Raw genomic sequence first — 72,089 nt, forward strand, 5'->3', positions numbered from 1 at the left:
AATGCACAGCCTGCACCAGCACACACACACACACATATACCTGTGACTCAATGCACAATATATACCAGCACACACACACACTCCCCTCACTGTGACTCAATACACACCCTAACCCAGCGTGCAGATACACACACACACGGCACTGTGACTCAATGCACTATCTATACCAGCACACCTGCAAACACCCACACATCAGTGTGACTCAATGCATGGCATGTACACACACACACGGGTGACTGTGACTCAGTGCAGAGCTTATACCAGCACACACACACACACACACACAAGAACAGCTCACTGCAACTCAATGCACAGCCTATGCCAGCACACACACATGGCTCACTGTCACTCACTACAGATTCTATACCAGGACACACAAACACACACACACACACACACACACGGCTAACTGTGACTCCATGAACATTCTATACAAGCACACACTCACACACACACACACCTCACTGTGACTCAATTTGCAGCCTATCCCAGCACATACACACACACACCCCATCACTCAATGCACAGCCAATAGCAGCACAAACACACACAAATACATGACTCACTGTGACTCTTTTCACATCCGATACCTGAACACACACTCACACACAAACCTCACTGTGACTCAATGCACTGCCTATACCAGCACACACACATAGCTCACTTTGACTCAATGCTCAGTCTATACCAGCACACACACACACACACACATGCACGCATATGTTACTGTGAATAAATGCACAAACTATACCAGCACACACACACACGTATGCACACACACCTGACTCTGACACAATGCAGAGTCTATACCAGCACATACAGACACACACAGGTCCAGCTCAGTGTGACTCAATGCATTATCCATACCAGCACATACACACATACACACACTCGGCTCATTGTGGCTCAACACAAAGTTTATATGTGCACACACACACAAAAACCTGTGACTCACTGCTCAGCCTACACCAACACACACACACACACACACACACACACACACATGCATGGCTCAGTGTGACTCAATGCACAGCATATACCAGCCCACACAAACAAACACAGCTCACTGTGACTCAGTGCACAGCCTATACCAGCACACACGCACACAAACACACCTGACTGTGATTCCATGCACAGTCTATAAGTCGCACACACACACACACACACATGCAACTCACTGTGACTCAATGCTCAGGCTATACCTGAGCACTCCCAAACGGCTCACTATGAGTCAATGAGCAGCTTATGCCAGCACACACACATGGCTCACTGTAACTCAATGCAGAGTCTCTACCAGCACACACAGATGCAGACACACACACACACCCCACTGTGACTCAATGCACAGTCTATACCTGCATACACACACACACACACACACGGCTGATTGTGACTCAGTGCAGTCTATACCAGCACACAGAAACACAAAACACAGCTGACTGTGACTCAATGCACAGTCTATAAGCAGCACATACACACACGCACCTCACTGTGACTCAATGCTCAGACTATAGCAGCACACACACACACGGCTCACTGTGACTCAATGCAGGGTGTATACCAGCACACCCACACACACACACACAGACACGGCCCAGTGTGATTCAATGCTCTTTCCATACCAGCAGATACACACACACAAACACAAACACACGCACACGTCTCACTGTGGCTCAATGCCCAGTCAATACCTGCACACACACACACACACATACACACATCTGTGACTCAATGCATAGCCTATACCGGCACACACTCAGGCCTCACTGTGACTCAATGCTCAGCCTATACCAGCACACACACACACAGAAATACACACTCACAGCTCACGGTGACTCATTGCAGAGCCTATACCACAACACATACACACACACCAATACGCAGACACACACCTCACTGTGACTCAATGCTCAGCCTATACGAGCAGAGACACACACACCTACTGTGACTCACTGCACAGTCTATACCAGCACAAACACACACACACATGGCTCACTGTGACTCAAGGCACAGCCTAAATTAACACCTGTGCACAAACACACACACACACACACACTGCTCACTCTGATTCAATGCACCGTCCATACCTGCACACACATACAAACACACACAGACGGCTTACTGTGATTCAGTGCAAAGCCTATAACAGCACACAGACACACACACTCACACACACATGGTTGTGACTCAATGCAGTCTATACCAGCACACACACTCACACAACTGACTGTGACTCAATACACAGTCTATACCAGCACATACACATACACACATACACGGCTCAGTGCAACTCAATGCACCATTCTTACTGGCACATACAAACACACATACACCTCACTGTGACTCAATGCACAGCCTGCACCAGCACACACACACACATCTGTGACTCAACACGCAGCCTGTACCACACACACACACCCACACATACCTGTGACTCAATGCGCAGCATATACCAGCACACACACACACACACACCTCACTGTGACTCTATGGTCTGCCTATAGCAGCACACACAGACACACAACCCTCACTATGACTCATTACACAACCTATACCAGCGTGCTGACACACACACCCACACGGCATTGTGACTCAATGCACTATGTATACCAGCACACATGCACACACACACACCTCACTGTGACACAATGCACAGCCTGTACCAGCACACACATATACACACACGGCTCACTGTGACTCAATGCACCATCCATACATGACACACACACACATAAAAACAGACACAGACGGCTCACTGTGATTAAGGGCAAAACCTTTAACAGCACAGAGACACAGACACTCACACACACAGCTGTGTTGCAATGCACAGTCTATACCAGCACACACACACACACACACACACAAGAACAGTTACTGCGACTGAATGTGCAGCCTATGCAAGCACACACATATGGCTCACTGTCACTCAATGCAGATTCTACACCAGGACAAAGAAACACACACACACACACACAAACATGGCTAAACACTGACTCCATGAACATTCTATACAAGCACACACACACACCCCAATGTGACTTAATGCACAGTCTATACCTGTGTACACACACACACACGGCTGAGTGTGATTCAATGCAGTCTATACCAGCACACAGAACCACAAAACACACCTGACTGTGACTCAATGCACAGTTTATAAGCAACACATACACATATGCACCTGACTGTGACACAATGCTCAGAATATACCAGCACACACACACACGGTTCACTGTGACTCAATGCAGGGTCTATACCAGCACACACACACACACACACACACATCGCTGACTGTGACTCAATGCACCACCCGTACCTGCACACACACACACACACACAGGTCAATGTGACTCAGTCCACAGCCTATACCAGCACTCACACACACACACCTCACTGTGACTCAATACACAGTCTATGCCATCATGCACACACACACACACGGCACACTGTGACTCCATGCACAGTCTATACCAGCACACAGACACAGACAAACACACCTGACTGTGACTCAATTCAGGGTCTATACCAGCACACACACAGTCACACACATGGCTTTGAGTCAATGCACAGTCTATACCAGCACAAACACACACGGGTTACTGTGACTCAATGCACAGCCTATATCAGTACACACACATGCACACACACACACATGAATCACTGTGACTCAATGCACAGATTCTTATGGCACACACACACACAAACACACGCACCTCACTGTGGCTCAATGCTCAGCCTATACCAGCACACACATACACAAACACTCCTAACTGTGACCGAATGCACAGCCTATACCAGCGTGCACAAACACACACACGGGTGACTGTGACTCAATGCATCCTCCATACCTGCACACACACACACACACACGAGGGACTGTGAGTAAGTGCACAGCCTATACCAGCACACACACACACACACCCACAGACACTCAAGAAAAGCTCACTGAGACTTAATGCACAGTCTATACCAGCACACACACGGCTCCCTGTGACTCAGGGTAAAATCTATACCAGCACACACACACACACACACACACACACACACATAGCTCATTGTGACTCAATGCAAAGCATATACCAGCAGATGCACACACACATTCACCTCATTCTGACTCAAAGTCAGCCTATACCAGTGCACACACACACACATACACACACATGACTGACTGAGACTCAATGTACAGTCTATTCCAGCACACACACACACACACAAACACCTGTGACTCAATGCACAGTCTATACCAGCACACACTCACACACACACACACATGCACACATCTCAATGTGGCTCAATGCCCAGTCAATACCTGCACACACACACACACACACATCTGTAACTCAATGCACAGCCTATACCGGCACACAGACATGCCTCACTGTGACTCAATGCTCAGCCTATACCAGCACACACACACACTCAAACACACACTCACAGCTCATGGAGACTCACTGCAGAGCCTATACCACAACACATACACACACACACATACACAGACACACACCTCACTGTGACTCAATGCTCAGCCTATACCAGCGCACACAAACACACACAGCTCACTGTGACTCAATGCATAGCCTATACCAGCACAGACACACAAACAGCTACTGTGACTCAATGCACAGCCTACACCAAGACAAACACACGCACACATACATGGCTCAATGTGACTCCGTGCACAGTCTATACCAGCAGAAACACACAGACATGGCTCACTGTGACTCAAAGCATAGCCTAAATTAGCACCCGTGCACACACACACACACACACTGTTCACTGTGATTCAATGCACCATCCTTACTTGCACACACATACAAACACACACAGACGGCTCACTCTGATTCAGTGCAAAGCCTATACGAGCACACACACACACACAACTGACTGTGACTCAATACAGAGTCTATACCAGCACATACACACACACACACACCTCACTGTGACTCAATGCACAGCCTGCACCAGCACACACACACACACATATACCTGTGACTCAATGCACAACATATACCAGCACACACACACACTCCCCTCACTGTGACTCAATACACACCCTAAACCAGCGTGCAGATACACACACACACGGCACTGTGACTCAATGCACTATCTATACCAGCACACCTGCACACACCCACACATCAGTGTGACTCAATGCATGGCATGTACACACACACACGGGTGACTGTGACTCAGTGCAGAGCTTATACCAGCACACACACACACACACACACAAGAACAGCTCACTGCAACTCAATGCACAGCCTATGCCAGCACACACACGGCTCACTGTCACTCACTACAGATTCTATACCAGGACACACAAACACACACACACACACACACACACACATGGCTAACTATGACTCCATGAACATTCTATACAAGCACACACTCACACACACACACACCTCACTGTGACTCAATGTGCAGCCTATCCCAGCACATACACACACACACCCCATCACTCAATGCACAGCCAATAGCAGCACAAACACACACAAATACATGACTCACTGTGACTCTTTTCACATCCGATACCTGAACACGCACTCACACACAAACCTCACTGTGACTCAATGCACTGCCTATACCAGCACACACACATAGCTCACTTTGACTCAATGCTCAGTCTATACCAGCACACACACACACACACACATGCACGCATATGTTACTGTGAATAAATGCACAAACTATACCAGCACACACACACACGCATGCACACACACCTGACTCTGACACAATGCAGAGTCTATACCAGCACATACACACACACACAGGTCCAGCTCAGTGTGACTCAATGCATTATCCATACCAGCACATACACACATACACACACTCGGCTCATTGTGGCTCAACACAAAGTTTATATGTGCACACACACACACAAACCTGTGACTCAATGCTCAGCCTATACCAACACACACACACACACATGCATGGCTCAGTGTGACTCAATGCACAGCATATACCAGACCACACAAACAAACACAGCTCACTGTGACTCAGTGCACAGCCTATACCAGCACACACGCACACAAACACACCTGACTGTGATTCCATGCACAGTCTATAAGTCGCACACACACACACACACACACACATGCAACTCACTGTGACTCAATGCTCAGGCTATACCTGAGCACTCCCAAACGGCTCACTATGAGTCAATGAGCAGCTTATGCCAGCACACACACATGGCTCACTGTGACACAATGCAGAGTCTCTACCAGCACACACACATGCACAAACACACACACACACCCCCCACTGTGACTCAATGCACAGTCTATACCTGCATGCACACACACACACACACACACACGGCTGATTGTGACTCAGTGCAGTCTATACCAGCACACAGAAACACAAAACACAGCTGACTGTGACTCAGTGCACAGTCTGTAAGCAGCACATACACACACGCACCTCACTGTGACTCAATGCTCAGACTATACCAGCACACACACACACAGCTCACTGTGACTCAGTGCAGGGTCTATACCAGCACACACACACACACACACAGAGACACGGCTCAGTGTGATTCAATGCTCTTTCCATACCAGCAGATACACACACACAAACACAAACACACACGTCTCACTGTGGCTCAATGCCCGGTCAATACCTGCACACACACACACCCACACACATATTCACACCTCTGTGACTCAATGCATAGCCTATACCGGCACACACTCAGGCCTCACTGTGACTCAATGCTCAGCCTATACCAGCACACACACACACAGAAACACACACTCACAGCTCACGGTGACTCATTGCAGAGCCTATACCACAACACATACACACACACAAATACGCAGACACACACCTCACTGTGACTCAATGCTCAGCCTATACGAGCACAGACACACACACCTACTGTGACTCACTGCACAGTCTATACCAGCACAAACACACACACACATGGCTCACTGTGACTCAAGGCACAGCCTAAATTAACACCCGTGCACACACACACACACACACACACACTGCTCACTCTGATTCAATGCACCGTCCATACCTGCACACACATACAAACACACACAGACGGCTTACTGTGATTCAGTGCAAAGCCTATAACAGCACACAGACACACACACTCACACACACATGGTTGTGACTCAATGCAGTCTATACCAGCACACACACTCACACAACTGACTGTGACTCAATACACAGTCTATACCAGCACATACACATACACACATACACGGCTCAGTGCAACTCAATGCACCATTCTTACTGGCACATACAAACACACATACACCTCACTGTGACTCAATGCACAGCCTGCACCAGCACACACACACACACCTGTGACTCAACACGCAACCTGTACCACACACACACACCCACACATACCTGTGACTCAATGCGCAGCATATACCAGCACACACACACACACACACACACTTCACTGTGACTCTATGGTCTGCCTATAGCAGCACACACAGACACACAACCCTCACTGTGACTCATTACACAACCTATACCAGCGTGCTGACACACACACCCACACGGCATTGTGACTCAATGCACTATGTATACCAGCACACATGCACACACACACACCTCACTGTGACACAATGCACAGCCTGTACCAGCACACACATATACACACACGGCTCACTGTGACTCAATGCACCATCCATACATGACACAAACACACATAAAAACAGACACAGACGGCTCACTGTGATTTAGGGCAAAACCTTTAACAGCACAGAGACACAGACACTCACACACACAGCTGTGTTGCAATGCACAGTCTATACCAACACACACACACAGACTATAACTCAATACACAGTCTACGCCAGCACATATACACACTCACACGGTTCAGTGGAACTCAATGCACCATCCATACCAGTACATACACACACACACACATACCTCAGTGTGACTCAATGCTCAGACTATACCAGCACACAGACACACGGCTCACTGTGACTCAATGCACAACCTATGCCTTCTAACACATATGGCTCACTGTGACTCAATGAAGAGTCTATACCAACACACACACTCACCTCACTGTGTTTTAATGTGCAGACTGCAACTGCACACACACACACACACCTATGAGTCAATGCGCAGCCTATACCAGCACACACGCACACACACCTCACTGTGACTCAATGGTCAGCATATAGCAGCACACACAGACACACACACCTCTCACTGTGACTCAATGCACAGCCTATACCAGCGTGCAGACACACACACATGGCACTCTGACTCAATGCACTATCTATACAAGCACACTCGCACACACACCTCAGTGTGACTCAATGCAAAGCCTGTAACAGTACACACACATACATACACACACACAGACACACACAAAGCTGTGACTCAATGCACACCCTAAACCAGCACATACACACACCCTAATATAACTCAATGCACAGCCTATACCAGCACACACACACACACGCACAGATACAGGGCTCACTGTGACTTGATACACAGCCTATACCAAAACACACACAAACACAAACACGCACTCACACATGGCTCACTGTGACACAATGAATCACCTATACCAGCACACAGACACACACACTGCTCACTGTGATTCAATGAACCATCCATATCGGCACACACATACAAACACACACAGAAGGCTCACTGTGACTCAGTGCAAAGCCTATAACAGCACACAGACACACACACTCACACACACACAACTGTGACTCATTGCACAGTCTATACCAGCACACACACACACACACACACACACACCTGACTGTGACTCAACACACAGTCTATACACGGCTCAGTGCAACTCAATGTACCGTCCATACCAGCACATACAAACACACACACACCTCACTGTGACTGAATGAGCAGCCTATACCAGCACACACACACACACACACACACATCACTGTGACACAATGGTCAGCCTATAGTAGCACACACAGACACACACACCCCTCACTGTGACTCAATACACAGCCTATACCAGCTTACAGACACACACACACACACGGCACGGTGACTCAATGCACTATCTATACCAGCACACATGCACATACACACGCCTCAGTGTGACTCAATGCATAGCCTGTACCAGCACACACACACACACACACGGCAAACTGTGACTCAATGCACCGTCCATAACTGCACACACACACATAAAAACACACAAAGACGTCTCACTGTGATTCAGGGCAAAGCTTATAACAGCACACAGACACACACACTCACACACACACAGCTGTGACTCAATGCACATTCTATAGCAGCATATACACACACACACACGGCTCAGAGTAACTTAATGCACCATCCATACCAGCACATACACATACACACACACAACTCAGTGTGACTCAATGCTCAGACTATACCAGCACACAGACACACGGCTCACTGTGACTCAATGCACAGCCTATGCCATCACACACACGGCTCACTCTGACTCAATGAAGAGTCTATACTGACACACACACACACACCTTACTGTGCATCACTGAACAGCCTGCACCAGCACACACACACACACACCTGTGACTCAATGCCAAGCCTGTACCAGCACACACACACACCCCCATCACTGTGACTTAACGGTCAGCCTATAGCAGCACACACAGACACACACACCCCTCACTCTGACTCAATACACAGCCTATACCAGCGTGCAGACACACACACACACATGGCACTGTGACTCAATGCACTATCTATACCAGCACACCCGCACACACACCTCAGTGTGACTCAAAGCACAGCCTGTACAAACACACACGGGTGACTGTGACTCAGTGCACAGTCTATACCAGCACACACACACACACACACACAAGAACAGCTCACTGCGACTGAATGTGCAGCCTATGCAAGCACACACATATGGCTCACTGTCACTCAATGCAGATTCTACACCAGGACACACAAACACACACACACACACACACAAACATGGCTAAACACTGACTCCATGAACATTCTATACAAGCACACACACACACCCCAATGTGACTTAATGCACAGTCTATACCTGTGTACACACACACACACGGCTGAGTGTGATTCAATGCAGTCTATAGCAGCACACAGAACCACAAAACACACCTGACTGTGACTCAATGCACAGTCTATAAGCAACACATACACACATGCACCTGACTGTGACTCAATGCTCAGAATATACCAGCACACACACACACGGTTCACTGTGACTCAATGCAGGGTCTATACCAGCACACACACACACACACACACACACACACACACACACATCGCTGACTGTGACTCAATGCACCACCCGTACCTGCACATACACACACACACACAGGTCAATGTGACTCAGTCCACAGCCTATACCAGCACTCACACACACACACCTCACTGTGACTCAATACACAGTCTATACCATCATGCACACACACACACATGGTACACTGTGACTCCATGCACAGTCTATACCAGCACACAGACACACACAAACACACCTGACTGTGACACAATTCAGGGTCTATACCAGCACACACACAGTCACACACATGGCTGTGAGTCAATGCACAGTCTATACCAGCACATACACACACGGGTTACTGTGACTCAATGCACAGCCTATATCAGCACACACACGTGCACACACACACACATGAATCACTGTGACTCAATGCACAGATTCTTATGGCACACACACACACAAACACACGCACCTCACTGTGGCTCAATGCTCAGCCTATACCAGCACACACATACACAAACACTCCTAACTGTGACCGAATGCACAGCCTATACCAGCGTGCACAAACACACACACGGGTGACTGTGACTCAATGCATCCTCCATACCTGCACACACACACACACACACGAGGGACTGTGAGTAAGTGCACAGCCTATACCAGCACACACACACACACACCCACAGACACTCAAGAAAAGCTCACTGAGACTTAATGCACAGTCTATACCAGCACACACACGGCTCCCTGTGACTCAGGGTAAAATCTATACCAGCACACACACACACACACACACACACACACCCATAGCTCATTGTGACTCAATGCAAAGCATATACCAACAGATGCACACACACATTCACCTCATTCTGACTCAAAGTCAGCCTATACCAGTGCACACACACACACATACACACACATGACTGACTGAGACTCAATGTACAGTCTATTCCAGCACACACACACACACACAAACACCTGTGACTCAATGCACAGTCTATACCAGCACACACTCACACACACACACACGCACACATCTCAATGTGGCTCAATGCCCAGTCAATACCTGCACACACACACACACACACATCTGTAACTCAATGCACAGCCTATACCGGCACACAGACATGCCTCACTGTGACTCAATGCTCAGCCTATACCAGCGCACACACACACTCAAACACACACTCACAGCTCATGGAGACTCACTGCAGAGCCTATACCACAACACATACACACACACACATACACAGACACACACCTCACTGTGACTCAATGCTCAGCCTATACCAGCGCACACAAACACACACAGCTCACTGTGACTCAATGCATAGCCTATACCAGCACAGACACACAAACAGCTACTGTGACTCAATGCACAGCCTACACCAAGACAAACACACGCACACATACATGGCTCAATGTGACTCCGTGCACAGTCTATACCAGCAGAAACACACAGACATGGCTCACTGTGACTCAAAGCATAGCCTAAATTAGCACCCGTGCACACACACACACACACACACACACTGTTCACTGTGATTCAATGCACCATCCTTACTTGCACACACATACAAACACACACAGACGGCTCACTCTGATTCAGTGCAAAGACTATACCAGCACACACACACACACAACTTACTGTGACTCAATACAGAGTCTATACCAGCACATACACACACACACACACCTCACTGTGACTCAATGCACAGCCTGCACCAGCACACACACACACACATATACCTGTGACTCAATGCACAATATATACCAGCACACACACACACTCCCCTCACTGTGACTCAATACACACCCTAACCCAGCGTGCAGATACACACACACACGGCACTGTGACTCAATGCACTATCTATACCAGCACACCTGCAAACACCCACACATCAGTGTGACTCAATGCATGGCATGTACACACACACACGGGTGACTGTGACTCAGTGCAGAGCTTATACCAGCACACACACACACACACACACAAGAACAGCTCACTGCAACTCAATGCACAGCCTATGCCAGCACACACACATGGCTCACTGTCACTCACTACAGATTCTATACCAGGACACACAAACACACACACACACACACACACACGGCTAACTGTGACTCCATGAACATTCTATACAAGCACACACTCACACACACACACACCTCACTGTGACTCAATTTGCAGCCTATCCCAGCACATACACACACACACCCCATCACTCAATGCACAGCCAATAGCAGCACAAACACACACAAATACATGACTCACTGTGACTCTTTTCACATCCGATACCTGAACACACACTCACACACAAACCTCACTGTGACTCAATGCACTGCCTATACCAGCACACACACATAGCTCACTTTGACTCAATGCTCAGTCTATACCAGCACACACACACACACACACATGCACGCATATGTTACTGTGAATAAATGCACAAACTATACCAGCACACACACACACGTATGCACACACACCTGACTCTGACACAATGCAGAGTCTATACCAGCACATACAGACACACACAGGTCCAGCTCAGTGTGACTCAATGCATTATCCATACCAGCACATACACACATACACACACTCGGCTCATTGTGGCTCAACACAAAGTTTATATGTGCACACACACACAAAAACCTGTGACTCACTGCTCAGCCTACACCAACACACACACACACACACACACACACACACACACATGCATGGCTCAGTGTGACTCAATGCACAGCATATACCAGCCCACACAAACAAACACAGCTCACTGTGACTCAGTGCACAGCCTATACCAGCACACACGCACACAAACACACCTGACTGTGATTCCATGCACAGTCTATAAGTCGCACACACACACACACACACATGCAACTCACTGTGACTCAATGCTCAGGCTATACCTGAGCACTCCCAAACGGCTCACTATGAGTCAATGAGCAGCTTATGCCAGCACACACACATGGCTCACTGTAACTCAATGCAGAGTCTCTACCAGCACACACAGATGCAGACACACACACACACCCCACTGTGACTCAATGCACAGTCTATACCTGCATACACACACACACACACACACGGCTGATTGTGACTCAGTGCAGTCTATACCAGCACACAGAAACACAAAACACAGCTGACTGTGACTCAATGCACAGTCTATAAGCAGCACATACACACACGCACCTCACTGTGACTCAATGCTCAGACTATAGCAGCACACACACACACGGCTCACTGTGACTCAATGCAGGGTGTATACCAGCACACCCACACACACACACACAGACACGGCCCAGTGTGATTCAATGCTCTTTCCATACCAGCAGATACACACACACAAACACAAACACACGCACACGTCTCACTGTGGCTCAATGCCCAGTCAATACCTGCACACACACACACACACATACACACATCTGTGACTCAATGCATAGCCTATACCGGCACACACTCAGGCCTCACTGTGACTCAATGCTCAGCCTATACCAGCACACACACACACAGAAATACACACTCACAGCTCACGGTGACTCATTGCAGAGCCTATACCACAACACATACACACACACCAATACGCAGACACACACCTCACTGTGACTCAATGCTCAGCCTATACGAGCAGAGACACACACACCTACTGTGACTCACTGCACAGTCTATACCAGCACAAACACACACACACATGGCTCACTGTGACTCAAGGCACAGCCTAAATTAACACCTGTGCACAAACACACACACACACACACACTGCTCACTCTGATTCAATGCACCGTCCATACCTGCACACACATACAAACACACACAGACGGCTTACTGTGATTCAGTGCAAAGCCTATAACAGCACACAGACACACACACTCACACACACATGGTTGTGACTCAATGCAGTCTATACCAGCACACACACTCACACAACTGACTGTGACTCAATACACAGTCTATACCAGCACATACACATACACACATACACGGCTCAGTGCAACTCAATGCACCATTCTTACTGGCACATACAAACACACATACACCTCACTGTGACTCAATGCACAGCCTGCACCAGCACACACACACACATCTGTGACTCAACACGCAGCCTGTACCACACACACACACCCACACATACCTGTGACTCAATGCGCAGCATATACCAGCACACACACACACACACACCTCACTGTGACTCTATGGTCTGCCTATAGCAGCACACACAGACACACAACCCTCACTATGACTCATTACACAACCTATACCAGCGTGCTGACACACACACCCACACGGCATTGTGACTCAATGCACTATGTATACCAGCACACATGCACACACACACACCTCACTGTGACACAATGCACAGCCTGTACCAGCACACACATATACACACACGGCTCACTGTGACTCAATGCACCATCCATACATGACACACACACACATAAAAACAGACACAGACGGCTCACTGTGATTAAGGGCAAAACCTTTAACAGCACAGAGACACAGACACTCACACACACAGCTGTGTTGCAATGCACAGTCTATACCAGCACACACACACGGACTATAACTCAATTCACAGTCTACGCCAGCACATATGCACACTCACACGGTTCAGTGTAACTCAATGCACCACCCATACCAGTACATACACACACACACACACACACACCTCAGGGTGACTCAATGCTCAGACTATACCAACACACAGACACACGGCTCACTGTGACTCAATGCACAGCCTATGCCTTCTAACATATATGGCTCACTGTGACTCAATGAAGAGTCTATACCAACACACATACTCACCTCACTGTGTTTCAATGTGCAGACTGCAACCGCACACACACACACACACACCTATGACTCAATGCGCAGCCTATACCAGCACACACACACTCCCCCATCACTGTGACTTAACGGTCAGCCTATAGCAGCACACACAGACACACACACCCCTCACTGTGACTCAATGCACAGCCTATACCAGCGTGCAGACACACACACACACGGCACTGTGACTCAATGCACTATCTATACCAGCACACCCGCACACACACCTCAGTGTGACTCAATGCACAGCCTGTACACACACACACGGGTGACTGTGACTCAGTGCACAGTCTATACCAGCACACACACAAACACACACACACACACAAGAACAGCTTACTGCGACTCAATGTGCAGCCTATGCAAGCACACACACATGGCTCACTGTCACTCAATGCAGATTCTACACCAGGACACACAAACACACACACACACACACAAACATGGCTAAACACTGACTCCATGAACATTCTATACAAGCACACACACACACACACCCCAGTGTGACTTAATGCACAGTCTATACCTGTGTACACACACACACACGGCTGACTGTGATTCAATGCAGTCTATACCAGCACACAGAACCACAAAACACACCTGACTGTGACTCAATGCACAGTCTATAAGCAACACATACACACATGCACCTGACTGTGACTCAATGCTCAGAATATACCAGCACACACACACACGGTTCACTGTGACTCAATGCAGGGTCTATACCAGCACACACACACACACACACACACATAGCTGACTGTGACTCAATGCACCATCCATACCTGCACACACACACAAACACACACAGGTCAATGTGACTCTGTCCACAGCCTATACCAGCACTCACACACACACACCTCACTGTGACTCCATGCACAGTCTATACCAGCACACAGACACACACAAACACACCTGACTGTGACTCAATTCAGTGTCTATACCAGCACACACACAGTCACACACATGGCTGTGACTCAATGCACAGTCTATACCAGCACAAACACACACGGGTTACTGTGACTCAATGCACAGCCAATACCAGCAGACACGCATGCACACACACACACATGAATCACTGTGACTCAATGCACAGATTCTAACGGCACACACACACACAAACACACGCACCTCACTGTGGCTCAATGCTCAGCCTATACCAGCACACACATACACAAACACTCCTAACTGTGACCGAATGCACAGCCTATACCAGCATGCACAAACACACACACGGGTGACTGTGACTCAATGCATCCTCCATACCTGCACACACACACACACACACACGAGTGACTGTGAGTCAGTGCACAGCCTATACCAGCACACACACACACACACACACACACAGACACTCAAGAAAAGCTCACTGAGACTTAATGCACAGTCTATACCAGCACACACACGGCTCCCTGTGACTCAGGGTAAAATCTATATCAGCACACACACACACACACACACACACACCCATAGCTCATTGTGACTCAATGCAAAGCATATACCAGCAGATGCACACACACATTCACCTCATTCTGATTCAAAGTCAGCCTATACCAGTGCACACACACACACATACACACACATGACTGACTGAGACTCAATGTACAGTCTATTCCAGCACACACACACACACACACAAACACCTGTGACTCAATGCACAGTCTATACCAGCACACACTCACACACACACACACATTCACACATCTCAATGTGGCTCAATGCCCAGTCAATACCTGCACACACACACACACACATCTGTAACTCAATGCACAGCCTATACCGGCACACAGACATGCCTCACTGTGACTCAATGCTCAGCCTATACCAGCACACACACACACTCAAACACACACTCACAGCTCATGGAGACTCATTGCAGAGCCTATACCACAACACATACACACACACACACGCAGACACACACCTCACTGTGACTCAATGCTCAGCCTATACCAGGACCCATACAAACATACACACACCTCACTGTGACTCAATGCACAAGAAATACCACCACACAGAGACATATACATGGCTCACTGTGACTCAAAGCACAACCTATACCAGCAGACACACACGCACACTCACCTCACTGGGAGGCAATGCTCATCCCATACCAGCACACACACACATGCACACACATGGCTCACTGTGATTCCATGCACAGCGTATAATAGCACACCAAAACACACACACACGGCTCACTGTGACTCTATGCATAGCCTATACCGGCACACACACACACACCTCAGTGTGACTCAATACACAGCCCATACCAGCACGCACCACACACACACACACAGTTAACTGTGACTCAACTCACAGCATATAAAAGCACACACACACACACACACACACCCCTCTCCTTTTGACTGAATGCACAGCCCATCACAGCACACACACATACACACATTCACCTCACCTTGGTTCAATGCACAGCCAATAACAGCACACAGACACATAAAAACACAGAGTCACGGCTCACTGTGACTCAACGCATAGCCTATACCAGCACACCCAAACACACACACCTCACTGTGACTCAGTGTCCAGCCCAAAGCACCATACACACACACAAACACACAGACACATGGCTTACTGTGACTGAAGGCACAGCCTATAACAACACACACACAAACAGCCCGATGTGACTCAATGCACAGCCCATACCAGCACGCACACACACACAAACACACATACGGCTCACTGTGACACAATGCACAGCCTATAACAGCACAAACACACACAAACGTCTCAATGAGACTCAATGCACAGCCTATACCAGCACACACACACACACACACACACACACACACACACGGCTCAGTGTACCACATACACAGCCTATGCCAGCATACACACAAGGCTCATTTGTCACTCAATGCACTGTCTATACAACCACATACACACACACAGACACAAACGGCTCACTATGACTCAGTGCGCAGCCTATAACAGCACACACCCAGAGACATAAAAAAAGCTCACTGTGACTCAAAGTCCAGCCTCTTCCAGCACACACAGACACACACACGGCTCGCTGTGACTCAATGAAAAGCCTATACAGCACACACACACACACACACAAACCCCTCAATGTAACTCAGTGCACAGCCTATACCAGCACACACACACACAAACAGGGCGCACTCTGAGTCAATGCTCAGCCTATACCAGCACACACACACACACGGCTCACTGTGACTCATTGTCCAGCCTATACCTGCACACACACACACACACACACTCACAAACACACTTTCACTGTGACTCAATGCTCAGCCTATATCACCACACACACACAGACACTCACACACACACGGCTCAATGTGACCCAGTGCACAGCCTATACCAATACACACACACACACACGAACACCTCACTGAGACTCAATGCACAGCCTATACCAGAACACACACACACACACAGCTTATTCTGACTCAATGAACAGTCTATACCAGCACACACACAGACACACACACACACACAGCTTTCTGGGACTCAATGCAAAGCTGGTACCAGCATGTGCACACACACACACCTCAGTGTGACTCAATGCTCAGCCTATACCAGCACACACAGACACACACACCCCTCACTGTGACTCAATGCACAGCCTATACCAGCACATACACACAAACACACACATGGCTCACTGTGACTGAAAACACCATCCATACAAGCACATACACACACACATACACCTCATTGTGACTAAGTGTTCAGACTCTACCAGAAAACACACACATGGCGCACTGTGAGTCAATCCACAGCCTATGTCAGCACTGCCCTCACATACACACGGCTCACTGTGACTGAATGCACAACCTATACCAACACACACGCATGCACACACACACATGGCTCACTGTGACTCAATGCACGGTCTCTAACAGCACACACACACACACACACACACACGAACAGCTCACTGTAACTCAATGCACAGTCTATTCCAGCACACACACACACACACACACACACACGGCTCACTGGACTCAGTGCACTCTCTATACCAGTGCACACACACACACTCACAGCTCATTGTGATTCAATGCAAAGCCTATACCTACACACACACACACACACACACAGAGCTCACTGTGACTCAAAGCACCATCCTTACCTACACACACACACACACACAAACACACACACTGCTCAATGTGATTCAATGCACAGTCTATACCAGCACATACACACACACACACGAACCTCATTGTGACTCAATGCTCAGACTATACCAGCACACACATATACGGCTCACTGTGACTCAATGCAGTCTATACCAGCACACACACACACACACACCTCACTGTGACTCAATGCACAGCCTATACCAGAACACACACACACACACCTCTGTGTGACTTAATGCTCAGCCTATACCAGCACACACATACACAAACACCCAAACACATGCATGGCTCACTGTGACTCAATGTACAGCCTATACCAGCATGCACAAACACACACAAACCATTCACGGTGACTCAATGCAGAGCCTATACTAACACACACACACACACACATACACACACACCCGTCACTGTGACTCAATGCTCAGATTATACTGGCACACACACACACACACAGAGCTCACTGTGACTCAACGCACGACCTATGGCAGCACATACACTCACACACACACAGCCCACTGTGACTTAATGCACAGCGTATTCCAATAAACACATACACACACACACACGGCTGTGACTCAATGCTCAGACTATACCAGCACATACACACACACACACACACAGCGCTCACTGTGACTCAGTGCACGGCCTATACCAGCATACACACACACACAGCTCACTGTGACTTAATGCACAGTGTATACCAGTACACACACACACACACACACACACACGGCTGTGACTCAGTTCACAATCCATACCAGCACACACACACACATGGCTCACTGTGACTCAACCTAAATCAGCACACGTGCACACACACACACACTTCTCAATGTGATTCATTGCACAGGCCATACCAGCACTCACCATCCACACAAACACAGCTAACCGTGACTCAATACACAGCCTGTAACATCACACACACACACACACACACACACAGCTCTCTGTGAATACATACACAGACAATACTAGGACACACACACACCTCAGTGTGACTCAAGCCCAGCCTATATGAGCACACACACATACACACATGGCTCTCTGTGATTCAATGCACAGCATGTACTGGCACACACACACAGACACATGGCTCACTGTGACTAAATCCACAGAGTATACCAGCACACACACACACACATAAATGGTTCACTGTGATCGAATGCACAGCCTATAGCAGCACACAGACACACACGCCCACACTGCTCCCTGTGACTCAATGAACAGCCTATACCACCACACACACACAGACACAAACACATCACTCACTGTGACTCAATGCACAGCCTATATTAGCACACACAAAAAACCACACACACACATATACACATGGCTCACTGTAACTCCATACACAACCTATATCAACACACACACACACACATTCACAGTAACTGTGATGAATGCACAGCCTGTTCCAGCACACACACACTCACACACACACACACATATCCATGTGACTCAATGCACAGCCTATATTCACACACACACACAAACAGAGACACACACGCACGGCTAAGTGTGACTCAAGGCACAGCATATAACTGGACATACACACACACGGCTCATTGTGACACAATGCACAGCCTATACCAGCACACACACACACACACAGACACACACACATGGCTCACTGTGACTCAATGCACAGCCAATACCAGCACACACACACACACAAAGACACACACGCACGGCTCACTGTGACTCAAGGCACAGCGTATAACTGGACATACACACACACACGGCTGAATGTGACACAATGCACAGCCTTTACCAGCACAGAGACACAAACACACACAAACTCACGGATCAATTTGACTCAATGCACAGCTGTGGGAAGCATATAGTCTTAGCCGGAGGTAACTCCTGGTGGAGACAGTATGTCTCTCACAAAAAGCAAAGCCCTTACCCTTGACTTGGAATGCACTCTTTTTCCCAGGCCTGAGGGATGTAAAAGAGATTAGCAAAGCTATCTCAAGCCAGGAGACCTCAGGGAACTGAGAGCCCTGGTTGTTCCTTATGGCTGGGGGCTGGGTGTGTGCCTGGTTAAGGGAAGATAACGTTCAAGGATAGTTGTTGTAAACTTGTTGACGTCCATGGTGGTGACTGAACCGAGACGATAAGCAATTCTATGGGTTCATTGTCTAATAATGAGTTCCTCTTCTGTCTATATAAGATTCAGTAAATTCTAAATAAAGTGCCTTGCAACCATCAGTTGTCTAGGTCCTTCTGACCCCATACTCACGGTGCTATTCAGTCCCTTACCCCACTCCGTCGGGACCTGGAAGACCCCCTGCGGTGGCTGGACCGTCGCACACAGCCTATACCAGCACACAGACACACACACACGACTCACAGTGACAAAATGCACAAACCTTACCAGCACACACACACACACACTCCACAGATGCATGGCTCATTGTGACTCAAGGCATGGCCTATACCAGAACACACACACACACATATCCACTGGTCACTGTGAGTCAATGCACAGCCTGTATCAACACACATACAGAAACACACTCAATAACACAGCTCATTGTGACTCAGTGCACATCCTATATGATCACACACACACACACACTGAAGCCCAGTTCACTCTAACTGAAGGCTCAGCCTATACTGCACACACTCACAAACACATACAGAGCAATGTGACTCAATGCACAGCTATACCGTGATACAGACACACACCCACACACACAAACAACACACGGCTTACTGGGACTCAATGAACAGCCTATACAAGTAAACACACACACACACACACACACGACTCAGTGACTCAATGCACAAACCATACTAGCACACACACAGCCACACCAAGAGATGCATGGCTTATTGTGACTCAAGGCCCAGCCTATACCAGAACACACACACACACAAAGCTCACTGTGACACAAAACACAGGCTATAACAGCACACACACACACACACACACACACACGGCTCACTCTGAGTCAACGCACAACCTATTCCACAACAATCACACACAACATGGCTCACTGAGACTCCATGCACAGACTATACCACACATTCACACACACATGGCTCACTGTGATTCAATACCCAGCTTATACCAGCACACACACACGCATAGCTCAGTGTGATTCAATGCACAGCCATTACCAGGAGAAACACAAACACACACACCTCTCACTGTGACTCAATGCCCAGCCCATACCAGCACACACACAGAAACAGACCTCACTGTCACTCAATGCACAGCCCTTACAAACACACACAAAAACACACACATGGCTCACTGTGACTTAATGCACAGCCTCTAACAGCAAACGCACAAACACACACGACTGTCTGTGAATCAATGCACAGCCTATACCAACACACACACACACACACACACGGCTCACTGTTATTGAATGCACAGCCTATAGTAGCACACACACATACACACGGCTCAGTGTGACTGAATACACAGCCTATACAAGCACACACACACATGCACACAAATGGCTCATTGTTACTCAAGGAACAGCCTGTACCAGCACACAAACACAGATACATGTCCCACTGTGACTCAAGGAACATCTTACACCTGCACACTCACACACACATGGCACACTGTGACTCAATGCACAGCCTATACCAGCACACACACAGTCAGACACATGGCTCACTGTGACTCAATGAACAGTCTATACCAACACACAGACACACACAAACACCTCATTGTGACTCAATGCACAGCGTATATCAGTGCACACACACACCTCCCTGTGACTCAATGCCCAGATTATACAGCAAGCACACTCACACACACACACCTCACTGTGAGCCAATGCTCACCCTATAACAGCACACACACCCACACACCCACAGCTCACTGTAACTTAAAGCTCAGCCTATACCAGCACACATACACACACACACAGCTCACTGTTACTCTATGCACAGTCTATACCAGCACACTCACACACACATACCTCACTGTGAGTCAATGCTCGGCCCATACCAGCACGCAAACACACACACATGGCTCACTGTGATTCGATGCACAGCCTATACCAGCACACACACACAGACACAGACACATGGCTAACTGTAATACAATGCACAGCTTATACCAGCACACACACACACAAACATGGCTCAATGTGACTCAATGTACAACCCATACCAGCACATACACACACACACACACACACCTCTCAATGTGACTCAATGCAAAGCCCATACCAGCACACACCACACACACACACACACACACACACACAGTTAACCGTGAATCAATTCACAGCCTAAAACAGCACACACACACGCACACACACAAACACAGCTGTCTCTGAAATCATGTGCAGCTTATAACAGGACACACACACACACCTCACTCTGAGTCATGCCCGGCCTATATCAGCACACACACACATATATACATGGACACACACAAGACTCACTGTGATTCAATGCACAGCATGTACCGGCAAACACACACACACAGACACATGGCTCACTGTGACTCAATGCACAGCCTATACGAGAACATACACACACACACACATTAATACTTCACTGTGATTAAATGCACAGCCTATATAAGCACATAGAGACACACACACATATTGCTCACTGTGACACAATGCACGGCCTGTACCAACACACACACACACACACAGAGAAACGCATTGCTAACTGGGACTCAATGCACTGCCTATAACAGCACACACACAAACACACATGGCACACTGTGACTCAATGAACAGCCTATTACAGCACAGACACGCACATAGCTCAATGATAATCAATGCACAGCCCATATCAGCACATGCAAACACACAGGCATACACATATACACAAGGTTCACTATAATTCCATGCACAAACTATACCAACACACACACACACACACACACACACTCACATACACAGCTCACTGTAATGAATGCACAGCCTGTACCTGCACACAGACACACACACACAAACAGGGATCAATGTGACTCATTGCACAGCCTATACCAAAACACAGACATGCACACACACACACACACGGCTATCCGGGACTCAATTCACAGCCTGTACCAGCACACACACACACACAAACACACTCATGGCTCACTGTGACTCAATGCACAGCCTATAACAGAACACACACACACAAGCATGGCTCACTGTGACTCAACGCACAGTCTATACCAACACACACACACACACACCTCACAGTGACTCAAGGCAGAGCCTATGTCAGCACACACACACATCTCTTTTGACTCAATGCTCAGCCTATACAGCACACACACACTCAACTCACTGTGACTCATTGCACAGACTATATCAGCACCTTCACACACACACAACTCACTGTGAGTCAATACTCAGCCTATACAAGCACACATACACACACACCCATGGCTCACTGTGACTCAATACACAGTTTATAACAGCACAAACACACTCACACGGCTCACTGTGACTCAATGCACAGCCCATACCAGCACACACACAAACATACACACAACTCACTGTGACTCAATGCACAACCAATACCAGCACAAACAGACACATACTCGGCTTACTGTGACTCAATGCACAGCCTATACCAGCAAACACACAGACAAACACAGCTCAGTGTGACTCAATGCAAGCCCATAAAAGCACAGAGACTAACACACTCACACACACCTCACTGTGGCTCAATGCAAAGCCCATACCACCACACACACTAACACAGACACACATACACCTCTCACTGTGGCTCAATGCACAGCCCATACCAACACACACATACACACACACCCAAACACACGCAAGACTCACTATGACTCAATGCAAAACCTATACCAGTGCACACACACACACACATGGCTGACTGTGAATCAATGCACAGTCTATAGTAACACACACACACACACACACACCTGAATGTGACTCAATGCACAGTCTATACCAGCACACACACACACACAGCTCCCTGTGGCTCACTGCACAGTCTATGCTAGCACACACATAAACACACAGAAACACACATGGCTCACTGTGATTCAATACACAGCCTATACCTGCACACACAGAGACATACACACATTCACACACACACAGCTCACTGTGACACAATGCAAATCCTATACCACCACTTGCACCCACACACACACACACACCTCACTATGACTCAATGCACAGTCTATAAGCAGCACATACACACATGCACCACACTGTGACTCAATTCTCAGACTATACCAGCCCACACACACACGGCTTACTGTGACTCAATGCTCAGCCTATATCAGCACACACACACACACTCACATGGCTGTGACTCAACGCACAAACTATACCAGCACATACACACACCTCAATATAACTCAATGCACAGCCTATAGCAGCACACACACACACAAACAAACACACACATGGCTCAGTGTGACTCAATGCACTTTCCATACCAGCACAAACACACACACACACACGTCTCACTGTGGCTCAATGCCCAGCCTATACCTGCACACACACATGCACACATACAAGTGACTCAATGCTCAGCATATACCTGCACACACACACACACACACCTGTGACTCAATGCACAGCCTATGCCAGCATGCACATACACCCACACACCTCACTGTGACTCAATGCTCAGCTTATACCAGCACACACAAACACACACAGCTCACTGTGACTCATACATAACCTATACCAGTACAGACACACACACAGCTACAGTGACTCAATGCGCAGCCTATACCAGGACAAAGACACACACTCACATGGCTCAATGTGACTCAGTGCACAGTCTATACCAGCACAAACACACACACACATGGCTCACTGTGCCTCACTGCAAAGCCTAAAGTAGCATCTGTGCACACACATGCACACACACACACGGCTCACTGTGACCAAATGCACCACCCATACATGCACACACACACATACAAACACACACAGACAGCTCACTGTGATTCAGTGCAAAGCCTATAACAGCACACAGACACACACACTCACACACACACGACTGTGACTCAATGCAGTCTATACCAGCACATACACACACACATACATGGCTCTGTGTAACTCAATGCAACATCCATCATACCAGCACATACACACACCTCACTGTGACTCAATGTGCAGCCTGCACCAGCACACACACACACACACACACACCTGTGACTCAATGCGCAGCATGTACCAGCACACACCCACCCACACATACCTGTGACTCAAAGGGCAGCCTATACCAGGACACACACACACGCACACACACCGCACTGTGACTCAATGGTCAGCCTATAGCAGCACACACAGACACACACTCACACACACACAGTGGACTGTGACTCAATGCAGAGTCTATACCAGCACACACACACACACACCTCACTATGACTCTATGCTCAGCCTATACCAACAAACACACATACCTTGCTGTGACTCAAATCGCTTACTATAGCGTCTCACACACACACACACACACACACACCCCTCACTGTGAGTCAATGCACATCCTAAACCAGCACACAAACACACGGCTCACTGTGACTCAATTCCCAGCCTATACTTGCACATGCACACACTCACACACACACTTCACTGTGACTCAATGCATAGCCTGTTCCAGTACACACACACATCTATACCTCACTGTGACTCAATGCTCAGCCTATATCAGCACACACACTCACACATACAACTCACTGTGACTCAATGTGCAGCCTATAGAAGCACACAAACACACGGCTCATTCTGACTCAGTGTGCAGCCTGTATCATTGCACGCACACACACACACACACAAACACGTCTCAATGTGACTCAGTGTACAGCCTATACCAACACAGATACACACAGACGAACAGCTCACTGAGACTCAATGCACAGCCTATACCAGAACACACACACACACACACACACACACACACACACATGGCTTACTCTGACTCAATGCACAGTCTATACCAGCACACACACACAGACACACACACACACACCTCACTGTGACTCAGTGCTCAGCCTATACCAGCAGACACAAACAAACACAACTAACTATGCCTCAATGCACAGTCCACAAGTAGCACATACACACACATACATGCAACTAACTGTGAATTAATGAACAGGCTATACCTGCGCACCCCCACACGGCTCACTATGACTCAATGCACAGCTTATGCCAGCACACACACATGGCTCACTGTGACTCAATGCAGAGTATACCAGCACACACACATGCACACACACACACACCACTGTGACTCAATGCACAGTATATACCTGCATGCACACACACACACACACACACGGCTGACTGTGACTTAATGCAGTCTATACCAGCACACAGAACGACAAAACACACCTGAATGTGACTCAATGCACAGTCGATAAGCAGCACATACACCCACACACCTCACTGCGACTCAATGCTCAGACTTTACCATTACACACACACACGGCTCACTGTGACTCAATGCACAGCCTATGCCAGCACACACACACAAACACTCGGCTCCCTGTGACTAAATGCACCATCCATCCCTGCACACACACACACACACACACACACACAAAGATGGCTCAATGTGACTCAGTCCACAACCTATACCGGCACAAACAATCACACCTAACTGTGACTCAATACTCAGACTATACCAGCACACACACATGCACACACACACACATTACTCCCCGTGACTCCATGCACAGTCTGTAACAGTATACAGACACCCCCCCACACACACATCATCAGCTCACTCTGACTCAATGCACAGTCTATTCCATCACACAAACACACATGCTCACTGTGAGTTAGTGCACTGTCTATACCAGCACACAAACACACACTCAGATCTCACTATGACTCAATGCAAGCCTATAACAGCACACGCACACACACACACACAAACCTCACTGTGACTCATTGCAAAGCCTATACCAGCACACAGAGACACACACACCCCTAACTGTGACTCAGTGAACAGCCTATACCAGTGCTCGTGCACACACACACACAAGGCTGACTGTGACTCAATGCACAGCCTATATCAGCACTCACACACACACACACTGCTCACTGTAATTCAAAGCACCATCCTTACTTACAAACACACACACACACACACATTCACGGCTTACTGTGACACAGTGGACTGCCTATACCAGCACACATACACACACACACGGCTCACTGTGACTCAATGCACAGCCTATGCCATCACAGGCAGACACACACACCACTCACTAACACTCAATGCACATCATATAACAGCACACACACATGCACACACACACACACGGCTCACTGTGACTCAATCCACAATCTCTAACAACACAAAAACACACACAGGACTCTGTGACTCAATGCCCAGCCTACACCTGCACACACATGCACAATCACACACACACCTCACTGTGACTCAATGCACAGCCTGTACCAGCACACACACACACAGACACACCTCACTGTGACTCAATGTTCAGCCTAGATCAGCACACACACACACACAGCTCACTGTGACTTAATGCACAGCCTATACAAGCACACACAAAGACACACACACACAGTTCACTGTGAATCAATGTCCAGCCTATTCCTGCACACACATGCACACTCACCTCCCAGTGACTCAATGCACAGCCTGTACGAGCACACACACACACACATCACTGTGACTGAATGTGCAGCCTATACCAGCACACACACACACGGCTCATGTGACTTAGTGCACAGCCTATACCAACACACACTTGCACACACACACACACACACACATGAACAGCTCACTGAGACTCAATGCACAGCCTATACCAGAAAACACACACACACATGGCTCACTCTGACTCAATGCACAGTCTATACCAGCACATACACACACACACACACCGCTACCTGTGACTCTATGCAAAGCTTATGCCAGCATGCACACACACACATACACCTCAGTGTGACTCAATGTTCAGCATATATCTGCACACACAGACACACACACACCCCTCACTGTGACTCAATGCACAGTCTCTACCAGCACACAGACACACACACACATGGCTCCCTGTAACACATTGCACCGTCCATACTGCACACACACACACACACAGACGGCTCAATGTGACTGAGTCCACAGCCAATATCAGCACACACACACAGCTAAATGTTACTCAATACTCAGCCTAGAGCAGCACACACGCATACACACACATGCACAGCTGACTGTGACTCAATGCACAGTCTCTAACAGCACACACACACACACAGCTCACTGTGACTCAATGCACCATCTGTACCTACACACACACACACACGGCTTAATGTGACTCAATGAAATGTCTATGCCGGCACACACACACACACACACACACACACACGGCTGTCTGTGTCTCAGTGCACACTCTATACCAGCCCACACACACCCACAAACAGCTCACTGTGCCTCAAGCCTATACCAGCACACACACACACACAGACCTCTCTGTCACTCATTGGTCTGCCTATACCAGCCCACGAACACACACACCCCTTACTATGACTCAGTGCACTGCCTATAACAGTGTGCATTCACACACACAAACACACACACACACACGGTTGACTGTTAATCAATGCATAGTCTATACCAGCACACACACACACTCACAAACACACCTGACTGTGACTCAATGAACAGTCTATACCAACACACACACGGCTCCATGGAACTCAGTGCACAGTCTATGCTAGCAGACTCCGACACACACAGAAACACACATGGCTCACTGTGAGTCAATACACAGCCTATACCTGCACACACACACACATACACCCACTCAAACACAATCAGCTCACTGTGACTCAGTGCAAAGCCTAAACCAGTACGTGCACCCACACACACACACACCTCACTGTGACTCAATGGTCAGCCTATACCAGCGTGCACACACATCACACACACGCTGACTGTGACTCAATGCCCAGCCTATACCTGCACACACACACACACAAACACACCAGGCTATGACTCAATGAACAGTCTATATGAGCACATACACACACACACACACACACACACGTTTTTCTCAGTGTGACTCAATGCACCATCTATAACAGCACATACACACACACACACATGCACCTCACTGTGACTCAATGCTCAGACTATTCCAGCACACACACACACAGCTCACTGTGACTAAATGCAGGGTCTATACCAGCACACACCACACACACCTCACTGTGACTCAATGCACAGCCTATAGCAGCACACACACACACACACATACCTCACTGTGACTCAAATTGCTTCCTGTACCAACACACACACACACACACACACCTCACTGTGACTCAGTGCAGAGCCTATACCAGCACACACACACACAGCTCAGTGTGACTCAATGCTCAGCTGATTTAAGCACACACACTCACACACACAGCTCAAAGTGACTCCATGTGCAGCCTATACCAGCACACACACACACACACACACACCTGTCACTCAATGCACAGCTGATAGCATCACAAACACACACAAATACCTGACTCACTGTGACTCATTTCACAGCGCATACCTGAACACACACTCACACACATACCTCACTGTGACTCATTGCACTTCCTATACCAGCACACACACCTAGCTCACGTTGAATCAATGCTCAGCCTATACCAGCACACAAACACACACACACTTGTCACTGTGACTCAATGCACAACCTATACCAGCACAAACACACAAACACACACACAGCTCACAGTGACTCAATGCAGAGCCTATACCAGCACACACACAAACACACGCACACACACACACCTGACTCTGACTCAATGCAGAGTCTATACCAGCACCTACACACACAAACAACACATGTCCAGCTTATTGTGACTCAATGCATCATCCATACCAGCACATACACACAAACACACACACCTCACTGTGACTCAAAACTCAGCCTTTACCAGAACACACACACACGGCTCATTGTGACTTAATGCACCGCCTATGCCAGCACACACACATAGCTCACTTTGACTCAATGCACAGCCTATACCCGAACACACACACACAGCTCACTGTGAATCAATGTACAGCCTATATCAGCACACACACACACGCACACACACAGCTCACTGTGACTCAATGCACCATCCATACCTGCACACACACACACACACACACACAGAGCTCTGTGTGACTCAGTGCACAGCCTATACCAGCACACACACACACGAACACCTCACTGTTATTCAATGCACATTCTATACAAGCACACACACACACACACACAGTTCCCTGTAGCTCAGTGTAAAGTCAGTACCAGCACACACACACACAGCACACTCTGACTCAATGCATAGCCTATACCAGCATGCACACACACACATACACATCTCACTGTGACTCAAAGGTCATCCTATACCAGTGGGCACATACAGACACACACACATGGCTGACTGTGACTCAATGCACAGTCTATACCAGCACAAACACACACACAAACTCCACTGACTGTGATTCAATGCACAGTCTATACCAGCATATACATACACAAACACACACTGCTCAGTGTGTCTCAATGCACTGTCCATACCGGCACATACACACATACACACACACAGCTCACTGTGACTCAATGCACCATCCATACCTGCACACACACACACACACACACACACACGGCTCAGTGTGACTCAGTGCACAGCCTATACCAGCACACACACACACATGAACACCTCACTGTTATTCAATGAACATTCTATACAAGCACACACACACACACAGTTCCCTGTAGCTCAGTGTAAAGTCAGTACCAGCACACACACACACACAGCACACTCTGCCTCAATGCATAGCCTATACCAGCATGCACACACACACATACACATCTCACTGTGTCTCAAAGGTCATCCTATACCAGTGTGCACATACAGACACACACACATGGCTGACTGTGACTCAATGCACAGTCTATACCAGCACAAACACACACACAAACACCACTGACTGTGATTCAATGCACAGTTTATACCAGCATATACACACACACACACGCATTGCTCAGTGTGTCTCAATGCACTGTCCATACTGGCACATACACACATACACACACATGGCTCACTGTGGCTCAATGTCCAGTCTATATGTGCACACACACAAACACACACCCCTGTGACTCAATGCACAGACTATACCAGCACACACAAACAAGCACCTCACTTTGACTCAATGCTCAACCTATACGAGCACAAACACACACACACACACAGGGCTCACTGTGACTGAATGCACAGCCTATACCAGCACAGACACACAAACACAGCTCACTGTGACTCAATGTACAGCCTAAACCAGCACCCATGAACACACACACACACGGCTCACTATTACTCAATGCACTGTCCATACCAGCACACACACACAAACACATAGATGGCTCTCTGTGACTCAGTGCACAGCCTATACCGGCACACACACACACACACACACACACACCTCACAATGATTCAATGCTCAGACTATATCAGCACACACACACACACGGCTCCCTGTGACTCAATGCACCGTCCATACCTACAAACAAAAACACACACACAAAGAAGGCTCAATGTGACTCAGTCCATAGCCTATATCAACACACACACACACCTGTGACTCAGTACTCAACCTGTAGCAGCACAAGCACACACGCACAGCTGATTGTGACTCAATGCACAGTCTATACCTGCACACACAAACGTGGTTCACTGTGCCTCAGTGCACAGCCTATACCAGCACACTCACATGCACTCAAACACACATGGCTCTCTGTGACTCAATGAACAGGCTCTAACAGCAGACACACACACACAAACACACACACACGAACAGCTCATTGTCAGTCAATGCACAGTCTATTCCATCACATACACACACACACAGATCAGTGATTCAGTGCACACTCTATACAAGCACACACACACACACACACACACAGCTGTCACTCAATGCAAAGCCTATACCAGCACATGCACACACACACACATGGTTGTCTGTGACTCAATGCACAGTCTATACCAGCACACACACACAAACCCATCTGACTGTGACTCAATGCACAGCCTTTGCCAGCACCATACACACACACACACACACACACGGCTGAGTGTGACTCAATGCACAGCCTATACAGCATACACACACACACACACACACGCACCTCACTGTAACTCAATGCAGAGTCTATAGCAGCACACACACACACACATCCACATCACAGTGACTCAATGGGCAGCCTATACCAAGACACACACACCTCACTGTGACTCAATCCACAGCCTATACCAGCACACACACATATCACACACAGACACCTCACTGTGATTAAATGCTCAGCCTCTACCAGCACACACACAACACACACACGACTCACTGTGAATCATTGCACAGCCTATGCCAGTACACACAGACACACTCGGCTAACTGTGACTAAATGCACCATGCATACCTGCACACAAACACACACACACACACACAGTGACGGCTCAGTGTGCCTCGGTGCACAGCCTAAAGCAGAACACACACACACACCTAATTGTGACTCAATGCTCAGCCTACAGCAGCACACACACACAGACAGACATAACCCTAATTGTGACTCAATGCAATGCTCATATCACCACACACACACAAACATAACTGTGACTCAGTGCTCAGCCTATAGCAGCACACACACACACACACATACACACACATGGCTCAGGGTGACCGAATGCACCATCTATACCATCATACACATACACACACACACACAGACACCACGCTGTGACTCAATGCTCAGACTATAAAAGCACACACAAACAAGGCTCACTGCGACTCAAAGCATAGCCTATGCCAGCACACACACATGGCTCACGGTGACTCAATGCAGATTCTATACCAGGACACACAAACACGCACACACACACACGGCTCCCTGTGACTCAATGAATATTCTATACCAGCACACACACACACACACACACACACACACACACATATCACTTTGACTCAATGAGCAGCCTATTCCAGCACACACAAACACACACCCACCTGTCACTCAGTGCACAGCCGATAGCAGTACAAACACACACAAATACATGACTCACTGTGACTCATTTCACAATTCATTCATGAACACACACTCACACACACACTTCACTGTGACTCAATGATATGCCTATACCAGCACACACACATAGCTCACTATAACTCAATGCTCAGCCTATACCAGCACACACACACACACACACACACACACACACACACAGGTCACTGTGACTCAATGAACAGCCTATACCAGCACAAACACACAAACACACACACATCGCACAGTGACTCAATGCAGAGCCTATACCAGCACACACACACACACATGCACACACACACACACTGCTCCGTGTGTCTCAATGCACCATCCATACCAGCACATACACACATACACACACACAGCTCACTCTGACTCAATGCTCAGCCTATATCAGCACACACACACACACATGCATGGCTCACTGTGACTCAATGCACAGCCTATACCTGCACACACACACACACACACACTTCACTGTGACTCCATGCTCAGCCTATACCAGCACACACAAAGAAACACAGCTCACTGTGACTCAGTGCACAGACTATACCAGCACACACAGACACAGACACACCTGACTGTGACTCAATGCACAGTCTATAAGTAGCACATACACATACACACATGCAACTCACTGTGACTCAATGCTCAAGCTATACCTGCACACCCCCATATGGCTCACTATAACTGAATGCACAGCTTATGCCAGCACACACAAATGGCTCACTGTGACTCAATGCAGAGTCTCTACCAGCACACACACATGCACACACACACCACTGTGACTCAATGCGCAGTCTATACCTGTGCACACACACACACACACATGGCTGACTGTGACTCAATGCAGTCTATACCAGCACACAGAACCACAACACACACCTGACTGTGACTCAATGCACAGTCTATAAGCAGCAAACACAACAACACACCTCATTGTGACTCAATGCTCAGACTATACCATCACACACACACACGGCTCACTGTGACTCAATGCACAGCCTATGCCAACACGCACACATACACACACACACACGGCTCACTGTGACTCAATATACAGCCTATACCACCAAACACACACAAACACTCGGCTCCCTTTGACTAAATGCACCATCCATCCCTGCACACACATACACACACACACAGACGGCTCAATGTGACTCAGTCCACAGCCTATACCGGCACATGCAAACACACCTAACTGTGACTCAATACTCAGCCTACACCAGCACACATACATGCACACACACACACACACACATTGCTCCCCGTGGCTCCATGCAAAGCCTATAACAGCACACAGACACACACACTCACACACACACGACTGTGACTCAATGCACTCTATACCAGCACATACACACACACATACATGGCTCTGTGTAACTCAATGCACCATCCATCATACCAGCACATACACACACCTCACTGTGACTCAATGTGCAGTCTGCACCAGCACACACACACACACACACACACACACACACCTGTGACTCAATGCGCAGCATGTACCAGCACACACCCACCCACACATACCTGTGACTCAAAGGGCAGCCTATACCAGGACACACACACACACGCACACACACCTCACTGTGACTCAATGGTCAGCCTTTAGCAGCACACACAGACACACACTCACACACACACAGTGGACTGTGACTCAATGCAGAGTCTATACCAGCACACACACACACACACCTCACTATGACTCTATGCTCAGCCTATACCAACAAACACACATACCTTGCTGTGACTCAAAGCGCTTTCTGTAGCGTCACACACACACACCCCTCACTGTGAGTCAATGCACATCCTAAACCAGCACACAAACACACGGCTCACTGTGACTCAATTCCAAGCCTATACTTGCACATACACACACTCACACACACACTTCACTGTGACTCAATGCATAGCCTGTTCCAGTACACACACACATCGATACCTCACTGTGACTCAATGCTCAGCCTATATCAGCACACACACTCACACATACAGCTCACTGTGACTCAATGTGCAGCCTATAGAAGCACACAAACACACGGCTCATTCTGACTCAGTGTGCAGCCTGTATCATTGCGCGCACACACACACACACAAACACGTCTCAATGTGACTCAGTGTACAGCCATTACCAACACAGATACACACAGACGAACAGCTCACTGAGACTCAATGCACAGCCTATACCAGAACACACACACACACACACACACACACACACACGGCTTACTCTGACTCAATGCACAGTCTATACCAGCACACACACACAGACACACACACACACACACCTCACTGTGACTCAGTGCTCAGCCTATACCAGCAGACACAAACAAACACAACTAACTATGCCTCAATGCACAGTCCACAAGCAGCACATACACACACATACATGCAACTAACTGTGAATCAATGAACAGGCTATACCTGCGCACCCCCACACGGCTCACTATGACTCAATGCACAGCTTATGCCAGCACACACACATGGCTCACTGTGACTCAATGCAGAGTATACCAGCACACACACATGCACACACACACACACCACTGTGACTCAATGCACAGTATATACCTGCATGCACACACACACACACACACACGGCTGACTGTGACTTAATGCAGTCTATACCAGCACACAGAACGACAAAACCCACCTGAATGTGACTCAATGCACAGTCTATAAGCAGCACATACACCCACACACCTCACTGCGACTCAATGCTCAGACTTTATCATTACACACACACACGGCTCACTGTGACTCAATGCACAGCCTATGCCAGCACACACACACAAACACTCGGCTCCCTGTGACTAAATGCACCATCCATCCCTGCACACACACACACACACACACACACACAAAGATGGCTCAATGTGACTCAGTCCACAACCTATACCGGCACAAACAATCACACCTAACTGTGACTCAATACTCAGACTATACCAGCACACACACATGCACACACACACACATTACTCCCCGTGACTCCATGCACAGTCTGTAACAGTACACAGACACCCCCCCACACACACATGATCAGCTCACTCTGACTCAATGCACAGTCTATTCCATCACACAAACACACATGCTCACTGTGAGTTAGTGCACTGTCTATACCAGCACACAAACACACACTCAGATCTCACTATGACTCAATGCAAGCCTATAACAGCACACGCACACACACACACACAAACCTCACTGTGACTCATTGCAAAGCCTATACCAGCACACAGAGACACACACACCCCTAACTGTGACTCAGTGAACAGCCTATACCAGTGCTCGTGCACACACACTCACAAGGCTGACTGTGACTCAATGCACAACCTATATCAGCACTCACACACACACACACTGCTCACTGTAATTCAAAGCACCATCCTTACTTACAAACACACACACACACACACATTCACGGCTTACTGTGACACAGTGGACTGCCTATACCAGCACACATACACACACACACGGCTCACTGTGACTCAATGCAAAGCCTATGCCATCACAGGCAGACACACACACCACTCACTGACACTCAATGCACATCATATAACAGCACACACACATGCACACACACACACACGGCTCACTGTGACTCAATCCACAATCTCTAACAACACAAAAACACACACAGGACTCTGTGACTCAATGCCCAGCCTACACCTGCACACACATGCACAATCACACACACACCTCACTGTGACTCAATGCACAGCCTGTACCAGCACACACACACACAGACACACCTCACTGTGACTCAATGTACAGCCTAGATCAGCACACACACACACACAGCTCACTGTGACTTAATGCACAGCCTATACAAGCACACACAAAGACACACACACAGTTCACTGTGAATCAATGTCCAGCCTATTCCTGCACACACATGCACACGCACACACACACCTCACAGTGACTCAATGCACAGCCTGTACGAGCACACACACACACACACATCACTGTGACTGAATGTGCAGCCTATACCAGCACACACACACACGACTCATGTGACTTAGTGCACAGACTATACCAACACACACATGCACACACACACACACACACACATGAAAAGCTCACTAAGACTCAATGCACAGCCTATACCAGAAAACACACACACACATGGCTCACTCTGACTCAATGCACAGTCTATACCAGCACATACAAACACACACACACCGCTACCTGTGACTCTATGCAAAGCTTATACCAGCATGCACACACACACATACACCTCAGTGTGACTCAATGTTCAGCATCTACCTGCACACACAGACACACACACACCCCTCACTGTGACTCAATGCACATTCTCTACTAGCACACACACACACACACACATGGCTCCCTGTAACACATTGCACCGTCCATACTGCACACACACACACACACAGACGGCTCAATGTGACTGAGTCCACAGCCAATATCAGCACACACACACAGCTAACTGTTACTCAATACTCAGCCTAGAGCAGCACACACGCATACACACACATGCACAGCTGACTGTGACTCACTGCACAGTCTCTAACAGCACACACACACACACAGCTCACTGTCACTCAATGCACCATCTGTACCTACACACACACACACACGGTTTAATGTGACTCAATGAAATGTCTATGCCGGCACACACACACACACACACACACACGGCTGTCTGTGTCTCAGTGCACACTCTATACCAGCCCACACACACCCACAAACAGCTCACTGTGCCTCAAGCCTATACCAGCACACACACACACACAGACCTCTCTGTCACTCATTGGTCTGCCTATACCAGCCCACGAACACACACACCCCTTACTATGACTCAGTGCACTGCCTATAACAGTGTGCATTCACACACACAAACACACACACACACACGGTTGACTGTTAATCAATGCATAGTCTATACCAGCACACACACACACACACAAACACACCTGACTGTGACTCAATGCACAGTCTATACCAACACACACACGGCTCCATGGAACTCAGTGCACAGTCTATGCTAGCAGACTCAGACACACACAGAAACACACATGGCTCACTGTGAGTCAATACACAGCCTATACCTGCACACACACACACATACACCCACTCAAACACAATCAGCTCACTGTGACTCAGTGTAAAGCCTAAACCAGTACGTGCACCCACACACACAGACACCTCACTGTGACTCAATGGTCAGCCTATACCAGCGCACACAGACACACACCCCTCTCTGTGACTAAATGCACAGCCTTTACCAGCATGCACACACATCACACACACGCTGACTGTGACTCAATGCCCAGCCTATACCTGCACACACACACACACACAAACACACCAGACTATGACTCAATGAACAGTGTATATGAGCACATACACACACACACACACACACGTTTTTCTCAGTGTGACTCAATGCACCATCCATAACAGCACATACACACACACACATGCACCTCACTGTGACTCAATGCTCAGACTATACCAGCACACACACACACAGCTCACTGTGACTAAATGCAGGGTCTATACCAGCACACACCACACACACCTCACTGTGACTCAATGCACAGCCTATAGCAGCAAACACACACACACACATACCTCACTGTGACTCAAATTGCTTCCTGTACCAACACACACACACACACACACACACACCTCACTGTGACTCAGTGCAGAGCCTATACCAGCACACACACACACAGCTCAGTGTGACTCAATGCTCAGCGGATATAAGCACAATCACTCACACACACAGCTCAAAGTGACTCCATGTGCAGCTTATACCAGCACACACACACACACACCTGTCACTCAATGCACAGCTGATAGCATCACAAACACACACAAATACATGACTCACTGTGACTCATTTCACAGCTCATACCTGAACACACACTCACACACATACCTCACTGTGACTCATTGCACTTCCTATACCAGCACACACACCTAGCTCATGTTGAATCAATGCTCAGCCTATACCAGCACACAAACACACACGCACTGGTCACTGTGACTCAATGCACAGCCTATACCAGCACAAACACACAAACACACACACAGCTCACAGTGACTCAATGCAGAGCCTATACCAGCACACACACACACACACGCACACACACACACCTGACTCTGACTCAATGCAGAGTCTATACCAGCACCTACACACACAAACAACACATGTCCAGCTTATTGTGACTCAATGCATCATCCATACCAGCACATACACACAAACACACACACCTCACTGTGACTCAAAACTCAGCCTTTACCAGCACACACACACACGGCTCACTGTGACTTAATGCACCGCCTATGCCAGCACACACACATAGCTCACTTTGACTCAATGCACAGCCTATACCCGCACACACACACACAGCTCACTGTGAATCAATGTACAGCCTATATAAGCACACACACACGCACACACACAGCTCACTGTGACTCAATGCACCATCCATACCTGCACACACACACACACACACACACACACAGAGCTCTGTGTGACTCAGTGCACAGCCTATAGCAGCACACACACACACATGAACACCTCACTGTTATTCAATGCACATTCTATACAAGCACACACACACACACACAGTTCCCTGTAGCTCAGTGTAAAGTCAGTACCAGCACACACACACACACAGCACACTCTGACTCAATGCATTGCCTATACCAGCATGCACACACACACATACACATCTCACTGTGACTCAAAGGTCATCCTATACCAGTGTGCACATACAGACACACACACATGGCTGACTGTGACTCAATGCACAGTCTATACCAGCACAAACACACACACAAACACCACTGACTGTGATTCAATGCACAGTCTATACCAGCATATACACACACACACACGCAGTGCTCAGTGTGTCTCAATGCACTGTCCATACTGGCACATACACACATACACACACATGGCTCACTGTGGCTCAATGTCCAGTCTATATGTGCACACACACAAACACACACCCCTGTGACTCAATGCACAGACTATACCAGCACACACAAACAAGCACCTCACTTTGACTCAATGCTCAACCTATACGAGCACAAACACACACACACACACAGGGCTCACTCTGACTGAATGCACAGCCTATACCAGCACAGAAACACAAACACAGCTCACTGTGACTCAATGTACAGCCTAAACCAGCACCCATGAACACACACACACACGGCTCACTATTACTCAATGCACTGTCCATACCAGCACACACACACAAACACATAGATGGCTCTCTGTGACTCAGTGCACAGCCTATACTGGCACACACACACACACACACACACACACTCACAATGATTCAATGCTCAGACTATATCAGCACACACACACACACGGCTCCCTGTGACTCAATGCACCGTCCATACCTGCAAACAAAAACACATACACACAGAAGGCTCAATGTGACTCAGTCCATAGCCTATATCAACACACACACACACCTGTGACTCAGTACTCAACATGTAGCAGCACAAGCCCACCCGCACAGCTGATTGTGACGCAATGCACAGTCTATACCTGCACACACAAACGTGGTTCACTGTGCCTCAGTGCACAGCCTATACCAGCACACTCACATGCACTCAAACACACATGGCTCTCTGTGACTCAATGCACAGGCTCTAACAGCAGACACACACACACAAACACACACACACGAACAGCTCACTGTCAGTCAATGCACAGTCTATTCCATCACATACACACACACACAGATCAGTGATTCAGTGCACACTCTATACCAGCACACACACACACACACTCACAGCTGTCACTCAATGCAAAGCCTATACCAGCACATGCACACACACACACATGGTTGTCTGTGACTCAATGCACAGTCTATACCAGCACACACACACAAACACATCTGACTGTGACTCAATGCACAGCCTTTGCCAGCACCATACACACACACACACACACACACACATGGCTGAGTGTGACTCAATGCACAGCCTATACAGCATACACACACACACACATGCACCTCACTGTAACTCAATGCAGAGTCTATAGCAGCACACACACACACACATCCACATCACAGTGACTCAATGGGCAGCCTATACCAAGACACACACACCTCACTGTGACTCAATCCGCAGCCTATACCAGCACACACACATATCACACACAGACACCTCACTGTGATTAAATGCACAGCCTCTACCAGCACGCACACAACACACACACGACTCACTGTGAATCATTGCACAGCCTATGCCAGTACACACAGACACACTTGGCTAACTGTGACTAAATGCACCATGCATACCTGCACACAAACACACACACACACCTAACTGTGACTCAATGCTCAGCCTACAGCAGCACACACACACAGACAGACATAACCCTAATTGTGACTCAATGCAATGCTCATATCACCACACACACACAAACATAACTGTGACTCAGTGCTCAGCCTATAGCAGCACACACACACGCACACACATACACACGCATGTCTCAGGATGACTGAATGCACCATCTATACCATCATACACATACACACACACACACACACACACACACAGACACCACGCTGTGACTCAATGCTCAGACTATAAAAGCACACACAAACAAGGCTCACTGCGACTCAAAGCATAGCCTATGCCAGCACACACACATGGCTCACGGTGACTCAATGCAGATTCTATACCAGGACACACAAACACGCACACACACACACGGCTCCCTGTGACTCAATGAATATTCTATACCAGCACACACACACACACACACACACACACACACATATCACTTTGACTCAATGAGCAGCCTATTCCAGCACACACAAACACACACCCACCTGTCACTCAGTGCACAGCCGATAGCAGTACAAACACACACAAATACATGACTCACTGTGACTCATTTCACAACTCATTCATGAACACACACTCACACACACACTTCACTGTGACTCAATGATATGCCTATACCAGCACACACACATAGCTCACTATAACTCAATGCTCAGCCTATACCAGCACACACACACACACACACACACACACACACACACAGGTCACTGTGACTCAATGAACAGCCTATACCAGCACAAACACACAAACACACACACATCTCACAGTGACTCAATGCAGAGCCTATACCAGCACACACACACACACATGCACACACACACACACTGCTCCGTGTGTCTCAATGCACCATCCATACCAGCACATACACACATACACACACACAGCTCACTCTGACTCAATGCTCAGCCTATATCAGTACACACACACACACATGCATGGCTCACTGTGACTCAATGCACAGCCTATACCTGCACACACACACACACACACACTTCACTGTGACTCCATGCTCAGCCTATACCAGCACACACAAAGAAACACAGCTCACTGTGACTCAGTGCACAGACTATACCAGCACACACAGACACAGACACACCTGACTGTGACTCAATGCACAGTCTATAAGTAGCACATACACATACACACATGCAACTCACTGTGACTCAATGCTCAAGCTATACCTGCACACCCCCATATGGCTCACTATAACTCAATGCACAGCTTATGCCAGCACACACAAATGGCTCACTGTGACTCAATGCAGAGTCTCTACCAGCACACACACATGCACACACACACCACTGTGACTCAATGCGCAGTCTATACCTGTGCACACACACACACACACATGGCTGACTGTGACTCAATGCAGTCTATACCAGCACACAGAACCACAACACACACCTGACTGTGACTCAATGCACAGTCTATAAGCAGCAAACACAACAACACACCTCATTGTGACTCAATGCTCAGACTATACCATCACACACACACACGGCTCACTGTGACTCAATGCACAGCCTATGCCAACACGCACACATACACACACACACACGGCTCACTGTGACTCAATATACAGCCTATACCACCAAACACACACAAACACTCGGCTCCCTTTGACTAAATGCACCATCCATCCCTGCACACACATACACACACACACAGACGGCTCAATGTGACTCAGTCCACAGCCTATACCGGCACATGCAAACACACCTAACTGTGACTCAATACTCAGCCTACACCAGCACACATACATGCACACACACACACACACACATTGCTCCCCGTGGCTCCATGCAAAGCCTATAACAGCACACAGACACACACACTCACACACACACGACTGTGACTCAATGCACTCTATACCAGCACATACACACACACATACATGGCTCTGTGTAACTCAATGCACCATCCATCATACCAGCACATACACACACCTCACTGTGACTCAATGTGCAGCCTGCACCAGCACACACACACACACACACACACACACACCTGTGACTCAATGCGCAGCATGTACCAGCACACACCCACCCACACATACCTGTGACTCAAAGGGCAGCCTATACCAGGACACACACACACACGCACACACACCTCACTGTGACTCAATGGTCAGCCTATAGCAGCACACACAGACACACACTCACACACACACAGTGGACTGTGACTCAATGCAGAGTCTATACCAGCACACACACACACACACCTCACTATGACTCTATGCTCAGCCTATACCAACAAACACACATACCTTGCTGTGACTCAAAGCGCTTTCTGTAGCGTCACACACACACACCCCTCACTGTGAGTCAATGCACATCCTAAACCAGCACACAAACACACGGCTCACTGTGACTCAATTCCAAGCCTATACTTGCACATACACACACTCACACACACACTTCACTGTGACTCAATGCATAGCCTGTTCCAGTACACACACACATCGATACCTCACTGTGACTCAATGCTCAGCCTATATCAGCACACACACTCACACATACAGCTCACTGTGACTCAATGTGCAGCCTATAGAAGCACACAAACACACGGCTCATTCTGACTCAGTGTGCAGCCTGTATCATTGCGCGCACACACACACACACAAACACGTCTCAATGTGACTCAGTGTACAGCCATTACCAACACAGATACACACAGACGAACAGCTCACTGAGACTCAATGCACAGCCTATACCAGAACACACACACACACACACACACACACACACACACACGGCTTACTCTGACTCAATGCACAGTCTATACCAGCACACACACACAGACACACACACACACACACCTCACTGTGACTCAGTGCTCAGCCTATACCAGCAGACACAAACAAACACAACTAACTATGCCTCAATGCACAGTCCACAAGCAGCACATACACACACATACATGCAACTAACTGTGAATCAATGAACAGGCTATACCTGCGCACCCCCACACGGCTCACTATGACTCAATGCACAGCTTATGCCAGCACACACACATGGCTCACTGTGACTCAATGCAGAGTATACCAGCACACACACATGCACACACACACACACCACTGTGACTCAATGCACAGTATATACCTGCATGCACACACACACACACACACACGGCTGACTGTGACTTAATGCAGTCTATACCAGCACACAGAACGACAAAACACACCTGAATGTGACTCAATGCACAGTCTATAAGCAGCACATACACCCACACACCTCACTGCGACTCAATGCTCAGACTTTATCATTACACACACACACGGCTCACTGTGACTCAATGCACAGCCTATGCCAGCACACACACACAAACACTCGGCTCCCTGTGACTAAATGCACCATCCATCCCTGCACACACACACACACACACACACACACAAAGATGGCTCAATGTGACTCAGTCCACAACCTATACCGGCACAAACAATCACACCTAACTGTGACTCAATACTCAGACTATACCAGCACACACACATGCACACACACACACATTACTCCCCGTGACTCCATGCACAGTCTGTAACAGTACACAGACACCCCCCCACACACACATGATCAGCTCACTCTGACTCAATGCACAGTCTATTCCATCACACAAACACACATGCTCACTGTGAGTTAGTGCACTGTCTATAGCAGCACACAAACACACACTCAGATCTCACTATGACTCAATGCAAGCCTATAACAGCACACGCACACACACACACACAAACCTCACTGTGACTCATTGCAAAGCCTATACCAGCACACAGAGACACACACACCCCTAACTGTGACTCAGTGAACAGCCTATACCAGTGCTCGTGCACACACACTCACAAGGCTGACTGTGACTCAATGCACAACCTATATCAGCACTCACACACACACACACTGCTCACTGTAATTCAAAGCACCATCCTTACTTACAAACACACACACACACACACATTCACGGCTTACTGTGACACAGTGGACTGCCTATACCAGCACACATACACACACACACGGCTCACTGTGACTCAATGCAAAGCCTATGCCATCACAGGCAGACACACACACCACTCACTGACACTCAATGCACATCATATAACAGCACACACACATGCACACACACACACACGGCTCACTGTGACTCAATCCACAATCTCTAACAACACAAAAACACACACAGGACTCTGTGACTCAATGCCCAGCCTACACCTGCACACACATGCACAATCACACACACACCTCACTGTGACTCAATGCACAGCCTGTACCAGCACACACACACACAGACACACCTCACTGTGACTCAATGTACAGCCTAGATCAGCACACACACACACACAGCTCACTGTGACTTAATGCACAGCCTATACAAGCACACACAAAGACACACACACAGTTCACTGTGAATCAATGTCCAGCCTATTCCTGCACACACATGCACACGCACACACACACCTCACAGTGACTCAATGCACAGCCTGTACGAGCACACACACACACACACATCACTGTGACTGAATGTGCAGCCTATACCAGCACACACACACACGACTCATGTGACTTAGTGCACAGACTATACCAACACACACATGCACACACACACACACACACACATGAAAAGCTCACTAAGACTCAATGCACAGCCTATACCAGAAAACACACACACACATGGCTCACTCTGACTCAATGCACAGTCTATACCAGCACATACAAACACACACACACCGCTACCTGTGACTCTATGCAAAGCTTATACCAGCATGCACACACACACATACACCTCAGTGTGACTCAATGTTCAGCATCTACCTGCACACACAGACACACACACACCCCTCACTGTGACTCAATGCACATTCTCTACTAGCACACACACACACACACACATGGCTCCCTGTAACACATTGCACCGTCCATACTGCACACACACACACACACAGACGGCTCAATGTGACTGAGTCCACAGCCAATATCAGCACACACACACAGCTAACTGTTACTCAATACTCAGCCTAGAGCAGCACACACGCATACACACACATGCACAGCTGACTGTGACTCACTGCACAGTCTCTAACAGCACACACACACACACAGCTCACTGTCACTCAATGCACCATCTGTACCTACACACACACACACACGGCTTAATGTGACTCAATGAAATGTCTATGCCGGCACACACACACACACACACACACACACGGCTGTCTGTGTCTCAGTGCACACTCTATACCAGCCCACACACACCCACAAACAGCTCACTGTGCCTCAAGCCTATACCAGCACACACACACACACAGACCTCTCTGTCACTCATTGGTCTGCCTATACCAGCCCACGAACACACACACCCCTTACTATGACTCAGTGCACTGCCTATAACAGTGTGCATTCACACACACAAACACACACACACACACGGTTGACTGTTAATCAATGCATAGTCTATACCAGCACACACACACACACACAAACACACCTGACTGTGACTCAATGCACAGTCTATACCAACACACACACGGCTCCATGTAACTCAGTGCACAGTCTATGCTAGCAGACTCAGACACACACAGAAACACACATGGCTCACTGTGAGTCAATACACAGCCTATACCTGCACACACACACACACATACACCCACTCAAACACAATCAGCTCACTGTGACTCAGTGCAAAGCCTAAACCAGTACGTGCACCCACACACACACACACCTCACTGTGACTCAATCGTCAGCCTATACCAGCGCACACAGACACACACCCCTCTCTGTGACTAAATGCATAGCCTATACCAGCATGCACACACACACATACACATCTCACTGTGACTCAAAGGTCATCCTATACCAGTGTGCACATACAGACACACACACATGGCTGACTGTGACTCAATGCACAGTCTATACCAGCACAAACACACACACAAACACCACTGACTGTGATTCAATGCACAGTCTATACCAGCATATACACACACACACACGCATTGCTCAGTGTGTCTCAATGCACTGTCCATACTGGCACATACACACATACACACACATGGCTCACTGTGGCTCAATGTCCAGTCTATATGTGCACACACACAAACACACACCCCTGTGACTCAATGCACAGACTATACCAGCACACACAAACAAGCACCTCACTTTGACTCAATGCTCAACCTATACGAGCACAAACACACACACACACACAGGGCTCACTGTGACTGAATGCACAGCCTATACCAGCACAGACACACAAACACAGCTCAGTGTGACTCAATGTACAGCCTAAACCAGCACCCATGAACACACACACACACGGCTCACTATTACTCAATGCACTGTCCATACCAGCACACACACACAAACACATAGATGGCTCTCTGTGACTCAGTGCACAGCCTATACTGGCACACACACACACACACACACACACACACCTCACAATGATTCAATGCTCAGACTATATCAGCACACACACACACACGGCTCCCTGTGACTCAATGCACCGTCCATACCTGCAAACAAAAACACATACACACAGAAGGCTCATTGTGACTCAGTCCATAGCCTATATCAACACACACACACACCTGTGACTCAGTACTCAACATGTAGCAGCACGAGCCCACCCGCACAGCTGATTGTGACTCAATGCACAGTCTATACCTGCACACACAAACGTGGTTCACTGTGCCTCAGTGCACAGCCTATACCAGCACACTCACATGCACTCAAACACACATGGCTCTCTGTGACTCAATGCACAGGCTCTAACAGCAGACACACACACACAAACACACACACACGAACAGCTCACTGTCAGTCAATGCACAGTGTATTCCATCACACACACACACACAGATCAGTGATTCAGTGCACACTCTATACCAGCACACACACACACACACTCACAGCTGTCACTCAATGCAAAGCCTATACCAGCACATGCACACACACACACATGGTTGTCTGTGACTCAATGCACAGTCTATACCAGCACACACACACAAACACATCTGACTGTGACTCAATGCACAGCCTTTGCCAGCACCATACACACACACACACACACACACACACACACACACACATGGCTGAGTGTGACTCAATGCACAGCCTATACAGCATACACACACACACACATGCACCTCACTGTAACTCAATGCAGAGTCTATAGCAGCACACACACACACACATCCACATCACAGTGACTCAATGGGCAGCCTATACCAAGACACACACACCTCACTGTGACTCAATCCGCAGCCTATACCAGCACACACACATATCACACACAGACACCTCACTGTGATTAAATGCACAGCCTCTACCAGCACGCACACAACACACACACGACTCACTGTGAATCATTGCACAGCCTATGCCAGTACACACAGACACACTTGGCTAACTGTGACTAAATGCACCATGCATACCTGCACACAAACACACACACACACACACACACAGTGACGGCTCAGTGTGCCTCGGTGCACAGCCTATACCAGAACACACACACACACCTAACTGTGACTCAATGCTCAGCCTACAGCAGCACACACACACAGACAAACATAAACCTAATTGTGACTCAATGCAATGCTCATATCACCACACACACACAAACATAACTGTGACTCAGTGCTCAGCCTATAGCAGCACACACACACACACACACATACACACGCATGTCTCAGGATGACTGAAAGCACCATCTATACCATCATACACATACACACACACACACACACACACACACACACAGACACCACGCTGTGACTCAATGCTCAGACTATAAAAGCACACACAAACAAGGCTCACTGCGACTCAATGCATAGCCTATGCCAGCACACACACATGGCTCACGGTGACTCAATGCAGATTCTATACCAGGACACACAAACACGCACACACACACACGGCTCCCTGTGACTCAATGAATATTCTATACCAGCACACACACACACACACACATATCACTGTGACTCAATGAGCAGCCAATACCAGCACACACAAACACACACACACCTGTCACTCAGTGCACAGCCGATAGCAGTACAAACACACACAAATACATGACTCACTGTGACTCATTTCACAATTCATTCATGAACACACACTCACACACACACCTCACTGTGACTCAATGATATGCCTATACCAGCACACACACATAGCTCACTATAACTCAATGCTCAGCCTATACCAGCACACACACACACACACACACACACACACACACACAGGTCACTGTGACTCAATGAACAGCCTATACCAGCACAAACACAAAAACACACACACATCTCACAGTGACTCAATGCAGAGCCTATACCAGCACACACACACACACATGCACACACACACACACTGCTCAGTGTGTCTCAATGCACCATCCATACCAGCACATACACACATACACACACACAGCTCACTCTGACTCAATGCTCAGCCTATATCAGCACACACACACACACATGCATGGCTCACTGTGACTCAATGCACAGCCTATACCTGCACACACAAACACACACACTTCACTGTGACTCCAGGCTCAGCCTATACCAGCACACACAAAGAAACACAGCTCACTGTGACTCAGTGCACAGACTATACCAGCACACACAGACACAGACACACCTGACTGTGACTCAATGCACAGTCTATAAGTAGCACATACACATACACACATGCAACTCACTGTGACTCAATGCTCAGGCTATACCTGCACACCCCCATATGGCTCACTATAACTCAATGCACAGCTTATGCCAGCACACACAAATGGCTCACTGTGACTCAATGCAGAGTCTCTACCAGCACACACACATGCACACACACACCACTGTGACTCAATGCGCAATCTATACCTGTGCACACACACACACACACATGGCTGACTGTGACTCAATAGAGTCTATACCAGCACACAGAACCACAACACACACCTGACTGTGACTCAATGCACAGTCTATAAGCAGCAAACACAACAACACACCTCATTATGACTCAATGCTCAGACTATACCATCACACACACACAAGGCTCACTGTGACTCAATGCACAGCCTATGCCAACACGCACACATACACACACACACACGGCTCACTGTGACTCAATATACAGCCTATACCACCAAACACACACAAACACTCGGCTCCCTTTGACTAAATGCACCATCCATCCCTGCACACACATACACACACACACAGACGGCTCAATGTGACTCAGTCCACAGCCTATACCGGCACATGCAAACACACCTAACTGTGACTCAATACTCAGCCTACACCAGCACACATACATGCACACACACACACACACACACATTGCTCCCCGTGGCTCCATGCAAAGCCTATAACAGCACACAGACACACACACTCACACACACACGATTGTGACTCAATGCAGTCTATACCAGCACATACACACACACATACATGGCTCTGTGTAACTCAATGTACCATCGATCATACCAGCACATACACACACCTCACTGTGACTCAATGTGCAGCCTGCACCAGCACACACACACACACACACACACACACACACCTGTGACTCAATGCGCAGCATGTACCAGCACACACCCACCCACACATACCTGTGACTCAAAGGGCAGCCTATACCAGGACACACACACACACGCACACACACCACACTGTGACTCAATGGTCAGCCTATAACAGCACACACAGACACACACTCACACACACACGGTGGACTGTGACTCAATGCAGAGTCTATACCAGCACACACACACACACACCTCACTATGACTCTATGCTCAGCCTATACCAACAAACACACATACCTTGCTGTGACTCAAAGCGCTTTCTGTAGCGTCACACACACACACACACACACACACACCCTTCACTGTGAGTCAATGAACATCCTAAACCAGCACACAAACACACGGCTCACTGTGACTCAATTCCAAGCTTATACTTGCACATACACACACTCACACACACACTTCACTGTGACTCAATGCATAGCCTGTTCCAGTACACACACACATCGATACCTCACTGTGACTCAATGCTCAGCCTATATCAGCACACACACTCACACATACAGCTCACTGTGACTCAATGTGCAGCCTATAGAAGCACACAAACACACGGCTCATTCTGACTCAGTGTGCAGCCTGTATCATTGCGCGCACACACACACACACACAAACACGTCTCAATGTGACTCAGTGTACAGCCTATACCAACACAGATACACACAGACGAACAGCTCACTGAGACTCAATGCACAGCCTATACCAGAACACACACACACACACACAGACACACACACACACATGGCTTACTCTGACTCAATGCACAGTCTATACCAGCACACACACACAGACACACACACACACACCTCACTGTGACTCAGTGCTCAGCCTATACCAGCAGACACAAACAAACACAACTAACTATGCCTCAATGCACAGTCCACAAGCAGCACATACACACACATACATGCAACTGTGAATCAATGAACAGGCTATACCTGCGCACCCCCACACGGCTCACTATGACTCAATGCACAGCTTATGCCAGCAAACACACATGGCTCACTGTGACTCAATGCAGAGTATACCAGCACACACACATGCACACACACACACACCACTGTGACTCAATGCACAGTATATACCTGCATGCACACACACACACACACACACACGGCTGACTGTGACTTAATGCAGTCTATACCAGCACACAGAACGACAAAACACACCTGAATGTGACTCAATGCACAGTCTATAAGCAGCACATACACCCACACACCTCACTGCGACTCAATGCTCAGACTTTACCATTACACACACACACGGCTCACTGTGACTCAATGCACAGCCTATGCCAGCACACACACACAAACACTCGGCTCCCTGTGACTAAATGCACCATCCATCCCTGCACACACACACACACACACACACACACAAAGATGGCTCAATGTGACTCAGTCCACAACCTATACCGGCACAAACAATCACACCTAACTGTGACTCAATACTCAGACTATACCAGCACACACACATGCACACACACACACATTACTCCCCGTGACTCCATGCACAGTCTGTAACAGTACACAGACACCCCCCCACACACACATGATCAGCTCACTCTGACTCAATGCACAGTCTATTCCATCACACAAACACACATGCTTACTGTGAGTTAGTGCACTGTCTATACCAGCACACAAACACACACTCAGATCTCACTATGACTCAATGCAAGCCTATAACAGCACACGCACACACACACACACAAACCTCACTGTGACTCATTGCAAAGCCTATACCAGCACACAGAGACACACACACCCCTAACTGTGACTCAGTGAACAGCCTACACCAGTGCTCATGCACACACACACACAAGGCTGACTGTGACTCAATGCACAGCCTATATCAGCACTCACACACACACACTGCTCACTGTAATTCAAAGCACCATCCTTACTTACAAACACACACACACACACATTCACGGCTTACTGTGACACAGTGGACTGCCTATACCAGCACACATACACACACACACGGCTCACTGTGACTCAATGCACAGCCTATGCCATCATAGGCAGACACACACACCACTCACTGACACTCAATGCACATCATATAACAGCACACACACATGCACACACACACACACGGCTCACTGTGACTCAATCCACAATCTCTAACAACACAAAAACACACACAGGACTCTGTGACTCAATGCCCAGCCTACACCTGCACACACATGCACAATCACTCACACACCTCACTGTGACTCAATGCACAGCCTGTACCAGCACACACACACACAGACACACCTCACTGTGACTCAATGTTCAGCCTAGATCAGCACACACACACACAGCTCACTGTGACTTAATGCACAGCCTATAGAAGCACACACAAAGACACACACACACAGTTCACTGTGAATCAATGTCCAGCCTATTCCTGCACACACATGCACACTCACACACACACCTCACAGTGACTCAATGCACAGCCTGTACGAGCACACACACACACACACATCACTGTGACTGAATGTGCAGCCTATACCAGCACACACACACACGGCTCATGTGACTTAGTGCACAGCCTATACCAACACACACATGCAGACACACACACACACACACACATGAACAGCTCACTGAGACTCAATGCACAGCCTATACCAGAAAACACACACACACATGGCTCACTCTGACTCAATGCACAGTCTATACCAGCACATACACACACACACACACCGCTACCTGTGACTCTATGCAAAGCTTATGCCAGCATGCACACACACAAATACACCTCAGTGTGACTCAATGTTCAGCATATACCTGCACACACAGACACACACACACCCCTCACTGTGACTCAATGCACAGTCTCTACCAGCACACAGACACACACACACATGGCTCCCTGTAACACATTGCACCGTCCATACTGCACACACACACACACAGACGGCTCAATGTGACTGAGTCCACAGCCAATATCAGCACACACACACAGCTAACTGTTACTCAATACTCAGCCTAGAGCAGCACACACGCATACACACACATGCACAGCTGACTGTGACTCAATGCACAGTCTCTAACAGCACACACACACACACACAGCTCACTGTGACTCAATCCACCATCTGTACCTACACACACACACACACACACGGCTTAAAGTGACTCAATGAAATGTCTATGCCGGCACACCCACACACACACACACACACGGCTGTCTGTGTCTCAGTGCACACTCTATACCAGCCCACACACACCCACAAACAGCTCACTGTGCCTCAAGCCTTTACCAGCACACACACACACACAAAGACCTCTCTGTCACTCATTGGTCTGCCTATACCAGCCCACGAACACACACACCCCTTACTATGACTCAGTGCACTGCCTATAACAGTGTGCATTCACACACACAAACATACACACACACACGGTTGACTGTTAATCAATGCATAGTCTATACCAGCACACACACACACACACAAACACACCTGACTGTGACTCAATGCACAGTCTATACCAACACACACACGGCTCCATGGAACTCAGTGCACAGTCTATGCTAGCAGACTCAGACACACACAGAAACACACATGGCTCACTGTGAGTCAATACACAGCCTATACCTGCACACACACACACATACACCCATTCAAACACAATCAGCTCACTGTGACTCAGTGCAAAGCCTAAACCAGTACGTGCACCCACACACACACACACCTCACTGTGACTCAATGGTCAGCCTATACCAGCGCACACAGACACACACCCCTCTCTGTGACTAAATGCACAGCCTATACCAGCGTGCACACACATCACACACACGCTGACTGTGACTCAATGCCCAGCCTATACCTGCACACACACACACACAAACACACCAGATTATGACTCAATGAACAGTCTATATGAGCACATATACACACACACACACACGTTTTTCTCAGTGTGACTCAATGCACCATCCATAACAGCACATACACACACACACATGCACCTCACTGTGACTCAATGCTCAGACTATACCAGCACACACACACACAGCTCACTGTGACTAAATGCAGGGTCTATACCAGCACACACCACACACACCTCACTGTGACTCAATGCACAGCCTATAGCAGCACACACACACACACACATACCTCACTGTGACTCAAATTGCTTCCTGTACCAACACACACACACACACACACACACATATCACTGTGACTCAATGTGCAGCCTATACCAGGACACACAAACACACACACACCTGTCACTCAGTGCACAGCCGATAGCAGTACAAACACACACAAATACATGACTCACTGTGACTCATTTCACAATTCATTCATGAACACACACTCACACATACACCTCACTGTGACTCAATGATATGCCTCTACCAGCACACACACATAGCTCACTATAACTCAATGCTCAGCCTATACCAGCACACACACACACACACACACACAGACACACACACACAAGTCACTGTGACTCAATGAACAGCCTATACCAGCACAAACACACAAACACACACACATCTCACAGTGACTCAATGCAGAGCCTATACCAGCACACACACACACACATGCACACACACACACAGTGCTAAGTGTGTCTCAATGCACGATCCATACCAGCACATACACACACACAGCTCACTCTGACTCAATGCTCAGCCTATATCAGCACACACACACACACATGCATGGCTCACTGTGACTCAATGCACAGACTATACCTGCACACACACACACACACACTTCACTGTGACTCCATGCTCAGCCTATACCAGCACACACAAAGAAACACAGCTCACTGTGACACAGTGCACAGACTATACCAGCACACACAGACACAGACACACCTGACTGTGACTCAATGCACAGTCTATAAGTAGCACATACACATACACACATGCAACTCACTGTGACTCAATGCTCAGGCTATACCTGCACACCCCCATATGGCTCACTATAACTCAATGCACAGCTTATGCCAGCACACACAAATGGCTCACTGTGACTCAATGCAGAGTCTCTACCAGCACACACACATGCACACACACACCACTGTGACTCAATGCGCAGTCTATACCTGTGCACACACACACACACACATGGCTGACTGTGACTCAATGCAGTCTATACCAGCACACAGAACCACAACACACACCTGACTGTGACTCAATGCACAGTCTATAAGCAGCAAACACAACAACACACCTCATTGTGACTCAATGCTCAGACTATACCATCACACACACACACGGCTCACTGTGACTCAATGCACAGCCTATGCCAACACGCACACATACACACACACACACGGCTCACTGTGACTCAATATACAGCCTATACCACCAAACACACACAAACACTCGGCTCCCTTTGACTAAATGCACCATCCATCCCTGCACACACATACACACACACACAGATGGCTCAATGTGACTCAGTCCACAGCCTACACCGGCACATGCAAACACACCTAACTGTGACTCAATACTCAGCCTACACCAGCACACATACATGCACACACACACACACACACACACATTGCTCCCCGTGGCTCCATGCAAAGCCTATAACAGCACACAGACACACACACTCACACACACACGACTGTGACTCAATGCAGTCTATACCAGCACATACACACACACATACATGGCTCTGTGTAACTCAATGCACCATCGATCATACCAGCACATACACACACCTCACTGTGACTCAATGTGCAGCCTGCACCAGCACACACACACACACACACACACACACCTGTGACTCAATGCGCAGCATGTACCAGCACACACCCACCCACACATACCTGTGACTCAAAGGGCAGCCTATACCAGGACACACACACACACGAACACACACCTCACTGTGACTCAATGGTCAGCCTATAGCAGCACACACAGACACACACTCACACACACACGGTGGACTGTGACTCAATGCAGAGTCTATACCAGCACACACACACACACACCTCACTATGACTCTATGCTCAGCCTATACCAACAAACACACATACCTTGCTGTGACTCAAAGCGCTTTCTGTAGCGTCACACACACACACACAAACACACACACACACACACCCCTCACTGTGAGTCAATGCACATCCTAAACCAGCACACAAACACACGGCTCACTGTGACTCAATTCCAAGCCTATACTTGCACATACACACACTCACACACACACTTCACTGTGACTCAATCCATAGCCTGTTCCAGTACACACACACATCGATACCTCACTGTGACTCAATGCTCAGCCTATATCAGCACACACACTCACACATACAGCTCACTGTGACTCAATGTGCAGCCTATAGAAGCACACAAACACACGGCTCATTCTGACTCAGTGTGCAGCCTGTATCATTGCGCGCACACACACACACACACAAACACGTCTCAATGTGACTCAGTGTACAGCCTGTACCAACACAGATACACACAGACGAACAGCTCACTAAGACTCAATGCACAGCCTATACCAGAACACACACACACACACACACACACACACACACACACACGGCTTACTCTGACTCAATGCACAGTCTATACCAGCACACACACACAGACACACACACAAACACCTCACTGTGACTCAGTGCTCAGCCTATACCAGCAGACACAAACAAACACAACTAACTATGCCTCAATGCACAGTCCACAAGCAGCACATACACACACATACATGCAACTAACGGTGAATCAATGAACAGGCTATACCTGCGCACCCCCACACGGCTCACTATGACTCAATGCACAGCTTATGCCAGCACACACACATGGCTCACTGTGACTCAATGCAGAGTATACCAGCACACACACATGCACACACACACACCACTGTGACTCAATGCACAGTATATACCTGCATGCACACACACACACACACACACACACACACACGGCTGACTGTGACTTAATGCAGTCTATACCAGCACACAGAACGACAAAACACACCTGAATGTGACTCAATGCACAGTCTATAAGCAGCACATACACCCACACACCTCACTGCGACTCAATGCTCAGACTTTATCATTACACACACACACGGCTCACTGTGACTCAATGCACAGCCTATGCCAGCACACACACACAAACACTCGGCTCCCTGTGACTAAATGCACCATCCATCCCTGCACACACACACACACACACAAAGATGGCTCAATGTGACTCAGTCCACAACCTATACCGGCACAAACAATCACACCTAACTGTGACTCAATACTCAGACTATACCAGCACACACACATGCACACACACACACATTACTCCCCGTGACTCCATGCACAGTCTGTAACAGTACACAGACACCCCCCCACACACACATGATCAGCTCACTCTGACTCAATGCACAGTCTATTCCATCACACAAACACACATGCTCACTGTGAGTTAGTGCACTGTCTATACCAGCACACAAACACACACTCAGATCTCACTATGACTCAATGCAAGCCTATAACAGCACACGCACACACACACACACAAACCTCACTGTGACTCATTGCAAAGCCTATACCAGCACACAGAGACACACACACCCCTAACTGTGACTCAGTGAACAGCCTATACCAGTGCTCGTGCACACACACACACAAGGCTGACTGTGACTCAATGCACAGCCTATATCAGCACTCACACACACACACACTGCTCACTGTAATTCAAAGCACCATCCTTACTTACAAACACACACACACACATATTCACGGCTTACTGTGACACAGTGGACTGCCTATACCAGCACACATACACACACACACACCTCACTGTGACTCAATGCACAGCCTGTACCAGCACACACACACACAGACACACCTCACTGTGACTCAATGTACAGCCTAGATCAGCACACACACACACACAGCTCACTGTGACTTAATGCACAGCCTATACAAGCACACACAAAGACACACACACAGTTCACTGTGAATCAATGTCCAGCCTATTCCTGCACACACATGCACACTCACACACACACCTCACAGTGACTCAATGCACAGCCTGTACGAGCACACACACACACACACATCACTGTGACTGAATGTGCAGCCTATACCAGCACACATACACACGGCTCATGTGACTTAGTGCACAGCCTATACCAACACACACATGCACACACACACACACACACATGAAAAGCTCACTGAGACTCAATGCACAGCCTATACCAGAAAACACACACACACATGGCTCACTCTGACTCAATGCACAGTCTATACCAGCACATACACACACACACACACCGCTACCTGTGACTCTATGCAAAGCTTATACCAGCATGCACACACACACATACACCTCAGTGTGACTCAATGTTCAGCATATACCTGCACACACAGACACACACACACCCCTCACTGTGACTCAATGCACATTCTCTACCAGCACACACACACACGGCTCCCTGTAACACATTGCACCGTCCATACTGCACACACACACACACACAGACGGCTGAATGTGACTGAGTCCACAGCCAATATCAGCACACACACACAGCTAACTGTTACTCAATACTCAGCCTAGAGCAGCACACACGCATACACACACATGCACAGCTGACTGTGACTCAATGCACAGTCTCTAACAGCACACACACACACACAGCTCACTGTCACTCAATGCACCATCTGTACCTACACACACACACACACGGTTTAATGTGACTCAATGAAATGTCTATGCCGGCACACACACACACACACACACACACACGGCTGTCTGTGTCTCAGTGTACACTCTACACCAGCCCACACACACCCACAAACAGCTCACTGTGCCTCAAGCCTATACCAGCACACACACACACACAGACCTCTCTGTCACTCATTGGTCTGCCTATACCAGCCCACGAACACACACACCCCTTACTATGACTCAGTGCACTGCCTATAACAGTGTGCATTCACACACACAAACACACACACACACACGGTTGACTGTTAATCAATGCATAGTCTGTACCAGCACACACACACACACACAAACACACCTGACTGTGACTCAATGCACAGTCTATACCAACACACACACGGCTCCATGGAACTCAGTGCACAGTCTATGCTAGCAGACTCAGACACACACAGAAACACACATGGCTCACTGTGAGTCAATACACAGCCTATACCTGCACACACACACACATACACCCACTCAAACACAATCAGCTCACTGTGACTCAGTGCAAAGCCTAAACCAGTACGTGCACCCACACACACACACACCTCACTGTGACTTAATGGTCAGCCTATACCAGCGCACACAGACACACATCCCTCTCTGTGATTAAATGCACAGCCTATACCAGCATGCACACACATCACACACACGCTGACTGTGACTCAATGCCCAGCCTATACCTGCACACACACACACACAAACACACCAGACTATGACTCAATGAACAGTCTATATGAGCACATACACACACACACACACACACACACGTTTTTCTCAGTGTGACTCAATGCACCATCCATAACAGCACATACACACACACACATGCACCTCACTGTGACTCAATGCTCAGACTATACCAGCACACACACACACAGCTCACTGTGACTAAATGCAGGGTCAATACCAGCACACACCACACACACCTCACTGTGACTCAATGCACAGCCTATAGCAGCAAACACACACACACACATACCTCACTGTGACTCAAATTGCTTCCTGTACCAACACACACACACACACCTCACTGTGACTCAGTGCAGAGCCTATACCAGCACACACACACACAGCTCAGTGTGACTCAATGCTCAGCGGATATAAGCACAATCACTCACACACACAGCTCAAAGTGACTCCATGTGCAGCCTATACCAGCACACACACACACACACACACACACACACACCTGTCACTCAATGCACAGCTGATAGCATCACAAACACACACAAATACATGACTCACTGTGACTCATTTCACAGCTCATACCTGAACACACACTCACACACATACCTCACTGTGACTCATTGCACTTCCTATACCAGCACACACACCTAGCTCATGTTGAATCAATGCTCAGCCTATACCAGCACACAAACACACACGCACTGGTCACTGTGACTCAAGGCACAGCCTATACCAGCACAAACACACAAACAGACACACAGCTCACAGTGACTCAATGCAGAGCCTATACCAGCACACACACACACGCTCACACACACACCTGACTCTGACTCAATGCAGAGTCTATACCAGCACCTACACACACAAACAACACATGTCCAGCTTATTGTGACTCAATGCATCATCCATACCAGCACATACACACAAACACAGACACCTCACTGTGACTCAAAACTCAGCCTTTACCAGCACACACACACACGGCTCACTGTGACTTAATGCACCGCCTATGCCAGCACACACACATAGCTCACTTTGACTCAATGCACAGCCTATACCCGCACACACACACACAGCTCACTGTGAATCAATGTACAGCCTATTTCAGCACACACACACGCACACACACAGCTCACTGTGACTCAATGCACCATCCATACCTGCACACACACACACACACACACAGAGCTCTGTGTGACTCAGTGCACAGCCTATAGCAGCACACACACACACATGAACACCTCACTGTTATTCAATGCACATTCTATACAAGCACACACACACACACACAGTTCCCTGTAGCTCAGTGTAAAGTCAGTACCAGCACACACACACACACAGCACACTCTGACTCAATGCATAGCCTATACCAGCATGCACACACACACATACACATCTCACTGTGACTCAAAGGTCATCCTATACCAGTGTGCACATACAGACACACACACATGGCTGACTGTGACTCAATGCACAGTCTATACCATCACAAACACACACACAAACACCACTGACTGTGATTCAATGCACAGTCTATACCAGCATATACACACACACACACGCATTGCTCAGTGTGTCTCAATGCACTGTCCATACTGGCACATACACACATACACACACATGGCTCACTGTGGCTCAATGTCCAGTCTATATGTGCACACACACAAACACACACCCCTGTGACTCAATGCACAGACTATACCAGCACACACAAACAAGCACCTCACTTTGACTCAATGCTCAACCTATACGAGCACAAACACACACACACACACAGGGCTCACTGTGACTGAATGCACAGCCTATACCAGCACAGAAACACAAACACAGCTCACTGTGACTCAATGTACAGCCTAAACCAGCACCCATGAACACACACACACACGGCTCACTATTACTCAATGCACTGTCCATACCAGCACACACACACAAACACATAGATGGCTCTCTGTGACTCAGTGCACAGCCTATACTGGCGCACACACACACACACACACACACACACCTCACAATGATTCAATGCTCAGACTATATCAGCACACACACACACACGGCTCCCTGTGACTCAATGCACCGTCCATACCTGCAAACAAACACACACACACACAGAAGGCTCAATGTGACTCAGTCCATAGCCTATATCAACACACACACACACCTGTGACTCAGTACTCAACCTGTAGCAGCACAAGCACACACGCACAGCTGATTGTGACTCAATGCACAGTCTATACCTGCACACACAAACGTGGTTCACTGTGCCTCAGTGCACAGCCTATACCAGCACACTCACATGCACTCAAACACACATGGCTCTCTGTGACTCAATGAACAGGCTCTAACAGCAGACACACACACACAAACACACACACACGAACAGCTCACTGTCAGTCAATGCACAGTCTATTCCATCACATACACACACACACAGATCAGTGATTCAGTGCACACTCTATACCAGCACACACACACACACACACTCACAGCTGTCACTCAATGCAAAGCCTATACCAGCACATGCACACACACACACGGTTGTCTGTGACTCAATGCACAGTCTATACCAGCACACACACACAAACACATCTGACTGTGACTCAATGCACAGCCTTTGCCAGCACCATACACACACACACACACACACACACATGGCTGAGTGTGACTCAATGCACAGCCTATACAGCATACACACACACACACATGCACCTCACTGTAACTCAATGCAGAGTCTATAGCAGCACACACACACACACATCCACATCACAGTGACTCAATGGGCAGCCTATACCAAGACACACACACCTCACTGTGACTCAATCCGCAGCCTATACCAGCACACACACATATCACACACAGACACCTCACTGTGATTAAATGCACAGCCTCTACCAGCACGCACACAACACACACACGACTCACTGTGAATCATTGCACAGCCTATGCCAGTACACACAGACACACTTGGCTAACTGTGACTAAATGCACCATGCATACCTGCACACAAACACACACACACACACACACACACACAGTGATGGCTCAGTGTGCCTCGGTGCACAGCCTATACCAGAACACACACACACACCTAACTGTGACTCAATGCTCAGCCTACAGCAGCACACACACACAGACATAACCCTAATTGTGACTCAATGCAATGCTCATATCACCACACACACACAAACATAACTGTGACTCAGTGCTCAGCCTATAGCAGCACACACACACACACAAATACACACGCATGTCTCAGGATGACTGAAAGCACCATCTATACCATCATACACATACACACACACACACACACACACACACACACACACACAGACACCACGCTGTGACTCAATGCTCAGACTATAAAAGCACACACAAACAAGGCTCACTGCGACTCAATGCATAGCCTATGCCAGCACACTCACATGGCTCACGGTGACTCAATGCAGATTCTATACCAGGACACACAAACACGCACACACACACACGGCTCCCTGTGACTCAATGAATATTCTATACCAGCAAACACACACACACACACACACACACACATATCACTGTGACTCAATGAGCAGCCTATACCAGCACACACAAACACACACACACCTGTCACTCAGTGCACAGCCGATAGCAGTACAAACACACACAAATACATGACTCACTGTGACTCATTTCACAATTCATTCATGAACACACACTCACACACACACCTCACTGTGACTCAATGATATGCCTATACCAGCACACACACATAGCTCACTATAACTCAATGCTCAGCCTATACCAGCACACACACACACACACACACACACACACACACAGGTCACTGTGACTCAATGAACAGCCTATACCAGCACAAACACACAAACACACACACATCTCACAGTGACTCAATGCAGAGCCTATACCAGCACACACACACACACATGCACACACACACACACTGCTCAGTGTGTCTCAATGCACCATCCATACCAGCACATACACACATACACACACACAGCTCACTCTGATTCAATGCTCAGCCTATATCAGCACACACACACACACATGCATGGCTCACTGTGACTCAATGCACAGCCTATACCTGCACACACACACACACACACAGCGGTCACTCAATGCAAAGCCTATACCAGCACATGCACACACACACACATGGTTGTCTGTGACTCAATGCACAGTCTATACCAGCACACACACACAAACACATCTGACTGTGACTCAATGCACAGCCTTTGCCAGCACCATACACACACACACACACACACGGCTGAGTGTGACTCAATGCACAGCCTATACAGCATACACACACACACACACACACGCACCTCACTGTAACTCAATGCAGAGTCTATAGCCGCACACACACACACACATCCACATCACAGTGACTCAATGGGCAGCCTATACCAAGACACACACACCTCACTGTGACTCAATCCGCAGCCTATACCAGCACACACACATATCACACACAGACACCTCACTGTGATTAAATGCTCAGCCTCTACCAGCACACACACAACACACACACGACTCACTGTGAATCATTGCACAGCCTATGCCAGTACACACAGACACACTTGGCTAACTGTGACTAAATGCACCATGCATACCTGCACACAAACACACACACACACACACAGTGACGGCTCAGTGTGCCTCGGTGCACAGCCTATACCAGAACACACACACACACCTAATTGTGACTCAATGCTCAGCCTACAGCAGCACACACACACAGACAGACATAACCCTAATTGTGACTCAATGCAATGCTCATATCACCACACACACACAAACATAACTGTGACTCAGTGCTCAGCCTATAGCAGCACACACACACACACACATACACACGCATGGCTCAGGGTGACCGAATGCACCATCTATACCATCATACACATACACACACACACACAGACACCACGCTGTGACTCAATGCTCAGACTATAAAAGCACACACAAACAAGGCTCACTGCGACTCAAAGCATAGCCTATGCCAGCACACACACATGGCTCACGGTGACTCAATGCAGATTCTATACCAGGACACACAAACACGCACACACACACACGGCTCCCTGTGACTCAATGAATATTCTATACCAGCACACACACACACACACACACACACACACACATATCACTTTGACTCAATGAGCAGCCTATTCCAGCACACACAAACACACACACACCTGTCACTCAGTGCACAGCCGATAGCAGTACAAACACACACAAATACATGACTCACTGTGACTCATTTCACAATTCATTCATGAACACACACTCACACACACACTTCACTGTGACTCAATGATATGCCTATACCAGCACACACACATAGCTCACTATAACTCAATGCTCAGCCTATACTAGCTCACTTTAACTCAATGCTCAGCCTATACTAGCACACACACACACACACACACACACACACACACACACACACGTCACTGTGACTCAATAAACAGCCTATACCAGCACAAACACACAAACACACACACATCTCACAGTGACTCAATGCAGAGCCTATACCAGCACACACACACACACATGCACACACACACACACTGCTCAGTGTGTCTCAATGCACCATCCATACCAGCACATACACACATACACACACACAGCTCACTCTGACTCAATGCTCAGCCTATATCAGCACACACACACACACATGCATGGCTCACTGTGACTCAATGCACAGCCTATACCTGCACACACACACACACACACACACACACACTTCACTGTGACTCCATGCTCAGCCTATACCAGCACACACAAAGAAACACAGCTCACTGTGACTCAGTGCACAGACTATACCAGCACACACAAACACAGACACACCTGACTGTGACTCAATGCACAGTCTATAAGTAGCACATACACATACACACATGCAACTCACTGTGACTCAATGCTCAGGCTATACCTGCACACCCCCATATGGCTCACTATAACTCAATGCACAGCTTATGCCAGCACACACAAATGGCTCACTGTGACTCAATGCAGAGTCTCTACCAGCACACACACATGCACACACACACCACTGTGACTCAATGTGCAATCTATACCTGTGCACACACACACACACACATGGCTGACTGTGACTCAATGCAGTCTATACCAGCACACAGAACCACAACACACACCTGACTGTGACTCAATGCACAGTCTATAAGCAGCAAACACAACAACACACCTCATTGTGACACAATGCTCAGACTATACCATCACACACACACACGGCTCACTGTGACTCAATGCACAGCCTATGCCAACACGCACACATACACACACACACACGGCTCACTGTGACTCAATATACAGCCTATACCACCAAACACACACAAACACTCGGCTCCCTTTGACTAAATGCACCATCCATCCCTGCACACACATACACACACACACAGACGGCTCAATGTGACTCAGTCCACAGCCTATACCGGCACATGCAAACACACCTAACTGTGACTCAATACTCAGCCTACACCAGCACACATACATGCACACACACACACACACACATTGCTCCCCGTGGCTCCATGCAAAGCCTATAACAGCACACAGACACACACACTCACACACACACGACTGTGACTCAATGCACTCTATACCAGCACATACACACACACATACATGGCTCTGTGTAACTCAATGCACCATCGATCATACCAGCACATACACACACCTCACTGTGACTCAATGTGCAGCCTGCACCAGCACACACACACACACACACACACACCTGTGACTCAATGCGCAGCATGTACCAGCACACACCCACCCACACATACCTGTGACTCAAAGGGCAGCCTATACCAGGACACACACACACACGCACACACACCTCACTGTGACTCAATGGTCAGCCTATAGCAGCAAACACAGACACACACTCACACACACACGGTGGACTGTGACTCAATGCAGAGTCTATACCAGCACACACACACACACACCTCACTATGACTCTATGCTCAGCCTATACCAACAAACACACATACCTTGCTGTGACTCAAAGCGCTTTCTGTAGCGTCACACACACACACCCCTCACTGTGAGTCAATGCATATCCTAAACCAGCACACAAACACACGGCTCACTGTGACTCAATTCCAAGCCTATACTTGCACATACACACACTCACACACACACTTCACTGTGACTCAATGCATAGCCTGTTCCAGTACACACACACATCGATACCTCACTGTGACTCAATGCTCAGCCTATATCAGCACACACACTCACACATACAGCTCACTGTGACTCAATGTGCAGCCTATAGAAGCACACAAACACACGGCTCATTCTGACTCAGTGTGCAGCCTGTATCATTGCGCGCACACACACACACACACAAACACTTCTCAATGTGACTCAGTGTACAGCCATTACCAACACAGATACACACAGACGAACAGCTCACTGAGACTCAATGCACAGCCTATACCAGAACACACACACACACACACACACACACACACACATGGCTTACTCTGACTCAATGCACAGTCTATACCAGCACACACACACAGACACACACACACACACCTCACTGTGACTCAGTGCTCAGCCTATACCAGCAGACACAAACAAACACAACTAACTATGCCTCAATGCACAGTCCACAAGCAGCACATACACACACATACATGCAACTAACTGTGAATCAATGAACAGGCTATACCTGCGCACCCCCACACGGCTCACTATGACTCAATTCACAGCTTATGCCAGCACACACACATGGCTCACTGTGACTCAATGCAGAGTATACCAGCACACACACATGCACACACACACACACCACTGTGACTCAATGCACAGTATATACCTGCATGCACACACACACACACACACACACACACACGGCTGACTGTGACTTAATGCAGTCTATACCAGCACACAGAACGACAAAACACACCTGAATGTGACTCAATGCACAGTCGATAAGCAGCATATACACCCACAAACCTCACTGCGACTCAATGCTCAGACTTTACCAGTACACACACACACGGCTCACTGTGACTCAATGCACAGCCTATGCCAGCACACACACATAAACACTCGGCTCCCTGTGACTAAATGCACCATCCATCCCTGCACACACACACACACACACAAAGATGGCTCAATGTGACTCAGTCCACAACCTATACCGGCACAAACAATCACACCTAACTGTGACTCAATACTCAGACTATACCAGCACACACACATGCACACACACACACATTACTCCCCGTGACTCCATGCACATTCTGTAACAGTATACAGACACCCCCCCACACACACATGATCAGCTCACTCTGACTCAATGCACAGTCTATTCCATCACACAAACACACATGCTCACTGTGAGTTAGTGCACTGTCTATACCAGCACACAAACACACACTCAGATCTCACTATGACTCAATGCAAGCCTATAACAGCACACGCACACACACACACACAAACCTCACTGTGACTCATTGCAAAGCCTATACCAGCACACAGAGACACACACACCCCTAACTGTGACTCAGTGAACAGCCTATACCAGTGCTCGTGCACACACACACACAAGGCTGACTGTGACTCAATGCACAGCCTATATCAGCACTCACACACACACACACTGCTCACTGTAATTCAAAGCACCATCCTTACTTACAAACACACACACACACACATTCACGGCTTACTGTGACACAGTGGACTGCCTATACCAGCACACATACACACACACACGGCTCACTGTGACTCAATGCACAGCCTATGCCATCACAGGCAGACACACACACCACTCACTGACACTCAATGCACATCATATAACAGCACACACACATGCACACACACACACACGGCTCACTGTGACTCAATCCACAATCTCTAACAACACAAAAACACACACAGGACTCTGTGACTCAATGCCCAGCCTACACCTGCACACACATGCACAATCACACACACACCTCACTGTGACTCAATGCACAGCCTGTACCAGCACACACACACACAGACACACCTCACTGTGACTCAATGTTCAGCCTAGATCAGCACACACACACACACAGCTCACTGTGACTTAATGCACAGCCTATACAAGCACACACAAAGACACACACACACAGTTCACTGTGAATCAATGTCCAGCCTATTCCTGCACACACATGCACACTCACCTCACAGTGACTCAATGCACAGCCTGTACGAGCACACACACACACACATCACTGTGACTGAATGTGCAGCCTATACCAGCACACACACACACGGCTCATGTGACTTAGTGCACAGCCTATACCAACACACACTTGCACACACACACACACACACACACATGAACAGCTCACTGAGACTCAATGCACAGCCTATACCAGAAAACACACACACACATGGCTCACTCTGACTCAATGCACAGTCTATACCAGCACATACACACACACACACACCGCTACCTGTGACTCTATGCAAAGCTTATGCCAGCATGCACACACACACATACACCTCAGTGTGACTCAATATTCAGCATATACCTGCACACACAGACACACACACACCCCTCACTGTGACTCAATGCACAGTCTCTACCAGCACACAGACACACACACACATGGCTCCCTGTAACACATTGCACCGTCCATACTGCACACACACACACACACAGACGGCTCAATGTGACTGAGTCCACAGCCAATATCAGCTCACACACACAGCTAACTGTTACTCAATACTCAGCCTAGAGCAGCACACACGCATACACACACATGCACAGCTGACTGTGCCTCAATGCACAGTCTCTAACAGCACACACACACACACACACAGCTCACTGTGACTCAATGCACCATCTGTACCTACACACAAACACACACGGCTTAATGTGACTCAATGAAATGTCTATGCCAGCACACACACACGGCTGTCTGTGTCTCAGTGCACACTCTATACCAGCCCACACACACCCACAAACAGCTCACTGTGCCTCAAGCCTATACCAGCACACACACACACACAGACCTCTCTGTCACTCATTGGTCTGCCTATACCAGCCCACGAACACACACACCCCTTACTATGACTCAGTGCACTGCCTATAACAGTGTGCATTCACACACACAAACACACACACACACACGGTTGACTGTTAATCAATGCATAGTCTATACCAGCACACACACACACACACAAACACACCTGACTGTGACTCAATGCACAGTCTATACCAACACACACACGGCTCCATGGAACTCAGTGCACAGTCTATGCTAGCAGACTCAGACACACACAGAAACACACATGGCTCACTGTGAGTCAATACACAGCCTATACCTGCACACACACACACATACACCCACTCAAACACAATCAGCTCACTGTGACTCAGTGCAAAGCCTAAACCAGTACGTGCACCCACACACACACACACCTCACTGTGACTCAATGGTCAGCCTATACCAGCGTGCACACACATCACACACACGCTGACTGTGACTCAATGCCCAGCCTATACCTGCACACACACACACACAAACACACCAGGCTATGACTCAATGAACAGTCTATATGAGCACA

This window comes from Balaenoptera physalus (genome assembly GCF_965194825.1).
Source record: "Balaenoptera physalus genome assembly, chromosome: Y".
Taxonomy (NCBI): Eukaryota; Metazoa; Chordata; class Mammalia; order Artiodactyla; family Balaenopteridae; genus Balaenoptera; species Balaenoptera physalus.